General features: G+C 34.5%; 1 long non-coding RNA gene across 1 annotated transcript; it reads right to left on the bottom strand.

Moving 5' to 3' along the window:
- Positions 1-43,384: 43,384 nt before the first annotated feature.
- LOC120223802 lies at positions 43,385-66,026 on the bottom strand. Its single transcript, XR_005526371.1, has 3 exons — positions 65,905-66,026; positions 59,652-59,742; positions 43,385-43,746 (listed from the first exon to the last, which is right to left on the bottom strand). It is a non-coding gene; the product is annotated as an uncharacterized LOC120223802 (long non-coding RNA).
- Positions 66,027-72,089: the final 6,063 nt, after the last annotated feature.

Here is a 72,089-nt window from a genome sequence, read left to right as displayed (position 1 = left end):
TCAGTGGGCCTCAGTAACATGCATTTGTATTAAGAAACATTTCATAGCAAATAAGTAAGGCAAAGAACTCACTCACACTGGATTTATTGGCATAACATCATCCAAAGCAACAGGTCTGATAGAATGATGGAAAGGGCTGGTGAAGTGCTAGTGAGGAGACAACACCTTACATAGGTGGGTGCCCTCCTGCATCGTGTTTTACATGCTTTGAACCAGTGACTGATATATAGTCCTCTTCCATTCACAGCCACGCTATAGGTCCAGATGACACTTCAGTGGTAGAAAAAAATCTAAGGTCCTAAGTGCAACACTTTGACTTTTTTCTTCCTTTGGGGCTCTGCTTATTCAGAAAAATACTTTCTCCAGGAAATACAGCAATGTTTACATTGAAGTGACAGTGGTAAAAGGTAATAGAAATCCACAAGAACCCATAAGAGGAAAAATACCAAAAGCTGAGACTCCAAATAATCTTATTTCACTGATGAAGGTTACAGATGGAATGTAGGTTACTAATTATTTTAGATTATCCAGGTGGTCTCAATGTAATCACAAGCGTTCTTATAAATGGAAAGATGTGTATGAAGAGAGTTAAGAGATTTTTGAAAATGTTACACTGTTAGTTTTGAAGATGAGGAAGGGGCCATGAGTCAAGGAATCAGATGGCCTTTGAAACCTGGAAAAGGCAAGGAAATGGATCCCCTCTACAGATTCTAGAAAGAATGCAGCCCTGCTGACATTTTGCTTTTAGCCAGTGAGACCCATTTCAGATTTCTGACCTCAAAAACTGTAATAAATTTTTACTTTTTAAACCATTAAAATTTGTGATAGTTTATAGCAACAATAAAAAACTAATACATGCAAAAAATTCTTGCTTTTCAGCCAAAAATGGTTGATATAAGCAACTTCCCATGGTTCATTCAGCACATGACAATTGATTTTTTACAAGATTTTATACCAAATAATCTCTACACCCAAAGTGTGGCTCAAACTCACACCCCCAAGCTAAAGAGTCACATGTATTACTGACTGAGACAGCCAGGTGCTCGGACAACTGATTTTTTAATCCAATAATAGACTCCTCAGTGGTTACTTGTGCATCTGTTACCATTTTGCCTTTATGTATTTAATTTGCCTCTTTTTTAAGTAAACTAGATTCTAATTCAGGGCAACTGTATGATTTATTGATGCTTGATATTTGGGATGGGGTTAAATAACAAATACTTCCAAGAAAGATGTATAATAGAAGGGCAGGCTAATTTCCTCAAATATATTTGCCCCAATTATTTTAAGTGATAAAGGGTTTATTGCATTGGGTAAAAAATTAAAATATGATTGAAATAGGATTGAAATCTTGCCTGTTTGCTTCCTGAAAGCTCTTTTCATTATGTCCACTAGGGAGTTAGGATTGAGATTTTACATATTCTTAACTCTCATTAGGTATCATGATATCAAAGGAATTTTATAATGCCTGGAGACTCTTCTAAATTTTCTAAATGCCAATAGAATTTTCTAAAACCTCCCAATCAGACGTTTTCTGATTTCTTTCAAGGTAATCTCCAAGGGACACAGATTCTTAATGTATGTCCAGAAGTACAGAGCTAAAATTTTAATAAGGCTTTGATGTGTTTATATGCAGTTAGTAACTTAGGTTATTTGAACCAACCTCTACTCAGAAAATGTCTTAAGGTTTTTATAATAATAGTTATAATATTCTTGTATTGCTATTTTAACTAACTGACCTACACTATGACACAAGGAATTCTCCAAGGTTTTTTTTTTATTTTTTTTTAATGTTTTATTTTATTTTTGAGAGAGAGAGAGAGACAGAATGCAAACAGGGGAGAGGAAGAGAGAGAGGGAGACATAGAAATTGAAGCAGGCTCCAGGCTCCCAACTGTCAGCATGGAGCCTGATGTGGAGCTTGAGCTCACAAACCGTAGGATTATGACCTGAGCTATGACCTGAGCCAAAGTCAGACACTTAACTGACTGAGCCACACAGGTTCTTCTCCAAATATTGTTGAAATGAGTATAAGGCTTTTGTGTTTTTCTAAATTTTCAGAGAGATACATCTACTGATAAACAGATTTCTAAGAGATATATGGAAAGAAAAACAGCAGAAGGGAAGAATATTTCAAATAATTTTAGTAAAATTCTGACCATTTCTGCTATGACATTGTTAAGTATGTAAAAACAATTTTTCTGTCAGCTCTTAAAGATGGTAAGATTTGGCACATATGGGAACAACATTTCACCAAAAAATATTTTAAAAAGCTCATCACAATAGACGATTCAAATTGTATTTACTTTTATATTCTCCCCAAAAGAGAAAAAAGAGTGTGTATGAGTTAAAATAACTTATTTATGAGTGTACTTCTATTAAATATCTTAAATGTTTTAGGCCATGAAAATTTGTCTTTACGAATGAGAAAGACAATTAACTTATTTTCTGAAAGAATTAAGTTCCATTAAAAGAGAAGCTACTCAATGTTTACTCTTAATTAGAAATAGCTTCTCAATATATATGACCCAAGGTGATAATTGTTGTAGCAAAGCATTAATTTCCATTTGTTTTCCACAAGATTGGTTGTTCAAAAAATATGCTCTAAGTTAATGAAATATATTTTCTCATTTATATGCTTTATCATCCTGGGATATCTTAGCACTTTCTAAGTTTCCACAAGTATGTATGGATTCTATGGATTTCCTGATAAACAGAATAGTGAGATTTTTTTAATGAAATTATGTCCTAAAAATAGTATCCTGCTCCCCTCATTTCTCTGTTTTTCCTTAATCTGTGAACTACCTCTTTCCAAATTGGAAGGTTAAGCTAGTAATTGCTAATACTCAAAATCAATTTCAATATCAAATATTTTCTCTTAAGTCAATAACATTTGTGATCCTGAGATGTTATATGTAAATGAGCAATTTATATTTAAGTTTAGAAAATTACAAATTAAAACCAAACTGCAAATTGCAATTAAAATGTGATAGGTTGTATAATGAAATGCTTACCTGAACTTTTTGTCAGGTTTGTAGTAACATGTAAAAATCACCATTACATACTTCCTTTTAAAAGTCTCTCATCAGAATCAAGCACAACAAGTTGTTCCACAAATACTCTAAATACGTTGCCAAGGATTAAGGGACTCAGGAATAATTTTATTAAAGGGAGAATTTTCTTTAAGTTATACAACTATTTTGTATCTTGATGATACCATTTGTTCAAAATCATACAATTATACATGAAATAATAAATTGTATTGCATGTAAATTTTATAATAGTTTAAAATATTTCAATGACCATTGCTATATTTCATTAAAAACTTAGATCTTGATGCCAAGGGACATTGCAGACAGTATCTATAATTCAATGGACTTAGAAAAATTATCATAACCTAGTTAGTTTACATTTAAATATGTATAGGGTATATGTATAAAATATGAATGACAACACATTTTATCCTACTACCTGTATGTTCTTCCTAACCTAGAGAAAAATAGACTGGTTAAGACATTTAGGGATGAAGATATTATTATCAGATAATGGGATTCTTATTGAGGAGATTTATAACATTTAGAAGGCTAAAACACTAAGAATACAATTATTAATAACTAAGAATAACTAAATGTTCTACATAAGTCTATCATCTTTTTTTTTTTTTTTAAATTTATTAAGACTCATTTTGGTTTTTTTTTCTTTTTTTTTTTTAATGTTTTATTTATTTCTGAGGGAGAGAGCGTGAGCAGGGGAAGGTCAGAGAGAGAGGGAGACACAGACTCTGAAACAGGCTCCAGGCTCTGAGCTGGCAGTCAGCACAGAGCCCGACGCGGGGCTCGAACCCACGATCCGCGAGATCATGACCTGAGCGAAAGTCGGACGCTTAACCGACTAAGCCACCCGGGCGCCCCAAGTCTATCATCTTTTAAACATTTTACATGACACCCTTTTTTTGCTCTTAGCTATTCTCAGAACATAGACTTTTAAAGAAAATATGGAAGAAAGAATGAAAAACAAAGGAGGAAATATTTTTAGACAAAATTAGATGATCTTGATAAACAATCAATGAAACTAAAAGGCAGCCTACTGAATGGGAAAAAATATTTGCTAATGACTTATCTGATAAAGGATTAGTATCAAAATTATATATAAAGAACATATACAACTCAACACCAAAAATCAAATAGAGTAAAACCTTGGATTGCAAGTAACTTATTTTGCAAGTGCTTTGCAAGATGAGCAAACATTATTCTAATAAATTTTAACTTGACAAACGAGTGATGTGTTGCAATATGAGTAGTATGTGATGCTGAATGTCACATGATCACAACCGAGCCAATGATTCTTTTCTCTCTTGATGTGGGATTATGGGTGATCATCTCCCATGCTTGGATACTAGGTCTCTGGCCATGGTGTTTGGCAGAAATCAGTGATTTTTCCAATTGCTGGAAGGTGCCTACAACTGGCACTAGTGTATTTTTTTGTCACTTCAAAGCACTTATTGACAGCCATTTGTTTTTCCATACAAGATTAACATTAGGAATGCTTTGCTTCATTCTAGGTCAGGCTGCCTGCAGATATAGACCCTTTCTTCTGATGCCATATTGCCAGTTACATTCAATATAGTATATGACAAGAGTTTATTAATACTGTACTATAGTCAACAGCCATGCAAGTGTATACATGGTCCCCATGCAAAATGATTCCATTGAGCCAATAGACAGCAGTGATTCCATTATTGATAGTGAAACTCTGGCCCCATTTTTTAAATGTTTTATTTATTTCTGAGAGAGACAGACAGACAGCATGAGCAGGGGAGTTTCAGAGAGAGAAGGAGATACAGAATCTGAAGCAGGCTCCAGGCTCTGAGCTAGCTGTCAGACTCTGAGTTAGCTGTCAGCAAAGAACCCGACGTAGGGCTCAAACCCATGAACCGTGAGATCATGACCTGAGCCAAAGTTGGACACTTAGCTGACTGAGCCACTCAGGCACCCCGGCCCCATTTTGAATAAGATTCCACTAAGCCAGTAGATAGCAGTGACTCCATTAGCGATCGTGAAAGTCATCCTACACAATAACCCTTCTCTCTCTCATCTCCCTCACACCAGCCACAAAATTTTTCACAGGTAAGTATAGGTTAGTTTATTTTTCTTTATATTTTCTATTTTCTTTATTATTTTGTATTATAATACTGTAATCCTTTTTATATGAATATTTTTTTGGTTGTAGAATGAATTAACTGAATTTCCATTATTTCTTATGAAGAAATTCGCTTTGATATATAAGTGCTTTGGAATACAAATATGTTTCTGTAATAAATTATGCGTGCAAGCCAAAGTTTTATTGTAATCCAATTTAAAGATGAGCCAAAGACTTGAACAGGCATTTCTCCAAAGAAGACATACAGATGGCCAAGAGACACATGGAAACATGCTCAACATCACTCACCATCAGAAAATGTAATTCAAAACCACAATGACATATTAGCTTATATGTATGAGAATAGCTAAAATCAATGACACAAGAAACAATAGGTGTTGGCAAGGGTAAAGAGAGAAAGGAACCATCTTGCACTGCTGGTGAGAATGAAAACTGATGCAGCCACTCTGGAAAACAGTACGACGTTCCTAAAAAGTTAAAAATAGAACTACCCTATAACCTAGTAATAGTGCTACTGAGTATTTACTCCAAAAGTACAAAAACACTATTTCAAAGGGATACATGCACACCTATGTTTATAGTAGCATTATTTACAATAGCCAAATTATGAAAGCAGCCTAATTGTTCATGGATAGATGAATGGATAAAGAATATTACCCATAAAACGAGTGAAATCTTGTCTTTGCAAGGATATAGATGGAGCTAGAAAGTATAATGCTAAGCGAAATAAGTCAGTCAGAGAAAGACAAATACCATATGACTTACTCATACATGGAATTTAAGAAACAAGCAAAGGCAAAAAAGAGAGAGACAATTCAAGAAACAGACTCTTGGGTGCTTGGGTGGCTCAGTCAGTTGAGTGTCTGACTCTTCATTTCAGCTCAAGTCATGATACCACGGTCATGGGATTGAGCCCTGTTTGGGGCTCCATCTTGAGTGTCAAGTTTGCTTAGGATTCTCTCTCTCCTTCTCTTTCCCTCTCCCCCATTTATATTCTCCTTCTCTAAGAAACAAAAACAGACAACAACAACAAAACCCTCATACTCTTAACTATAGAGAACAAACCGATGGTTCCCAGAGGGGAGGTGGGTGGGAGGATGGGTGAAATAGGGGATGGGGATTAAGGAGAGCACTTGTCAGGATGAGCACTGAGTGATGTACAGAAGTGTTGAATCACTATATTGTACACTCGAAACTAATAGAACACTGTAATTGAATATATTAAAACTAGAATTAAAATTTAATTTAAAAAATCAGAGAATATTAACAAGTATGAATAACAAACAGAAATAAGGACCTATGGATAAAGTGTCTTATTCTGATCATGATTATCTTAATAAAAGACTTAATGAAAGGGCTATTGCATTAATCACTTTATTTTTAAAAAATTTTTTAATGTTTTATTTATTTCTGAGGGAGAGAGAGTGAACAGAGGAGGATCAGAGAGAGAGGGAGATACAGAATCTGAAGCAGGCTCCAGGCTCTGAGCTAGCTGTCACCACAGAGCCCGACACGGGGCTCGAACCCAAGAACCGTGTGATCATGACCTGAGCCGAAGTCAGACGCTTAACAGACTGAGCCAACCAGGCACCCCTCATTAATCATTTTAAAACTTAAGCATTTAAAAATTCTAAGTTATCTTCTATCTTTTTGCACTTTTTTTTCTCCCCCAGAGATAAAACTGAATAAAGCATTTTTGATGTCTATCCTAAAATGAAGACTAAGCTAACTATAATTTAAGTCACAACTAGCTTGACAACTCCAAGCAAGAAAAGAGAGATAGAGACCATTAAAAAGGGTTCACTGTTGGGGGACAAAATCCATAGAAAAGTCTCGAATAAATTTCTCCGTCTCTGCTTGTTTGAATCATTCTAGGCACCTCACAATAATAATTTTCCTAAATGTTAGTTTTTTAGAACACCAAGATGAGTTTTTTGGAAAGGAAATCACATAAGGAAGGGATATAGGATGTTTCTTCAGAAGCCATAACTGCAAGTCATGGTGGTACTATTAATTATCCATCTAACACTGCAAGCACATGTTTAAGACTTCAGTACTCTCATTAAAACATGAAGAAAATGAAGTGAATCCTCTAAAGAGTTTATTTCACTTTGGAAATTCAAATCAGGCTACTGTCTTTCAAAATTGTTAAAAAAGTTAATGGTTAAATAAGTTTTCAAATAGTAAGCAATTTTCATTTCCAATTTCCTTTTCTAGAATTTCCTTTTCTAAATTTTTTAGTCTCATGGACTTAACAGTTTTCTCTAAGTAAAAATAAATATATATTATAAAACATCTTTTTAAATTTCTTTTGGAGAAAGAACATTCAATTAGAATAGATAACATTAAAAATAAATATAATAGTCTCATATTTCATCAGAAGTATTACTTTCACATACTCTCCTAAATATTAACTTTTATCCATCTTTAATTTTTCCCTCTATTCTTGAATGTGCTAGGTTTGATAGTTGATAGCTGTATTATGACAATACCTTTGGTATTTTCAAACATGTCAAAAACTAACGTTTAAATTCAAATAAATACACCCTTTTTATTTGTTAATATCATATTCAATTTTAGCACAGTTTCTTTTCCATGGAGCCCCAAATTATATTGGTGCAGAAAATTATTCTTCATAGAATAATTTTGGGTTTAAACATCATGGCAGGTCATATATAAGCCAATATAAATGAAATACTCAAAATGTATATTTCATTATGATTACTATCTTAAGAGGTGTTCTTCCATATAAAACATTTTTAAAAGGTGACATAACTTCAGTTTAATATTAAATCCTTCAACCTACAAGCCTGTAAATATCTAGTGAATCACAGAAGTGATGATGTTATCTTCTGTAACAGTTAATACTATGTGTCAATTTGACAGGGTTAAGGATGCTCAAACCGTATACAAGTCAATTATCTAGTAAACAGATTCAGTATACGTTTGTACCCTAAATCATTCTGAATTGAGATGACCCCATACACCTACATCCCTTTTATGTCATTGCTCAAAGATATTTTTCTTTCCAAGGCACCTGAGTGGCTCAGTCGGTTAAACATCTGACTTCTCCCTGGTCATGGTTTCAGGGTTTGTGAGTTTGAGCCCCGCGTTGGGCTCTGTGCTGACAGCTCAGAGCCTGGAGCCTGCTTGAGATTCTGTGTCTCCCTCTCACTCTGCCCTTTACTCACATGCACTCTCTCTCTCTCTCTCTCTCTCTCTCCTTCAAAAATAAATAGACATTAAGAAATTTAAAAAAAAATCCCTTTCATACCATGTTGTGGCTTATGAGTTCACATACTCCTGGCCTAGAGCAAAATTCAGGGTAATTTCTACAAACTCAACAGAAGATAAAGAGCAGATTCACACTAGAGATGCTATTAATTATCTTACAAGCCACTGGATATCTCCCCACTCCAAAACTTATCCAGCCCCCAATGTCAATATTGTGCAGTTTGAGAAAACTTGACCTACCTAAACGCGATACTTTATTCAGATGTTAGTCTCATTTTCTTACTTTTCTTACTTTTGTTTCCCACCCAGAACTGTCTCATTTTTTTAATTTAAATGGTTTATCTATGCTTTTAATGTTATACAGATTAATGTATAAGAAAATCATTATTCTATTTAATAATTTCAATTAAACCTTTAATAGCCATGTTTGATTTGTCATTTAAACCTAAACAGTTTGAAGGTCTGTAAACCAACGTAGTCACTAAGTATTAAATCAACCTTGTAGCTGATACCATTGCCTTCCCCATACCCTCATCCATACCCACATTTTTACCATGAAAGCTGCCTCTATAGAACATCTCAACTTTCTGTCTGGGGGACTTTTTGACTTTCCTTCCCTCTTGTTCAAGAAACACAATTTATTTTCATTCAGGACAAGCCAAAGTGTCAGAGAGACATTGATTGACTCAAATAATTAAGGCTCGACTAGTGACTAATGGAGGAGAGTGAATAAATATACTAGTTTCCTCTACCTTAACTGATATAGTTCGAAGATGCTTCACTGCATCCCAAAGTTCCCTGCCTGGATAAACTTCAATTGTCCCTCCATGTTGGCTGCTTCTGCTGCTGCTGCTGCTGCTGCTGCTGCTGCTGCTGCTTCTTCTTCTTCTTCTTCTTCTTCTTCTTCTTCTTCTTCTTCTTTTTTTTGTTATCCTTCCCTACTACTGTATTGATGTTTTCTAGAATCACTTCTAAAACAATTTTTTATTCAAATGCTGCCTCAAGGTCTGCACCTGGGTAGCCTAAACGAAGATATTATTCACTGAAAAACTAAAGACGATTCAATGAATAACAAACTGAAATTAACTGTTGTACTACAGAGAGACATCAAAAAACTCAATGTGCAGAGTGGTCTTGGGGAGCCCCAATAGGATAGGAAAAGGTGGGAAAGGTAACATAAAGGAGCAATTAAAGCCTTCAAGATAGCTATTATGTTACTTCTCCATCTCTTTCACAGATCCAAGAAAGATTATTTTGATGCAGCGCTGGAATAGATTAAAAAACAGAGCCAGATTATTTTATAATAATGAAGGCATTGTTATACATTTTCAGTATGTGGGAAATGGATGAATAATCAAATTCATGTCTACCGATCAAAAAGCCGTCTATAATTCTAAACCCAACAAGAAGTAACTTGGCTATTCACCTGCACATTATTGGACACATGCAGAAAAAAAAGCTGTGACTGATTCCCAATAACCATGACATGTCACACTGTATCTCTTGCAAAGCACCACAGGCTTTGTGGTTTTCTGAAGACAGGGAGCATAGAAAGCATATTTTTATTATTCTACTCTGACTGGCATATCCCCTTAAATCCCTTCTAAGAAATTTCTTTTGCATGTGATGACAAACTATGACTATAACTCAAATTATTGCTCTTAAGGAATGAAAGCATCCTATAATGTAGGAAATAAATAAATGGTTTTCTAATAAGCAATAAAAGCCTTATCCACTTAGTATATAATAGGGGTATACACTGCTGAGTATTAAAATAATGCAGTCATTTAACTACACTTTGAACAAATTTTGTTGTTGATACATTATCTATAACATCAAGATAGAAATATTTAAAAATTAATTACTGTATTAAGATACAAAGCAAAATGAATTACATGCTTAAATGCCATGCTGCAATGAGGTCTGAACTTGCTGATAGGCATTTCAAGGAACTAAAAATGATTCATGGAAGAAGCATGAAGTTGAAAATAGAGATAGATTTGACTGAAGAGTTAATTCATACCACAGAAAGTATGCAAGATAAACAAAAGCTCTGTAATAGAAAATCTTGAACAGATAGAATCAACTGAGCTTTAAGAAGAGGGATGAACCTGGCTTTGTTTCTCTCTTCTGATGGAATAAGCCTTGATTTTCACATTATGCATAAACCATAGCATCAATTTTGGAAAGAGGAAGAAGTTGTTAACTCTAATTGAGAACTATGATATACCAAGCACCATGATGGATTCTAAAATGCATTAATTCACTTATGTAATCTTTTGAAAAAGATTTCATAATCTGAATTTTGAAACTAAAGTAACTAAATTTCCTGTAAGTAAACTTCCTTGTTCTAGGTAACTCTCCTAGCCCACAGTGGAATCAGGATTCCAAATTTGAATCATACAATGACACAAGAACTTTCATTAATTTAAACTGCCATTCAATAGAAAAGTGTCTAATAACAGAGACAAGGAATTAATTCCAATAACTAGCCAGTGGAAATTTCTATGGAGAGGTGCAAGGAAGTAGCAAAGACACTGTCCATTTCCTGGAAAGTCTTACATTTATAATTTGATACATAATTCAGACTTCCAGAATCTTCTAAATTAACCAAATTAATTTGCTCGTAAGAATTTTTAGGGTGCCTGAGTGGCTTTGTTGGTTAATCTGCTCAGGTCATGATCTCCCAGCTAGTCCATTAGAGCCCCACATTAGGCTCTGTGCTGACAGCTCAGAGCCTGGAGCCTGCTTTTGATTCTGTGTCTCCCTTTCTCTCTTCCCCTCCCCGACTCTGTCTGTCTCTTTCTCTACTTCTGTCTGTGTGTGTGTGTCTCTCTCTCTCTAAAATAAACATTAACAAAAAATACTTTTTTTTCATACAGAGTAATAATCAGGCAAGAAATGATCGCTTGCTCTAAAGTCTGATTCTTAAGTATTCTTTTTCTGCACCTTTATTCATTGGATTTTGAAATCTGCATGAATTGTTTTTTTTTAAATAGGGGAAAATTACCGCAGAAAACTGCTATGATAAGAATATATTATGAAAGATAATACCATCACACATAAAAATATTAAAATGGAAAACTGGTGAAATATGGTTGCCATTTAAACAATCATTTTGCTCAATAATTTTAACAGGTGTTGGAAATAATATTTGAAAGATCTGAAAGGTTTGTTGCTTCATCTGACTCTGTTTAATTCCTCCACCTCAATAAAACTGATTCACCTCCATAACTACAGTGCACAAATACTATGTAATTGGTTAAAAAAAAAAGGTGGTTATGAATTATCTACATAAATGCATTCAAGGAAATTGTATATAGCAACACTGTAAAAAATTAACAGGATGAATTATCATTGCAAAAATGTTTATTATAGTTAAAACTACAAAATATACTTACAGCAAAAAAAAAAAAGAATCATAAACATGAATTAAAACAAAAATAACAGCATTCACTACTACTGAGCCTACCATGAGCTTATAGCTAAGATAAAGCATTTAGATATATATATTCTACATAATTATTTATTGGGTATATTTTCATGATTTACAAATTATATAGGAATAAAGCTATTAGCTTTTTTTCCCCACTATTTATTTTGAATTTGAATGCACAGAAACAAATTATAAGGGCCAAGTAAAATTTTCACTTGGATAAAAAAATTATTTTTTCTTAGTTATTATTAAAGTAGATCCAAACATACACCTGATATTATTTACTAACATCATTTAGAGATTATATTTATTAACTCAAACACATTAGTAGTCAAATAAATTTCTTCCCAATATTTTCATGTGGACTTCTATTATATTTCTAACGACACTGCAAATCTACTTTTATGCTTTCCTTTATCTTTCTGAAAATTTAATTAGAAGTAGTAGGAGCCAAGTACTTAACAAATATTGCTATTTTCCTACTTATAACAACATTAACCCAATTTGTCTTTATTGGCCATAAAGTTCTTGGGCTACCATTACATGTTTAAAACAGTACTTAGGGTTTCCATTGCTTTTCCTATTCTCAATAATGAAATTGACATCCTTTAAAATAATTATTCAATTAAAAGGAATAAACTGGCATGTTGCAAAGGTTAATACGCTCCAGCAACTCTTTAAAAACAAAAGGTAAATATCTTTATCTTGGGCTAAAATGATGATACTTTGGAAAAGGCGTGTCACTTTAAGTCATTTACAGTGGGTACTAATTAGGCACTTTGCATGATTTATTGGTACATCTCACTCTTCCCAAATTTTTATTAGATCTACAAAAACTTTCTAAGATGTGAGCACAGGAGAATGGACTCAGCCCACATTAGACGCTCTGTTTATCTCCAAAAAGTAGGACTCACTCATCTTCTTTAAGTATTCATTATGTTCTCTCTTTAACAATATTCTTTCTTTAAATATAAAGATTGAGACAACTATGATAGTCTTCTGGTTTCAGTAAGGAAATGTGCAAAGCTGAAAAGAGTGTCTTTCCCACTGGGAAAATTTCAAGTTAATAACTTCCCTTTAATGATTAAATCTGAGGACAACTAGATCTGGAGAGAGACAAGACACTGCACAGAGCAATCAAATCCAAATCCAAAACACTGGATTACTGGAAGCAAATGATGCTAGACAGCATAGAAGCTAATGGCATACAAGACCAGATATACTGTTCTTTCTCAAATAATCAAAAAGTGAACAAAATATAGTAAAACCTTGATTTGAGAACATAATGCATTCCAGATACATGCTTGTAATCCAAAGCACTTTTATATCAAAGTGAATTTCCTCAAAAGAAATAATGGAGCCTCAGATGATTCATTCTACAATCCTAAAATATTCATTTAAAAATGATTGCAATACTGTAACATAATACAAAATAATAAAGAAAATAGAAAATATAAAGAAAAATAAACAAAGCAACCTGCACTTACCTGTGAAATTCCTTGTGGTGGGTGTGAGGGAAATAGGAGAGAGGAGGGCTATTGTGTAAGATGGCTTTCACTATTAATAATGGAAACATGGCTATCTATTGGCTCAATGGAATATTTTTCTACATAGGGGCCACTGTATATGCTTGCAGAGATGTTAACTACAGTACAGTATTAATACAATCTTATCATATATGTATTTAATGTAACTGGCAATAAGGCAACAGGGGAAAGGGTCTATATCTGCAGGTAGCCTGACCTGGAATGAAGCAAAGCATTACTAAGCTTACTCTTGTATGGAAAAGCAAAAGGACTATCCATAGTTGCTTTGAAGTGACAAAAACTACACTAGTGCCAGTCACGGGCACCTTCCAGTGTTCTGAAAAATCAGTGATTTCTTCCAAACAACGTAGCCCGAGACCAAGCATCCAAGCATGGGAGATGATCACCCACAATCCCGCAGCAAGACAGAGAAGAAACATTGGCTCAACTGAGATCATGTGACATTCAGTCTCACTTACTTCTAGTACTGCAAAACATTGCTCATTTATCAAGTTAGAATTTATTAAAAGTTTGCTCATCTTGTGAAACACTCACAGAAAAAATTACTCACAATCCAAGGTTTTCCTGTACATGATGCCAATTAAGCAAGATGCTGTACATCAGGCAACAAAAGCAATCCCTCAGAGATAGGAACAAATGAAGTGAACACTATCATTCTGAATCAGTATACCGAGCTCTCATGTACAGCGCAGAAAGCAGGAGTCCAGATGGAAAACAGTGGTTTGGAAGGACAGAGATGAAAATCTGGGGAAAGAAAGGGGGCCAGAGCTCTTGGACATAGTGTCAGGGAAACCAGTCCTATGCAGGGAATGAACCAGAGGGGTTTGCAGAGTCACACGTGAGAATTTCCAATGCTGAGGAAATGACTGGAGGGCTAGGGAAAGAACCATCCAAAAGGATAAGAGGTAACAGTACCTAGTGCTCATACAGGGCCAGGAAGAGTGCCTGTTCCACCAGTCAGACTGAAAAATCTCAAAATACACATGGCATTGTGTAAAATATCTATGATGTGCTTCCCTTGGTAATGGAGAATCATCAGTCATAAACTGGTCCCATTTGGCAAATCTCAAAAGCAGTACCTGAAAGATTTAACTATTTTCAAGTCAAATGCTTCCTAGAACACAGTTTAAGTATATGGATAGGAATGCAAATACATTCAATACTCAACAAGATAAAAATCAGGAAGCAGGACAATATGATCTCTCTGGGATCTCCCTGTCTGTTACTTCATCAATAAACTTTAGCTGCCTTGGATTCCACAAACTTCAAGTTATCTCTTAAGTTTAGTGAGACTACTAAACACTGATAGTAAATTGGGGCAATCAGAGGAATCACCTCATTTATCTCTCCCCCCCCACCTCCTTGCCATGGATGTCACTGCCATGTGCTGCTTTCAAGTCTGAAAACTACTCTTTTGTATACCGTGTCTAGTTCTCCTTGCTTAGCAAATTAAGCTTAATCTGCTCCCTGCTATTTCATTTTCAGTTTAATTTTGACTTTTAAATACCTGAAAAATTGATAAAAATGCAAAAAAATACTACATTTTCATATGATCGGAAAACAATTAAACTTTATTTTTAAAAATTAACATAAGCACCTAGAAAGGAAGAAAGAAGTAGATCCAACTAACATTTGAATGAAAGTTTTAGATGTAAATCCTTAAACAAAAGATATCCATAAGCAAATATTGAGCTCTATTTTGGATGTTTATTTGCACAGGTTTTTGTTTGTTTTAATTTATTCTGAATATAATGAGAGTCAGGTGTCCCACAGCCAGAGAAAAAAGTTATATATATGGAAACGTGGAAAGAGAATAAACCCTGTGTTGCTGAATTGGATTTGGAGGTATCTTTGTAAGTTCACAATTTATTAGATAGGTAAGTAGGCAGATAGATATGCATCTATTTACCACAATTTATTAGATAGGTAAGTAGGTACATATATACGGGTATAAATATATACATATATATAAAAACACATATGTGTGTGTATACATATGCATGTTTTTTTCCTGAGCTATGTCTGAAGAGAAAGTTTAGCAACAATTAAACCTTCATAGCCAGAGTACACCTAACGTCAGTATTTTGGATTCTACTCTGTATTCCTTTAAGAGGAAATAGGGCTCTTTTATGAAGACTATTTCTCAGGAATGTGGTGGAGAAAAAAAGGATGAGGCTGCAACAGCTTGTGCCAAAAAATAAAGTAATAGTAATATATTAAACTAGAAAGTAAGGAAATGCTCAAACAATGATATGGAAATGTCAGAAGGATATAGAAAAGGGTTTGAGGAGTCTCCACTCTTCAAATCTAAGATGATTTTAGCACTGAAATAATTAACTTATAACCTATGGAATACAATAGGGATCCTTGATTCTGTAGTAATATTAATTAATAGGAGAAAGAAAAAGCTCTTCTTTACAAAAGAATGCTAACTAGTAAGTATAGAAGATAGATGTTTTTGAATCACTGTATTGCAAACTTAGTAATATTTAGTTCAGGCAAGTATCATAAATAGACATTAAAATAAACAGGTGACAGTTTGAGGAGAAACAGGCTGTCTATGCAGTCTCAAAATATCTCCCCTCTAAACAAAGGGAAACAACAGTAAGCCATAGGTCAAAAAACTTGACCACACACTTAAGCAAAATTAACCTCATCATATTGGCAAATTTCAAACTTGTGCATCTCCAGATGTAATTTGCCAAGAGAAACACACAGAAATGCATTTGTGAGATCCTTGTGAAATGTATCACATGAATTAGATAATGAGAAAACAGCAGAGAAATCCTAATTAAAGGACATTCTTCAAAATAACCACCCTGTTCTCTAGACAATTGATTGTAGTGTGTAATTGATCAATTATCTTGATCTATGTCAGTTACCTCAGAAATAAGGGTTATAAGAAGAATAGGAAGATAGTGTTGGATATTTTGTAAATGTGGAAACAGATGAAAAATCTCATCTCATCTCGTAAATATTTTTTTCAGTGGTAAATTCAGGGACATATGTATACTATTTATAAAGAAACATATCCTAACATTCCAGATTATTTCCAGAAATCATTTTCCCTGTTTTCCCCCAGAGTTGAGAGCTTTAAAACTTAAATTGAGATAATGGTACTAACAAGAAATACTTGTCAAAATAAAAATATTTCTTATGCACTAATGGTCTACTTTTAAGCAAATCTTGTACCATCTTTTGTCTCATGCCGTTTTCAGCACTAACAACCTACTGAGGGTTTTTTTATTTTTATCCCAAGTGTATTCTAGGTCAGGGTCTTTGAACTCGCTCTTGCCTTTACTGGGAATGCTTCCTTCCAAACAGGTACTAGAATTTCTTCCGGTTTCATGTTTCATCAGCTCTCTGCCCAAATGCCATGTTTTTAGTAGAGTGTTCTCCGATAACTCTATGTAAAATTCTGTCCTTTTTGAATCATTCTTTATAAATCTGCCATTTCCTCCTTTGTATCATATGAAGCACTTTATATATTTACTGTTATCCCTTCAAAAACACAGTTTGCAGGAGAGTTAGAAGCAAATGAACCAAATGTTCAGAATTAATCGCAAATCCAATAGCTTTGCTACTGACTTTCCCAAGACATCTTTTAAAAATCATTCTGTTGAATGCTTGCCAACAATTAGTCAGGCATTAGTTTTATGTTTTATTATTCCCGGGATGCCAAAAACGAAATACAATGGAGCTAATAATTTTTCTAGTTCTATGTCTATGTCTGTTTTTTATAAAGATGTCCTTCTGAACAATGAGACTGTGGCCAACCCTCAAACTTTTGCCAACAAGGGAAAAAGTGAGCCAGAAATCAGTGTGGAGGCCACTAGCCATGACCAGTGCTCAGGGTGCAGGGCCATTCAATTTAGTTTGCAGATTCTCTTGTGCTGCGTATTTCAAGTGATGCCTGAGCCCTGGCTCCATCTTTGCCTCAAAGAAAATGGGATACAAAACTCTCAGTTTTAAGAATATATCCCACTTTTTATGGTTCCATACAAATTTTAGGATTTTTTGTTCTCATTCTATGAAAAGTGCTGTTGGCATTTTGATAGGATGGGCACTAAATCTGTAGATTGTTTTTGGGAGTCTGAATATTTTAGCAGTATTTGTTCTTTTAATCCATGAGCATAGACTATCTTTGTGTTATCTCAAATTTCTTTCGAGGAGAGGGCAAGATGGCGGAGAAGTAAGGAGCTCCGTACTTAAATTTCTTTCATTAATGTTTTCTAGTTTCTAGTTTTCAGAGTACAGTACTGTAGGGATCTTATTTTTGGTGTAGTTCTAATTAGGATTAATTATTTAATTTCTCTTTTTTTAATTTTTAGAAATGTTTTATTTATTTCTGAGAGAGAGGGAGAGCAGGGGAGGGTCAGAGAGAGAGGGAGATACAGAATCTGAAGCAGGCTCCAGGCTCTGAGCTAGCTGTCAGCACAGAGCCGGACGCAGGGACCGTGAGATCATGATCTGAGCCAAAGTCGGACTCAACTGAGCCACCCAGGCACCCCCTTAATTTCTTTTTCTGTTCCTTCAATATTAGTGTATAAAAGTGCAACAATTTTCTGCACAGTAATTTTGTATCCTACAATTTTACTGAACTCATTTGTTAGTTCTAGTCATTTTTTTTGGTGGAGTTTCTATGGTTTTCTACAAAAGGCCTTGAATTGCCAAAGCAATTTTAAAAAGAAAAGCAAAGCTGGAGGTATCACAATTCCAGACTTCATGTTATATTACAAAGTGGGAGTAATCAAAACAGTATCGTAGTGGCACAAAAATAGACCAATAGATCAATGGAACAGAATAGAAAACAGAGAAATAAACCCATAATTATATGGTTAATTTATCTTCAACGAAGCAGGAAAGAATATCCAACAGGAAAAAGTATCTTCAACAAATGGTGCTGGAAAAACTGGACAGCACCATGCAAAAGGATGAAACTGGATCACTATCTTTTACCATACAGAAAAATGAAGTCCTAGCATATGCCATCAGACAACAAATGGAAATAAGAGGCATCAGAATTGGCAAAGAAGAAGTCAAACTTTCACTTTTCGCAGATGACATGATACTCTACATAGAAAACCTGACAGACTCCACCAAAAGCCTACTAGAGCTGATCCATGAATTCAGCAAAGTTGCAGTGTACAAAATCAATGTACAGAAATCAGTTGCATTTTTATACACCAACAATGAAGCACAGAAAGAGAAATCAAGAAACTGATCCCATTCACAATTGCACAAAAAACCATAAAATACCTAGGAATAAACCTAATCAAAGATATAAGAGAGCTGTATGATGAAAACTGTAGAAAACTTATAAAGGAAATTGAAGAAGAAACAAAGAAATGGAAAAACATTCCATGCTCATGGATTGGAAGAATATAGTTAAAATGTCATTACTACCCAAAGCAATCTACACATTCAATGCAATCCCAATTAAAATTACACTAGCATTCTTCTCAAAACTAGAACTCTCCTAAAATTTGTATGGAACCACAAAAGACCCCGAACAGCCAAAGTAATATTGAAGAAGAAAACCAAATGGAGGTATCACCATCCCAGAATTAAGCCTCTACTACAAAGCTGTCATCATCAAGACAGTACGGTATTGGCTCAAAAACAGACACATAAACCAATGGAATAGAATTGAGAACTCAGAATTGGAACCACAAATATGTGGCCAACTAATCTTTGACAAAGCAGGAAAGAGTATCCAATGGAAAAAAGACAGCCTCTTTAACAGATGGTGCTGGGAGAACTGGACAGCAACATGCAGAAGAACGAAACTAGATCATTTTCTCACACCATATACCAAAATAAACTCAAAATGGATAAAGGACCTGAATGTGAGATAGTAAACCATCAAAACCCTAGAGGAGAAAGCAGGAAACAACCTCCTTGACCTCAACTGCAACAATTTCTTACTTGACACATCCCCAAAGGCAAGGGAATCAAGAGTTAAAATGAACTATTGGGACCTCATCAAGATTAAAAACTGTATGGCAAAGGAAACAATCTGTAAAACTAATAGACAACCAACAGAATGGGAAAAGATAGTTGCAAATGACATATCAGATAAAGGGCTAGTACCCAAAATCTATAAGGAACTCACCAAACTCCACACCCAAAAAAACAAACAATCTAGTGAAGAAATGGGCAGAAGACATGCACAGACACTTCTCCAAAGAGGACATCCAGATGGCCAACAGACACATGAAACGATGCTCAGCATCCCTCCTCATCAGGGAAATACAAATCAAAACCACACTGAGATACCACCTCACGCCAGTCAGAGTGGCTAAAATGAGCAAATCAGAGGACTCTAGGTGCTGGCGAGGATGTGGAGAAATGGGCAGCCTCCTACACTGTTAGTGGGAATGTAAACTGTTGCAGCCCCTCTGGAAAACAATGTGGAGGTTCCTCAAAAATTAACAAAAATTGACCCAGCAATAGCACTGCTAGGAATTTACCCAAGGGATACAGGAGTGCTGATGCATAGGGGCACATGTACCCCAATGTTCTTAGCAGTACTCTCAACAATAGCCAAAGCATGGAAAGAGCCTAAGTGTCCATCAATGGACGAATGGACCAAGAAGATGTGGTTTATCTATACCATGGAATCCTACATGGCAATGAGAAAGAATGAAATCTGGCCATGTGAAGCAACATGGATGGACCTTGAGGGTGTTATGCTGAGCGAAATAAGTCAGGCAGAGAAGGACAGATACTATATGTTTGCATGTATAGGAGGACTAGGAGGAACTTAACGGAGGACCATGGCAGAGAGAAGGGGAAAAATAGTTGGGGAGAGGGAGGGAGGCAAACCATGAGAGACTCTTGAATGCTGAGATCAAACTGAGGGCACATGGGGTGGGGAGAGTGGGGGGGGGGAGATGGGCATGGAGGTGGGCACCTGTGGGGATGAGCACTGGGTGTTATATGGAAACCAACTTGACAATAAACTATTTAAAATCAAAAAAAGAAAAATGAAATCAAAATGGACTAAAAACCTACATGTGAGACCTAAAACCATAAAAATCCTAGAAAAGAGCAAGGCATTAACATCTCTATCATCAGCTGTAGCAACATTTTCTAGGTATGTCTCCCAGAACAAGAAAAATGAAAGCAAAAATAAACTATTAGGACTACATCAAAATATAAAGTTTCTGTACAGTGAAGGAAATAATCAACAAAACTAAAAGGCAACCTTCTAAATGGGAGAAGAAATCTGCAAATGACATATTCGATGAAGTGTTAGTATCCAAATATGTAAAGAACATTAAAGGAACATTATAATCCATTAACAAAATGGGCAGAACACACATATATTTCTCTAAAGACATCCAGATAGCCAATAGACACATGTAAAAATGCTCAACATCACTCAGCATCAGGAAATGCAAATCACCTACAATAAGGTATCATCTCACACCTATCAGAATGACTAAAATCAAAACCACAAGAAACAAGAAGTACTGGCAAGTTTGTGGAGAAAAAGGAACCCTCTTGCACTATTGATGGGAATGCAAACTGCTTCAGCCACTCTGGCAAACAGTATGGAGGTTACTCAAAAAGTTAAAAAGACAACTACCCTCTGATCCACGAATAGAACTACTGGGTATTTACCTCCAAAATACAAAAACACTAATTTAAAGGATACATGCACACCTATGTTTATCGCAGCATTATTTACAAATTATGGAAATGGCCCCAGTGTCCATCAATAAGTGAATGGATAAAGCAAAGTGGTATAATGTACAATGGAATATTATTCAGGTATAAAAGAATGAAATATTGTTTTCAATGATGTGGATGGAGCTGTAAAGTATAATATTAAGTAAAATAAATCAATCAGAGAAAGACAAATACCATATGATTCACTCATATGCGAAATTTAAGAAACAAATAAGCAAAGGAAAAAAAGAGGCAGAGAGAGAGAGATCAAGAAAAAACCCCAAAACTCTTAATTATAGAGAATTGATGGTTACTGGAGGGGAGGTAGGTGGGAAGATGGGTGAAATAAGGAAAGAGAATTAAGGAGTGCACTTGTCACAATGAGCACTGGGTGATATAATTTTATTTATCTTTTTGAGAGAGAAAGTCAGTGGAGAGAGGGGTAGAGAGAGAGGGAAAGAGAGAATCCCAACTAGGTTCAGTACTGTTGGCACAGAGCCCAAGTCAGGGCTCCATCGCATGAACAGTGAGATCATGACCTGAGCTGAAATCAAGAGGCCACTTAACTGACTGAGCTACCTAGGCACCATGGGTGATGTATGGAATAGTTCATTGAATTACTGTATTGTACACTTGAAACTAAAACACTATGTTAACTTTACTGGAATTACAATTAAAAAAATTAAAAATACATCCAATTATTTCTTTTATCTAAATGATAGGAAAAAAATTAGGATTGTAATTGCATTAAAATGATACCAACTTTTAAAGACATACACACATACTAATGTTAACTTTGAGGGAAAACCAACCTTAAAAGTTTTATTATGACTACAGAGAGAAACCCTGAAAAAGTTACAAAAACAACACACACACATACACTGATGTGGAAAGAAACTTAGTTTTTTAACAAAAATATCCTAAAGTAATTGTTTGTGAAGTAAAATGGAATTTGGAAAATGAAGTATTTGTGACACATAGTTTAGAACTGCTATACAATATATTAGGAGGTAGAATTTTGACAATCTAAATGATTTTATAAAACTAAGTTGTTCCTGGCTGGCTTTATAATTTGAACTTCTGCCTTGCATGCTTTTGCCAGATTTCAAATTGATCTTAGAATGCCTAATTTATTTGTCTTGGATACTTCAAAATTTATTTTGACCAAAGAGGAAATTAAACTAAAATAAAATTTAAAATGGTTTCGTCCTCTAGCTTTCTATCACTCTCTCTCAAAGATTCCGTTTGCCTGTGTAAAATCCATTCAGTTCAGCTCTACCTAATTGGCTGATGGCAGTGGAGTCTGTTTTGTCCTGTTTCTATTGAATTAAAATAGGAAGAAATAATGCACTCTATTCACCAGCTCTGGGCTTTGCTTAAAATAGGCCCACCTCAGCGGGAGCTCTGCCATACCTGGCTGCTTTGTCTCACTTCTGCCTGACTACGATTTGGCTCCGCAGTCTATTTCTACCCTTATCCAGCTTGTTTCGCTTGGTTGTTTAATGAATAAGCATCTGACTCTGCCTTTGTTTTATTGAAAAATGCTGCATCACTTTGGTTTTGCCAGCCAGAGGAGTAAAAGGACACATTCAAAGCAAAACCTGGGAGCAAGTTTGATAGCTTTAGTGAATAAATAGAGAGGTTTTATGTTAAATGACTCATGCAAGCTTTGAAAAAACACTCCCGAGTATCTAATTGGGAAAAGTTAATGTGTATTTAGTCAGACCATATGGTGATGAATTTCTCTGCATTTAAATGTGTGGGAAATGTACACATGGGTCTAATCTAATTGTTCCTTTCAAGATAGAAATATGATTTACAATAGTATAAACCCAATACCTAATGCCTTGATTATTTTGCCCAATTTTCAGGGTGGTCTACTGCAAAATTTTAGAGTAATGTGATGGCCATGGATTATAGTACTATGGAAGAGGTTTCTTTTAAAACCTCTGGGTCACTGGCATATCTCCTTCCTTTCATGACAGCTGAGGTGAGAACACGAAGTTGTCTTATTTAAACTACTTCTGAGTGAGATGCTCAACCAGTAATTGAAGACCTACATAAGACAAATACAATTTTTTCTCAAATTTTCTTTGTTCCCTACAGCCATACTCTTTCAAGGCCTTTTGCTTATTGTTCTAAGTACTTCTAGGCCCTTTTCTCCTAACTCTATACTCAATAAACCAAGGCTCTGGGTGCTTTTAAGTCCTTTCCAAGGCCTTTTGGTCCAAAAGGTAACAAAAGGATATTCTCAGCCTAAAGGCACAGAAGTTATTTTACTATGAAGAAACTAGTCTCTGAAATTCTATGGAAGTATCGGGGTTAGAATTCCCATTTTTATGATGAGTGGACTTCTGACATCCTAAGGAATCTTAAAGAAAAGCAACTCTCAACCTAGTGTACATCAGCTTAGGAAGTTTTAAACATTTTAGGCAGCCAAGTAGTCCTACACACAGGAGGATGGAAAAATGTTCCATCACAAGCTATGTTCAAAAGTATTTATTGTTATCCCTGGTCTATATCTCTTTCAAGAAGAACCTTACTTCTATGCAACTCTTAAAAGCCTCATTTCATTTCTGGCTTCTTCACAAACAATATCACAAGTAGCCAGTCAGGAGAGAATGGATAAATCAATTTGAAAATAAACAAATCTTGTTTTGGGGAATCCTTTCCTAATATTCTCATGAACATCTGACATTTGAATATGTGTCATCCATAATCCCTGGCAGAACTGACCTTCTTGAAATGTCATGGAATTTGTGTCACTCTGACATCCAGATGACTATTTTAGCATGTAATCTACATTCATCAAGCAGAAATGGTGAAAAGCACATGATACTAAGAGAACACAGATTATTATGTGGTGATTCTTTTCAAATACATATAAAGGAAACCATCTATAATGTTTCCTTAACATGGAATGAAACTGGTGGCCACAAAGTTTAAATGACCCTAGTGACTCTTGTCCTTATATAATCTCCTTTCCTTAGCTGGGGTAAAATCTATAGCTATGGTAATTTATTACTCATTATATGGCAAATGATCTATTGAACTAATTAAGGGTACTCATTGGTTGGCTTCAGGTTAATCAAAAGAGATTATCTAGGTAGGTTGAACTAACCCCAAGAGCCCTTTAAATCTAGGACTAGAGGTAAGAGAGAAATAAAGCCTCAACCCTACAACAATCTGTGACCTTACAAAATCAGTGCTGGGAAAGGCAATCTCATATGCCCAGACTTTCAACCTTCAATCATGGCCTAAAAGATCTCTCATCATAAGCCCATCTTTTCTTATATTTGGGATACAAATTTCTTCCCTTAAAACAAGGTAGCTTATAGTCCAATGTTTTATGAAACTAGCTTCATAATCATTGCTATTAAAAGTGTTAGAATATTTTTTCAACTTCTTTGTTCTTCTTGAGTACTTTTTACTACTGCATTTCAATAGACAAAGTTAAAATAATCCAAGTATACAGTAAGGAATTTTAGTAAGGTATTGTTCAGTAATCATATTGTTCCTTGATCTGAATCCAATAGTACAAATTATATAGAATCTGATTAGACTTGGTGAATAAGTAATAGCAACTGGAGTAAGACAAATATGTATCATATAAACCCTGTGAAATTCCAAGTGATTATTCCATCAGTGAGTTTCCTACAGGATCTGTGTTCTGGGTACTGTCAGAATGTCTTTTTAAAAAATGAGTATTAGGTTTTCTTGTTGATTGTTGGATCTCTTGGGATTTATGTATTTTTCTCTGACCATTTACCAGGGGATTCTTAAGTGCTTCTAGTTATGAGAAGGACCCAGAATAAAGGGAGACTATTACTTCAAAGTCATTCCAGACTACTATACAAAATTTCAAGACACTCAATTTTTAAGAACTGGAGGATCTCACAATGTTTAAAATGGCTGTGGTAAATCAATGCATTTGACAATTTCAAAAGAGAATTATTTCAAAGATCCCTGGGGTTTCAAGGTAAAGCCATGCATTCAGTTGTTAACCAGTACTTTACAGCTAATCAGCCCTAGTAGAAAATTAATGCTTGACCAAGAGATACCCCAACACTGTGAACTGAACTGTTTATGAGAATTACTTGATGCTCTCTGACATACCAAGACCTAATAATATGTTTATAAAAAAATCTTAAGTAAAATGGAAATATTTCATAAAATATCAGACTCAAGCCTATTTAGAAGGTATAAGGAAGTTGCATAAGCCTGAGTCCCAGCACATGGCTGAGACATTGTTTATTAGGCTCCTCGTTTAGCTGGCTTCAAGCTTTCCTGGTGATCTGAAACATTAGCAAAATACTGGGAGGCAGAAATAAGAAGTGACAGTGTCTTTCCCCTTTCTCTCTGCTTCCAATGATATCTCAGTTATGGCTTTTTCTCTAGCCAGACAGGGGGTTGTATTTTCAGCTTCTACCAATTCCAGACCCGAGCACAAGTAAAGCTCCCTTTGCTCCCGCAGCAGATTCTTACTGATTTCTGGGGTGGCACAGTCTGTTGCTTAGCTTCTCAACAAGAGTACTGATTAATCCATTGTCCATTAGCTGCACAGATGCTATATTCTATTTATACTATGTTCCCACACTATGTTCCTTCAGCTGAAATACTCAGAGTCATTTCTGTTTTCTTGATTGGATCCTGAATAATATACAGATAAAATTTAATTACAAATTATAGGAGATTCTACCCGACTATACTATATAAATATTCATAATGAGATAACAATGATATTGCCAGTAAAATGGGTGATAACCATGTCAGATGGCTGAGTGGATCAAAGATTCCATCTGCCTGAGAGAATCCAACATAGATCAATCAGAATGGCACTAGGGAAGCCAAAATGTGATTGTCAATATCAAAGTTCTTAGCATTTTAGTCTGAATAATATCTATGTATCTCTATTTTCTTCTGTCATTCCACATGTGTTACTTTTTATCTATTATTATAATTTATTATCCCTAAAACAGCGTTCTATTTCAGTTACTTGGATTCAAATATTAATGGCTAGGCTTCAATGCATATATTTTAAGAGAATAGATACATCTTTAATAATGATATGTCCTCAACCTAAATTATAATAAATGACTCCAGCCAAAATTTATTTTAATTGTAATAAAAGCAATAGGCTTTATATCTGGCTATCAATGAAACTGGTGGAAATCCGAGGAGTTATACATGGGATAAATGACACTTCTACTTTGGTAATTCTCTACTTTCATGTATAGCTTTTCTTTGATGATTTAAAGGTCAGTCCATTTCCTTTATCTGTATTTATATTATTAAAAAAATGAAGAACATATTACAAAATATCCTCATATAAAAATATCCAATATCACTATTTGAACTTTTCTCTCTCTCAGGGAAAGAAATTTGTCTGGACTAGAATTTTGCCATTATTTCGGTCAGAAATTTGCAGAGTAATTTTTGGATCAGAACTGATGGAGGTTGGTGGTAGGAGAGGTTTCCATTTTACTGAGGCTTTATAGCAAGAATGTTTATTAAAAAATGTTTAATTCTTTCAAATCAGGTGTAGACATTTTTAATGAAACTAAACCAGAACACTTAAAAGATATAGTAAGTCAGGATTCTACAAGCTTGGTCTAAGCAATGAAAGAGTGCAATTTGATAAGCATTTTTAAAGCATTTTTATTCCTACTTCCTTTTATTCAAAATGTCACCTTTTACAGTTCAGTTGGCATTTGGGATGAAAAGAAATCATTTTTTTCCCCAAGTGTGCACAGGGTTGATTATTTCTTTGAATGAACTATCACTTTTATCTAAGCAACAGTAACATCTTAAAATACCCCTTTTTTCCCCATTGACCTACATCTCTGTTCCAGATTATTAAGTGTAAAACCAGCAATTCAATCATTTTTTTTTATCCTTCATAACATGGTCTTATCTAATATTTGCCTTGTGGATATAATTTGAAAGCGAGAATTTCATTAACATTTAAGCTCAGTGAACATATAAGGAAATGCAATTTGTTTTTGATAAATATTCTAATTTCAGTAACTGCCCTATCTTATTTTCTCTGTAGATTTTTATCTATGGAAACAAATATTACTGCTTATATTACAAATTAAAACCTCTGTGATACAAACAGTTTTAGGTAGTCCAAACACAACATTCCTTTTTTGGTATTTGCTAATGCAGTTAATCAAGTTTAAATTCCACTGACATCTTATGGCTAGACAGAGATATAAAATATTCTAGCATTTTCCAAAACTTTTGAAGATGCAAGGATAATTTGTTAAATGAGGAAAAATGTCTAACCTGTTTTTGCAAGTCAGAGTCAGAGACAGAGACAGATTGGAGAAAGCACCTAAATATTTTTTTTGATTTTACAAAAATATTTACTTGAAGTACCTTTAAAACTGTATCACCTCTAAAGGTACAATACAGAAAGGTGTCCTTAGCAGAGAAGCACCCATGTCCAGGTCAATTACTTTAAAATTACAATGTAGTGTCCATCTCACTTATCCCAAGTTTGCCAAAATGAGAGAAAATATGTTTTAAAAGACTGTACTTGAATTATATCAGGAAATGACCCTTCCCAGACACAAAAAACAAATTATTAAAAACAAATAGTAATAATAAAAAACAATGGAGAAGCAAAAGACAAAAGAGAATGAAAAGGGCCATGCAATATTTGAAAAGACATGAAACTTAATAGTAATCACTGAAATAAATATTAAAATCATAAAATAAGATTATTCTCTTTTGGGTATCCTATTAACCACAATCCTTGGTTCTTATTACATATTTATAATTTGTCCATTAATGGCCCACTTTCAGTTGGTTATTTAATACATTTGATAATGAATCCTAATATAAAACCAAACTGACATTTGTAAGTAACTCATATCTAACAGCTGACCATTTGGTGCCTGGTGCTCCCACACCATCACATATGCTGACCTTTTCTCTACAGAAACAAAGCCCAGTCAGAAATCCTGTAGCCGTCTAGCTCTTATTTTAAAATACATTACGTGTATATGTTCTTGTTTTTAACTTCATCAAAAGGGCAGAGTGCGTCATGTAATAGTCTTGGTTTGTTTTGTACTGCCAACATTCACCTATACTGTGACATTTGTGTAAATCTTTTTTTGTTGTTGTTTTTTGTTTTTTAGTATTTGAGACAGAATACACATACACTATGCCAAATATCATAGTTTATTCTTTACTCCCCAATGTTATACATTTGGGCTGCTTTGAAAAAAAAATGTTTAATCTCACAAAACAGCAGAAACAAAGCAGACTGACAATACCCAAGTTGGACAGACAAATTTACTCATACTATTTTGAAACAAGGGTAAATTAATAATGGAAAAAGTCTGGTAATACGTACTTTAAAATACATATGTATTAAACTATTGAAATATATAAAATGTGTATTAACTATACATACTTATATTTGTACATGTACAAAACATGTATTAAACCATTGAAAATATACAAAACTCTATTGTATTGAAATTTGTTGGTATCTTATTGTATCATTTTACAATAAAGCTGGTTTTGTTTCATTTTTTCCATACATTTATTCCACTGATTTATGTTCCTCTTTTCCTTTTATTGTTCCTCTAATTCTTCAAATTACAAGTGTGCCTCTATGTGTGATTTTATAAATATATTATACAAATGTTTTATAAATATCTAATACTTGTTTAATTTAATAATAACTGCTGCAAGAAAAGATCCTCTAAAATCCTGTTGCCTAGAGTAGATAATGCACCCTTGGTTAATCATTTTTTTCTGCTACGGGGCGCCTAGGTGGCTAGGTCTGTTAAACATCCAAATTTTGATTTCGGCTCAAGTCATGAGCTCATGATTTGTGGGATCATCCTCTGCACTGACTACAGTCTCCTTGGGATTCTCTTCTCCCTCCACTCTGCCCCTTCCCTGCTCGCGTGCTCTCTCTCTCTCTCTCACACACACAAACTGTCTCTCAAAACAAATAAACTTAAAAATTAAAATACAACTATACACTTAAACACAAATAATTCTCTATATGTACTTTATCATACGATATTTTGAATTGTGACTATCTTTCTGTCACTCAATTAAAATCTTCTGCAATGTCTATTTAAACTTAAATACAAACAACTGTTGGCTTGACAATTATTAATTTATTTTAAGGAAACGATAGATGAGTGATAGAATATGGAAAACTTGAAATCAACCTCAATTGACAAACATTGACAATTGTTTAAGAAATTTAAAGTATGGTTCATTTACTAAATGGAATATTTTATAGCTATTAAAGAAGATTTTGCTATTCTACACAATGTAAGAGTTTTGGCCATGATATATGATGAATGGGTTAAAGTAGTGTAATTATATATCACATACCAATATGGATTTTGAATTTAAGTTCAATTTAAGTAAAATTTTGGATTTTATTTTGTATTATACTGTATTATGTTTAATAAAAAGTTTTGGAAAAATATATATGTATATATACACATACACACATATATAATAAAATTAAAATGTATATTAAACTTCATAGTATTTAATAATTAATAGTAATTGGCTCTACATCACTTTTATATGCTTTTTACTATATTCTTTATATTTATTACATCCTTCACATTCATAAATTTGTAATCAAAATACTAATCCAATTTTTCATTTTAAAATACACATAAAATAGTCTTTGTTACTTCAGTTGCTTAGGGAATTTCTTCCTGCCTTTGAATGGGCTTACCATCTTTAAATTTACTTACTTTGAATGAACTTACTAGGTACATAATGAAGTTTTTCTTTTTAAAAACAACTTGATATACCAGGTACATAAGCAATATAAGCTCATCTAATTCTCAAAATAATTTTTAATACAATTATTGTGATTTCCATTTCTGACATACTAAAATTTATATTTTAAGTAAATAATTGTTCATTGGTCACATACTTTGCAAGCATCAGAGCTGGGGTTTTAGAAAGTATTGGTATGTTTGTGTCTGTGACTGATAGGAATTCCTTCAGTTGAATTATCAGAATACAATTGGGTGAATATTAAAAAAAAAAAACACACAACGTTTTCTAGATTTCAAAAGTATGTGATCTATTATTTGAATAACTTTCAATCATTGATTCATATGGAATAAGAAGGAAAGAGATAAGCAATTCTTTCCAGAAGCCAGTTCAGTATGATCAGTTCTTTTATTTTATTCCAGAAAATAGATGGCCTAAACTTTCACATACGTCTTTAGACAAAATTCCATCAAAGGAGCAAACTACAGAAACATGCTTATGATAACCAACATATAGAAAACCCAGCTAAATACCAAATATTTCACCTTATCTACCTTTGAGGGTGTTTCTGCATTGCTAATATATTCCACATCTCTGTATTGATTAGGCCAGATTGTGGTCACCTGAAACTTAATACAGTGAATTTCCTTAATGAGTTTTATAAAGAACACACATGCTCGGTCCCATATTCAAGATTCTGATTTAGTAATCTTTAGGTACACCCAGAAATCTAAATTTTAACAAGCAAACTAGTACTTTGACTAACTAGGAAGTTTGGGGAAGCACTATATTAATGTAAAACAGAAAAAGAAATAAAGTATGAATTAAGTACTAGGCACCTTTTAAATTATAAATATTTTAACCTCCAAAAAATACTGTAATTTAGGTAACTCCATTTTGAAAGGAGAGAAACCAAATTTTAGAATAAATATCTTGCTGATGTTTACATACTAAATAAATAGGGGCCATTTTCCTATCAAACACACATATTTTGGCTTTAATCTTGTTTGTATCTCACAAATTTGGTGAACTAATGTTACTGTCTGTTAATCATAGTCATAACTTCAGTACTTATGGAAATGATAATTTTGTTCGCCAATGTTTCAACCTTAAGTGATAAGGATCTGGGGAAAATGCTCACTGTAGATGATTTATTCAGGGATTCTAGTTTGGATCAAACCTGAATTTAACTTTCAAATTCACAATCTGTTAATGCTAAATTTCACATTGTATAATAAATCTATGGGAAGTTTCACTTGTTTGTACATCTAAGGTTCTACTACCGTTAAATATTACCAGATAACAGCAATGTGTTTCAACTACTGAAAAATAAAAAGGGATTCTAGGCCAGTATTTAAGAAACTTGATTGTGGCCACCCTGTCCTAGCAACAAATAAAAGGTAAAATCAACAATTCTTAAATCCATAAGAGAAATGAATTCACAAGCCAAACTGCTGCCCCCCAAATTGCAGACCAAAAACCAACAAATTAAAAAATTACAACTTACCAGAGGAGAAACCTTCACAGGAACGAGTATCTGGGTAGGGAAGCCTGAACTGCAATGGATGAGTTCTGTGAATGGAGGTTCAGTGTGGACAAATTTGTAAGATAAAAACTGCAAGGGGAACTATTCAAGAGGAAGGTGCTACACTTTTGGAAGTCTCAACTCCTCGAGTTCTACTGGGTTCTTGCAGTGCTTAGAGAATAAAAATCCTTTTGTGCTTCAAGCATGGAAGGGAGAGAGAACCATTTGATAAACACCAGAAAGCTGGTTCTTAGTAAAGCCTGTCCTCAGGAGAAACTATTTAACCAAAGCCTAAACTTTGAGGGTTTACAAGAGTCAAAGAGACATGGGGGAGGGGAAATACCCTACCAGCTGGTTCTACTCTTCGCGGAGAAAGGGACACACCCAGCTCAGTTAGTTAGAGCTTTCTGTTGGAGGAGAAAAAAATACCCAACCCAGCTGGTCCTAGCCTTTCACGTGAAGGGCAAATACTCAACCCAGCTGGTCCTAGCCTTCCATGTGGAGGAGGGGAAATTCTCACTCTTATGCTGTAAAATGGCAAATAATGAAAGATCCCTCAAAACTTCAGATACTTACGGTCAGACCCTAGTAAAGGCAGAGCCAAGGGTCCTCTCCTCTCTCTTCCTACCCTCTTCCTATAGTCTCCTTCTGACTTCTTGCCCTCACTTGAACATCCCATGTACCCTGCAGAAACTATGAGTAATCATTCTTGATCTCTGATAGGTTTGCTGCAGAGCATTCTATGATAACAGTAGGAGCTAGAGGAGCAGATTCATTCTTTACTTTGGCTCTGGTGGGGGGGGGGAGATGTCTGTGCAGCCTCCTGTGGGTAATATGGGTCCAGCCAAGTGCCTCAGGCATTCCTAGCTGAGAACATCACCATCAATAAAATGGGACCAACACAACAGATAACGGTTTGTTAAAAATAATAACAACAGCGTCGTTACTACAATTGAAATGTAACCTTTTGTAGGCTTATGTATAAATGTACGACAATGATATAAAAAACAAAAAGGAGGAATTCGATTATTTTGTTATTATAAAGTATTTATTCCCATGAAGCAGTATAATGTTATTTGAATGTGAGATTAAGTTAGTTGCAAATGTTTATTACAACTGTAAGGCAATCAATAAAAAAGTAGTTAGAAAAGTATAAGAAAGGAAAAAATAGTATAATATAAAATGTTCCGTTAAAACCACAAAAGGCAGAAAAAGAGTAGAAGACAAAATAGGAACAAAAAACAAGGACAACAAATAGAAAACAATAATAGAAGGGGGCCCTAAGGTGGCTCAGTTGCTTAAGCATCTGACTCTTGGTTTCAGCTCAGGTCATGATCTCTCTGTGGGACTGAGCCCAGGATCGGGCTCTAGTGTGCTGACAGCAGGAAGCCTGCTTGGGATTCTCTCCCACCCCTCTTTCTAGTCCCCGCCAAAATAAATAAATAAACATTTAAAAATAGAAAGCACCTAACAACAGAGCATCAGAGGAAGGACTAATTTACAAAAAGAGACTGTAATACTCTGTGTACTTTGACTGCCTTCTTTGAGAAGACTTTCATAGAACAATGTGCTATCATTTTCTGCAGAGAGAATGGGATAATTTTGTTTTTCTTCTAGGATGATTGATTCAAACCTGTTTTTTTTTTATATTATTGATAGTTCAGAAAATTTTCTTTTAAGTTAAAAATTATTATAGATAAGTCTTTAAGGGAAAGTCTCTATCAGTTTCCTTTCACATATGAGTTATATAAGGTTTTTAAGAATTTTCCACAGGTGAGCTTCTGGGTCTGTGCATCTTGTTTCTTCTCTGTTAACCACTTGCTTCTTAGTGTTAACTGACATAGGACATGATCATGTAGCAATCACTCTCTGGCTCTGTACTTGGGGTCATGACACAGGGTAAATCAGGCAGTTAATAACAAGACTGCTGCTGGAAGCCTTTCACACACCACGATGACTAGAAGTATCTCACCTAGAATTTAGCAAGACATGAAGATTCTTCTCTGGATCTCAGGCCAATCACAGTCTCCAGATTAATCAATTAGATTTATCAGGTAAACTTCCTCTCAGCCATTATCTTTTACATCCCTGCAGCTGTGCCAATGCCACCCAACACAAAGGAAAGGAGTTGCACTGGGATTTGGCGTTGGAAGGGACAATGATCTGAACCAATGGCAGTTAAAATATCTTGCTTTTGCCATCTTAAACACAAATCCCCTCATGACTATGTGAACAGCGTCTCATAAGATTTTAGATGGGCCTATGCAAGTGAGGTGTCCTAAAGCCTTACTACTCTGATGCTAAATGCATATCCAGAGACAAATACGATTTTGGGGGGGGTCATATTTCTTTGTATGTTTTTATATAAATTCTAGCTAGCTAACATACAGTGTGATATTAATTTCAGGTGTATAAATTTAGTGATTCAACACTTCCATGCAACATCCAGTGCTCATCACAAATGCACTTTTTAATCCTCATCACCCATTTAACCCATCCTTCCACATTCCTCCCCTCTACTAACCATCAGGTTGCCAAAACCTATTTTAATATCTGTATCTTTGTGGTGCTTGGGTGACTCAGTCAGTTAAGCATCCCACTTTGGCTCAGGTCATGATCTCACGGTTCGTGGGTTCGAACGCCGCGTTGGGCTCTGTGCTGACAGCTCAGAGCCTGGAGCCTGATTCAAATTCTGTGTCTCCCCCTCTCTCTGCCCCTCCCCTGCTAGTGCTCTCTCTCTCTCAAAAGTAAATAAACAATAAAAAATTTTAAAAACTGTCTATATCTATATAGATATTTTTGAGGTATAACTCATATGTTACAAAATGCATAATTTTAAATTATACAATTCAGTAAATTTTAGTATATTTTTACAGTTGTGCACTACCACTAACTCCAGAACATTTTCATCACCCTAGAAGGAAACTTTGTACTTATTAGCACTCATTCATGTCGCTCACCCACCAGTCCCTGTCAACCACAGCATTAGTCAGGTCCACCAGAGAAGCAGAACTGATAGAATAGGAGAGAGAGACAGAAAAGGATTAACTAAGAGATATTGGCTCATGAGATTATGGAGACTGAGGAGTCCCATGATTTGCCATCTGCAAGCTATAGGCCCAGGAAAACTAGTGGCATAATCCCAGTCCAAATCTGAAGGACTTAGTTCTGGGGGATTGACGGTGTAAATCCCAGTTTGAGTATGACAGCCCAAGAACCAGGAGCACTGATGTCCAAGCGCAGGAGAAAACAGATGCATCAGCTCAAGCAGACAGCAAATTTGCCATTCCTCCACCATTTTGTTTTATTCAGGTCTTCAGTAGATTGGATGATGCTTACTCACATTGAGAAGAACAACCTTCTCTACTCAGTTTACTAATCTATCATTTATTTATTTATTTATTTATTTATTGTTCTCTCAAGCTTTACTGAGGTGTGATTGGCATTCAATAACTGCACGTAACTAAAGTTTACAAATTTTATAAGTTTTAAACAGATTTATGAAGCTGTCACCACAATCAAGTGAACATATCCATTACCCTCAGAAGTTTCCTTGTGATACTTCATATTCTCTCCTTCCTACTCTTCCTGGCCCCTTCTGCTCCTTGCATTTTATACAATTTTATGTAAATGGAATCATACAAAATATACTCTTCTTTTACACATAATTCTTTCACTTCTTTCGCTTAGCATAATTACTCTGAGATTCATCCATATCCTTCAGTCTACTGATTAAATGCTAATCATGGGGCACCTGGGTGGCTCAGTCAGCTAGGCATGGGATTCTTGATTTTGGCTTCTGTTATGATCTCAGGGTTATGAGGAGGTCCTAAGAGGGAGGCTTATATTGAGCTCCACTCTGGACATAGAGACTGCTTAATATTCTCTCTCTCCCTCTCCTCTGCCCTTGCCCTGCTTGTGCATGCTCTCTTCCTCTCTCTCACTCTTGCTATAAAAAATAAATAAATAAATAAATAAATAAATGCTAATCGTTTCTAGAAAAACCTTCACAGATATGAAAAATAAATAAAGAAAATTATCAGGGGCATTATGTGAAGATGGGCATATTGATAAAGGGGAAATTCTCAAGAAGACAAAGAATCCTTAATGTCTATCCACCTAACAACAGAATATCAGTGGCATGACTAATTTACAAAAAGGGATTGTCAAAATATATACAGTTTATACATAACATAGAATAAATTACAATGCTCTGGATACTTTAAGAAATTAAAAAATTACATTTTAATTATTATAGCATATTAAACATATTTTAATTTGAAATATTATCTCCCCACATAAATGTGAGATACTTGGTAAAATAGTTATATCAAGCATACATTCTAAGTATTTTTATGCACTACAGAGGTTAATAATTTATTTTGAGTGTACTACAGAGCTGTGATGTTTCAGTGTACATATATATGCAACATATCAGTGAACTGATACAAAATCATGCATAGATGACACCATAAATTACAAAAACCCAAGCATGAAATCTACAGGAACTCTTTTTAAAAAAAATTTTTTTTAAATGTTTTATTTATTTCTGAGAGACAGAAAGAGAGACAGCGTGAGTCAGGGAGGGTCAGAGAGAAAGGGAGATATAGAACCTGAAACAGGCTCCAGGCTCTGAGCTAGCTGTCAGCACAGAGCCCGATGCAGGGCTCGAACCCACAAACTGTGAGATCATGCCCTGAGCCAAAGTCAGATGCCTAACCGACTGAGCCATCCAAGCGCCCCAAAATCTATGGGAACTCTTAGGATATTTGCTATTTTTCAATCAAATAGCATAGGTTTTTCACATCCACATGTTTTTACATGCTTAAACAATATGAAACATATGCTATAAGTTTATTAATGAAACAACGGATTTAAATATATTGATTTTGTTAAGGTCACCAAGTTATTAATCTTCTGGATTTGAACAAAAGCTTATAGATTCCAAGTCAGGTCATTTTTTAAAATTATTATATCACACTTCCTAATGCACTACCAATGCTAGGGTAGCCATAGATATAAATTAATACAGTAAACATAATTGCCATACATGCTAGGAGATAGATTAGAACAAAGGATTGATAGATTTGTAAAAGTAAACTTAAAATTCATTTTAGAACATATGAATTTCAAAGGCTCACATTCCTTAGGGATACTTGGGTATAATTTCATGAGAGGAGGATAACTCTAGCAATTATTAGTTACTGTAATCTCTTGGTGTGCATATAATTATCAGGGCATCCCATCAAAACCATAAGGGAAAGAGATGTAGAACATGAATCTTCACAATTCATTCAAGTTGCTTTAAGAGCTGAAACCATGCAGAAATAATTGTACATAAAGAGAAGTTTTGCAACACAAATGCTGCATGCCTCACATTACGAAGATTTTAGATGTTTTAAAATTAAATCTAAAAGTCCCATTTTCTTAACCAATATATATTGGATGGTTTTTTATATGTTAACAGTCTCCTTGATTCTGGAGATTTCTAATCCCTGTTCCTGTGAGGTAGAGAAAGAGAACCAAAATAATTTCCTGAAATAGATTACTCATGATACAATGAAGTAAATGGCAGTGAAAGACTTGGAAAGGGTATTAGGCAAACAGACAGGGAATAAGGGGAAGCCAAGCAAGATTTGAAGATAAACTTATAGTTTTCTCATTTTAAAATCAATTTAAATAGTTAAGAAGGAGTTTGGCAGGTGAAAAGGTGGTGGAAAGGCATTTCAAGCAGAGCCCATGTATCCAAAAAAGCCTGGTATGAAAGGTGTAAATGCCCAGAATGTCATAAATATAAAACATGGAATAACAACAATAAAGCTAGAGAAGCAGGCAGATACAAGAATCTTTAATGTCATAATAAAAATGTAGAGTATTTTCCCCTAGAGTTTGAGTAAGTTGTGAGAAGATGCATGGTATATTTAATTTCGTATTTTAGATAGATCTCTGTGACCTTAATTTTATACTACCTAAAATAACACTGAAACAGGAGGGCCTGGGTGCCTCAGTCAGTGGAGCATCCAACTCTTGATTTCAGCTCAGGTCATGATCCCAGGGTCATGGGATCAAGCCCCATGTTGGGCTCCCACGCTGATCATGGACTCTGCTTAAGATTCTCTCTCTCTCGGGGAGCCTGGGTGGCTTAGTCAGTTAAGCTTCCGACTTACGCTTGGGTCATGATCTCGCGGTTCGTGGGTTCGAGGCCCGCATCGGGCTCTGTGCTGACTGCCAGCTCAGAGCCTGGAGCCTGTTTCAGAGTCTGTCACTCCCTGTCTCTCTGACCCTCCCCTGCTCACGCTGTCTCTCTCTCTCCTAGAAATAAATAAAACATTAAAAAAAAAAGATTCTCTCTCTCTTCTTCTCTCTCTCCCTCCTACCCCCACTCATGTATTCTCTCTCCCTCTCTCTAAAATAAAATAATAATAATAAATAACTGAAACATTAAGTATCTTATTGTACATTTTAATGGACATTTTTCTTGAGTAAATTTGAAATTCATGTGCAATCTTAAGAAAAATACAAAGAAATCTTGTGCATCCTTTACCTACTTCCCTCCACTGGTAATGATTTGAAAAACTAGTACAGTATCACAATAGGGTACTGACCTGGATACAACCCACCAATCTTATTCGGATCTTCAGCTTTACTTACACTCATTTGTGTGTGTGTGTGTGTGTGTGTGTGTGCACACGCGCGCGCACAAACACACATGCTTAGTTCTATATAATTTTATCACCTCTGTAGGTCTTGTATTAACTACCACAGCCAAGATCCTAAATAGTTCCTTTGCCAAAAGGACCCCATGAAAAGGTTCTCCTTTCATGCCCATATCCTCCTACCCTCTCTTCGCACAGCCCTTGCCCCCATGTCTGGACAACCAGTGGCTACATTCTCCATTTCTAACATTTTGTTATTCAAAATGCTACAGGGGCTCCTGAGTGGCTAAGTTCGGTCAGCTTCTGACTTTGGCTCAGTTCATGATCTCATGGTTTGTGAGTTCAAGCCCCAGGTCTAGAGCCTACTCTGGATTCTGTGCCCCCCTCTCCTTATGCCTCTCCCCCACTCACACTCTGTCTCTGTCTCCTGTTCTCTCTCTCTCCTCCCTCAATAAATGTTAAAAAATGTTACATAAATAAAATCATATAACTTTTTGAGATTGGGTTTCACTCAGCATAAGATTCATCCAAGTTGTATATATTAATGGTTCACTCTTGGTTACTGCTAAGTAGCATTCCATGATGCGTATGTACTATAGTTATCTTACTATTTAACTGTTAAAAGCGATATGAACTATTCTATTTTTTTTTTTTTTGGCAATTGAGAATAAGATTGGCTGTTATGAACACTCTTGCACAAGTATTTGTATCAACATGAATTTTTGTCTCTTTGGAATAAATGACCATTAGTGCTATTGCTAAGTTGTATTGTAATTACAGCTTTAGTTTTATGGGAAACTGACAAAGTATTTTCTAGAGTGGCTCTGCATTTTACATTCTCAACAGCAAGGTAACAGTGATATAGTTTCTCTACAGTCTTCCCACCATTTGGTGTTTCCATTCTTTTTTACTTTAGTCATTCTGATAGGTACATAGTAATATCTCATTGTGGTTTTATTTTTTTATTTTCTTAATGTCTAATGATGCTGAATATTTTTTCAGATACTTATATGCCATCTGTATATCATCAGTAGTGAAATGTCTACTCATGTCATTTGCCCATTTTCTAGTTATTTTTTTAAATTATTCCACGTGATTACAGATTTTCCTGTTTTCTTTCTATTTTAATTTGATTCTTCTATAGTCAGGAAACATACTTTTAATTATTTTAAATTTGTTAAATTGTGTTTTATAATGCAAAATATGGACTATTTTGGTGAAAATGTCATTTTGCATAAATGATTATTTTGCTGTGGTTAGTCGGAGTCTGAGTTGGAGTTGGAATTGACTGTGTTGTTCCACTTGCCTATATCCTTGCTAATTTCTGACTAAAAGTTCTATCATTTGCTGAAAGGCAGGCATTAAGTTCTCCATCTAAAATTATGGATGTTCTATTTTTCCTTTCAGCGGTACCAGTTTTTGTGTCACGTATTCTGAGATGATTGTTTGGTATGTATACACTTAAGATCATTGTGGCTGTCTTCTTGATTGATCCTTTGGAAAAAACATTTAATTCACCTCTTTGTCTCTAGTAATTATCTTTGCTGGGAGCATAATTAACCAGATATTAATACAGTCAATCCTCATCAGAGCTCGTGGGTTGGAACCCCACGTTGGGCTCTGTGAGGACAACTCAGAGCCTGGACCCTTTTTTGGATTCTGTGTCTCTGTCTCACTCTGCCTTTCCCCTGCTTTTGCTCTTTCTCAAAATAAATAAACATTAAAAAAAAGTGACTTGTTTCAAATGAAAATTCCCACAAACCTATATCTTTAGTTACTTAAGCCTTATTGTCTCCTTTTGTAGGAAGTACAACATACACAGATATTGTTACTTAACCATTACTATCAAAAAGGAGTTTTCTTCTGGCTAGACCTTTTCTTATAGATACTCAGGGTCAAAGAAAAAAAAAACTTCCTGCTGTATTCTCACTAACAATAATAAACTTTGAAAATACTTTTTGAAGATAATAAGTCACTAAAAGTTTTGGATTATTACCTAAATATATTGGGGCGCCTGGGTGGCTTAGTCGGTTAAGCGTCCGATTTTCGCTTAGGTCATGATCTCGCGGTTTGTGGGTTCGAGCCCCGCGTAGGGCTCTGTGCTGACTGCCAGCTCAGAGCCTGGAGGCTGTTTCAGTCTGTGACCCCCCTCTCTCTCTGACCCTCCCCTGCTCACGCTGTCTCTCTCTCTCTCTCCTAGAAATAAATAAAAAACATTAAAAAAAATATACTTGCACATTTTGTAAAAAAAAAATATATATATATATATAGTTTTTTCATAACTTCTTAGTAAACACAAGTCTTTTGTCATAGTACATTAAAATTAGTCTGCTCACATATTGAATATTACCTTAAAGTAATAGCAGTAGTGACAATTTATAAGTTTCTGAAATATTTCCCTTCTGGTATTTAAGAGTCTAGTTATTTAATTCTTCCATATGCAGTGACTTGGACATTCGAAATTACAGATATACAAAATTATTAACTTAATATATGCAACAATAAAGATCACAAAAAAAGTCCCCAATACTAAATTAACCAATTTTCAATCACTGCAAATAGCTAATTTAGAAAATAAGTCTATCCATTTGGACATTTTAGAAGTATGCTGGTGATAATCAACAAAATTAAAACTAATTGTCCAATTCAAGCCTTAATGTCAGAATCAGAGAGAAAAGTACACAGAACCAAACTTTAATGATATAACTTATTCATACCTTCAAGTTTCTTCTAATTTCCCTTATAGGCTTGTCTCAGCTAGATGGCTTCCCACTTTCCTCTGATGTGTTCTTTAATCCTTATCATTCTGCTAAGTCCATAAGCTTACTGCCTTCTCATGGTTCATACACTTAGCCTTTTGGAAGATTAAAACCATTGAGATAATTTGTTGAGGTCTTGACTGAATTTGTAATGCCAAAATACTTCATACTTGCTGTTGCTAGGTCAGAATACCTATACTTCCCCTTAAGCTCTTGAATCAAAAGGGGGAATGTGATTGTAGAAAGAAATATATCCCAAAGAAAAATAAATCAAACCAGAAATCTTTCCAAAAAAAAAAAAAAAAAAAAGGAATGCACTTATATTGAATAGTCAAAGCAAGTTATATTAAAACAGTATCATCTCTGAGGTGTATATATACTATAGGATACTACTTAGCCACAAAAAAGAGAGAATGAAATCTTGCTATTTGTGACAACATAGATGGACCCAGATGGTATTAAACTAAGTGAAATAAGTCAGCTAGAGAAAGACAAAAACCAAATGGCAACAAAACAAATGAATAAAGAAAATAAAACAGAAACAGACTCACATATAAAAGAAATAGATTGTTAGTTGCCAGAGTAGGGAGATGTTGGAGGGCCAGGTAAAATAGTTGGAGAGAATTAAAAGGCACAAATTGACCACTCTAAAATAAATAATTCATAAGAATGTGACATACAGAATAGCAGATACAGTAAATAATGTTGTCATAACTTTGTATGGATACATATGGTATCTATATTTAGCATGAGGAACATTTCATAATTTATGAAAACATCAAATCAATGGAATGTACCCCTGAAACTATTAGAATATTGTATGTCAATTATACTTCAATAAAAATACATCCTCTCCTTGTAAAAAATAGAGAAAAATTTTCTCAAAGAAGTACAATATTTAATTCTATAATACTGTGCAAGCATGTTTTTATAGTACATTATTAAGTCCATTCATAAGAATGTAGCACAAGTCAATTTTGATTAAATATAGAAATAATCTGACAAAAGCAGTGAATCAATTAAAATAAAACCCATTAACAAGAGAATAGTTATGAATTGGTTTCATGCTTCAAAAGACAGCATATAGAACCTATCGAATTACATCTATAAAACCTTCATTTCCATCAGCTGAATATGTTTTTATGGAAACACAAAAATCCAATCATTTTGTGCACACTAGTACTTAGCGTGGCCATTTGTGTAAGTAGTGACATGGTGTTTTTCATGTCATTTGATTTTATACAATAACTTTGTATATAATTACTTATTTTGATCAAAGATATCTAAGTGTTGACTATGTTATAATGACCAGAATACCTGTGTCTAGCTACCACCTTCATTAAATGAGGCCTGTTGGCTTGCTCTGATTGTTCTTTGGAGGTCATAATTCCCAATGTCTTCAAATAACCAGTTAAAATTATACTTTCGGTTTGTATGTTTGGTCAGAAAGGATAGATCAATGTAGCATGGATCACTCAGGACCCTCAGAAGTCCTGTCACTTGAAAAGCCATGATATGACTTTCAAGCAGTTGTGGCTTTTGAGTGACTGAGCAGGTATAGACATCACAAATGATACTAGGAGCTACCGCTTATACAACACTGCTTTAAAAGGTTCTTGTAGCTATACTCTAACATGTTTTGAAAAAATATATATATATATTTGCTACGTGAAAATCATAGCACATTACATTTATGTGATGTGACAGGAATTCAGTGAATAAATATTTTGGTAATAAAATTTCAAAAATGGAGGGTTAAACAAAGTCATGTAAGTAAATTGACCACAGAACTGTTCAGAGTCAATATATAAAAATAACCTTAAATCTCTATTAGGGTTCGGCAGAGAGACAGAACCACATAAAATTGTGTGGCTTTTCTGTATACATACATTAATAAATATATATATATACATATACATAGTGTATATTATACAGACACACACATATATACACATATGTATATATATATACATATTATACATAGAGAGAGAGAAACTTATTTATTATAAGGGATTGGCTCACATGTTTACGGAGACTGGCAAATTCAAATCTGAAGTGTGGTCTGGTAGGCTTGAGACTTCAGACAGCCAACAGTGCAGATGAAATCTAAAGGCAGTCAAGTGAAGAATCTTGGGGAAGGGTCATTCTTTCTATTCTTTTCAGGCTTTTAACTTATTGGATGAGGCCCACTCACATTATAAGGGCAATCTGCTTTACATTATCAACTAAATCTTACCCAGTTAATCTAATCCAAAAACACCCTTGTGCAAACTTCCAGAATAATGTTTGACCAAGTATCTGCACACCATGGTCCAGTCAAATTAGCACACACAATTAACCATCATAATCTACTGGAGAGAGATACAATGTGCACTGTTTCCCAGGCTTGTTTAGTTAAGAAATCTTTCTTTCTACCTTTCTTTTTAATTTTTTTAATTTATTTTTTTAATGTTTATTTATTTTTGAGAGTAAAAGACAGAGCACAAGTCGGGGAGGGGTAGAGAGAGAGAGAGAGGGAGACCTAGGATTTGAAGGCTTCTGAGCTGTCAGTACAGAGCCCGATATGGGGCTCAAACACACAAACTGAGATCGTGACCTGAGCTGAAGTCAAACACTTAACCCGACTGAGCGACCCAGGTGCCCCAAGAAATCTTTCTTTAAACAAGCACATCATGATACATATACTTTCCAAAATACAAATATTTGTATGATACATTTATCTGGTTTTGTTTGGATGTATAGACTACATATATGCCTCTAGGGCTACTGTAACTAGCTGTTCACATAAAACAGTAGACATTTATTCTCATAGTTCTTAAATTTAAATTTAAGGTGTCAGCAGATCTGTGCTCATTATAAAACTCTCACTCCTTGCATCTTCCTGGCTTTCTGCGGTAGTCATAGATTCCTGGCATTTCTTAGTTTGTAACTTATCACTCCAATCTCTGCATCTGTCATTACACATAGTGGTGACATCCATCTGCAAGCAAAAAGAAAAAAAAAGAAAAAAAGGTCAAATTGTGAGATATTTATAAAGTATCTTTATATGTCCATTGAAAGCTTTTGGAAAAATGAGGGATTGGTCCTTCATTTTGGGACCAATGAGACTCACTGGTCTCTCAGTATTCAGCCTAAATATCTACTATGTAAAGCAACTATGCTAGGTATTTTCTTTGTAAACATTATTTCGACCTATTTCCTTCTTAATTTTTTTAATGTTAATTTATTTTTGAGACAGAGACAGAGTGTGGGTGCGATAGAGGCAGAGAGAGAGGGAGACACAGAATCCAAAGCAGGCTCCAGGCTCTGAGCTGTCAGCACAGAGCTCGAAGTAGGGCCCGACCCCACCAACGCAAGATCATGACCTGGGCCAAAGTGGGATGCTCAACTGACTAAGCCACCCAGGTGCCCCCGACCTATTTGTTTCTTTTTAGAAGCTCTTGTTCTAGGAATGGAGATAGATCAAATAAAAATTATAATGTGAATACCATCATCGTAGAATGAAATACAAACTTTATTGGTCTACAGAGATACTATACAGTGAAGATATTTGGCCTGAGTCATGAAGGAGGAACCACTATGTTGCGGTTGGAAGGGTAGGCAGGAATTAGAGAAAGACGTGTGTGTGTGTGTGTGTGTGTGTGTGTGTGTGTGGTAGGGTGGGGGTAGTGTGTGTTAGTGGCAACAAGGATAGTGAGACATAAATATGGTGTTTGTTTTTGTTCCCAGTAGCATTCTGAAAACTAGTTTACAGAATTTGATTGGATCACTTTTAAAACCTGATAGCTTTTTACTCAAACTTGTTCTCATCAGGAAGTAAAGGTCAATCTTTTCATGAAAACAAGAATTCAATCTACTCACTTTGTGCTACTGGAAATAATAAATAAATGGGCCATTAGGAAACAGTAAAACAGGTAATATGCACATCACTACTTAGATAAAAATTTTAAAAATGACTTCAATAAATTTGGAAAAGAATGACTTAATACAATCTTCACAGAACAGTGAAGATTTCATATTCCAGCCAATTAAATAAGAGTCACACAGAGTTGCTAGATGCCGCACAGGCTTGATTACAAATAGCTAGAAGTCATAGATAGATTATATATTCTGAAAATTCCTCACATCACAAATGAAATGTTACAACACAATCATTTTAAATACAAAGCTTGCAAAAACCGTCAAAAACACTCAACATTTTAAAATATTAATGAATTAAACAAATGTAAATGAAAAATGGAATACAAAATAATTTATAACAGTAATATTTTATTTTATTTATTTAAAAGTTTATTTATTTTGAAAGAGTGAGTAGTAGAGGGATAGAGAGAGAGAAAGAGAGGGAGAGAGAGAGAGAGAGAATCTCAAGAATGCTGGTCTATCAGCACAGAGCTTGATATAGGGCTCAAATGCTCAAACCATGAGATCATGATGGGAGCCAAAATCTAGAGTCACACTCTCAACTGATTGAGCCACCCATATGCCCCAGAGCAATAATTTTAGAATCAAAGGATATATACCAATGCTCACATCAGGGATTTTAAACATTGGATACCAATGGACAGGCAAAGAATGGGAGAAGAGGGTTCAGTTAGGTGGAGAGTTAAAATGGAGATCCTGGCATGAAACTGGGATCCTGAGTTTGAATTATCAATGACAAGGTGATCTAGATAAATTTCTCATGCCAGCAAAGGAAGCCTACAGATACACATCTTTGTCTGCTTTAGATCTAAAGGAAAAACTTGCCCATTTAACAACTACTCAATGTCTACTAAAGTGATATGCAATTTTTCTAAGTGTTTAAGATGCATTACTGACCCGTCAAAGCAGACTAAGATTTCTATCATCATGGTAACTAGGTTCTGAAAGGGAGAGAAAAGGTAGTAGATGGCATAATGGATTCCTGGATTCTTCCTCTTTGGGACTCAGGCACTCTTTCTGCCAGCAGTGTTGCCTGCTGGTTGCCAACTGTTTGAAACTGCTGTAGGAATTGCCCTTGGTCAAAAGGAATTGCTTTGGCCAAGTCTGTCCTTCCCCCCTGGGCATCCTGCATCTAACAAAAGGTATTATAGTAAGACAAAGATTCAGCTTCCTCGCCTCAGTTGGAAGAAAAATGAAGAAAGGCCTTGGTGTAACATCTCGTAAAATCACCTGAAAACTTTGATGAAATTCCACCAAAACTGAATTTCTGTTTTTCCCTAACCATGCTTTTATCTCTCTTTTACATGTGTTGTTGGTTCCCAATAAACTTACTGCCCACAAATCTCTATCTCAAAGCTTCTATCTTGGGAAAGCAGACCTAAGACTCTTGATGCCAGGATTGGTAAAGACAAATGACTCGAAATTAAATTTTTGTTGTTTGGGGCATATGGGTGGCTCAGTTGGTTAAACAGCTCCTGGGTTGGAACCCTGCATCAGTCTCTGTGCTGACAGCTCAGAGCCTGGAGCCTGCTTCAGGCAGGCTTCTGTATCTCCCTCTCTCTTTCCCTTCCCCACTCACACTCTGTCTCTCTGTTTCTCTCTCTTTCAAAAATAAACATTAAAATTAATTTAAATTTTGTTTTGTGATCAACCTGCCAGCCAGATGGCAATGCAGAGCCTGATGGTTTGTAGGTTTGTAAATTTGTAAGATATACACACATAATCACTACTGGGTTTATTATCAGTTATATTATGATGATGGGATGTATATAACAAAGATAATTATTTTAAAAATTATATAGAGAGAAAAGATCAAAAGAAAATATTATGAAATAATATTGGTTTTATTTCATTTGAAGGATATATAATTTATCTTATTTCCATTCATTTTCCATTCTTTATTTTTAATGAGAAAAGACATAAACTAAATTAATAAGTTGAACTAAATATTAAAATGCAAGCTTATTTTTAAATGTTTATTATTTTTGAGAGAGATAGGGCACAGGCACATACACTTGCTTATGAGTCGGGGGGGGGGAGGGGGCGCAAAGAGAGAGGGAGACAGAGGATCCTAAGCGGAGTGGGCTCTGTCCTGACAGTGGAGAGCCCTATTTGGGGGGGATTTGGGCTGGAACTCACGAACTGAACCATGAGATGATTCTTAAACTGAGCTTAAGTTGGATGCTTAGCTGACTGAGCCACCCAGGCACCCTTTATGTTTATTAATATTGTTAAATTTAATATCACTATTATCAGCATGCAACAGATTTTAGAAAGTGAATGCCCACAGAATGTCATAAACCTTTAAATTTATCCCTAGGGAAGTGCCTTTAATTATATTAAGCATTAAAATGCACATTTAATGTCACAGATACAGATTTTATATGACTTTTTATTAATGTTTTACTTATTTATTTTAAATGTTTTATTTATTTCTGAGAGAGAGAGAGAGAGAGAGAGAGAGAGACAGCATGAGCAGGGGCAGGTCACAGAGAGAGGGAGATACAGAATCTGAAACAGGCTCCAGGCTCTGAGCTGGCAGTCAGCACCGAGCCCAACGCTGGGCTCAAACTCACAAACTGTGAGATCATGACCTGGGCTGAAGTCGGACGCTTAACCGACTGAGCCACCCAGGTGCCCCAATGTTTTATTTATTTTTGAGAGAGACAGAATGAGCAGAGGAGGGGTGGGGTGGGGGGGAGAGAGAGAGAGAATCCAAAGCAGACTCCAGGCTCTGAGCTGTCCGCACAGAGCCTGACATGGGGCTCGAACCCATGAACCATCAGATCATGACCTAAGCCGATGTCATACATTTAATCAACTGAGCCACCCAGGCACCCCTAGATTAAATAACTTTTAAGATATTTTCATATTTTATAATCATGTGATATGTCCAGCCACAAAGAGCTACACTGATATCATGAAAGCAGCCATTTCATCTACTCTCTGGTTTATGATGAGTAAATCACGTTTTATTTCTATGCTTTCCCTCCTACAGTTCTGCATATTTTGTGTGATATAATCACTGGCTAAGAGGAACAATTACCAATCAATAATATCCTTCCCAATTCCCCTCTCCATATCATCCCAGCCCTCCTGTAGCATACAATTACATTTTCTGCATTAAAGATTATCAGTAACCTCCTAACTGAAAAAAGCAGCATCTTCTTTTCTACTCTTAGATTACTTGATAGAATATCTCAACCTTACCACCCTTCATTGTGTGGGTTGTTCGTTTTGTTTTGTTCTGAACAAGTAGCCTCCTCTATGCTGTCTTCTAAAATCAAACTCCACTCTTATACCCAGGATAATTAATTCTTCCTTTAAAGGCTTAGCTAGTATTTTCTCTCCCTTTCATTTCTATTGCCAGTGCTCCAGAAAACTACACTCATCATCATCCCACAGGTTAATTCAACATCCTTCTGTTACACTTCTTTTCCATCTTGCCTTCAACACACCAGATCATTTGCCACTGCTGCTGCCAGACTAACATTTCAAAACTGAAGGTCTGTTCCTAGCAGTTCCTTCCTCAAATCATTCACTGGCTTATTCACAGAATTTGTAGTTCTTCAATGTATATAGCCCCAGTTCACTATTTCCCATATACATAATGATATTCAGCTGTGTTGTCTGCTTCCTGCCTCAGATTTTTTCAGGTACCCACATGGATTTACTCCCGTTCTAACAAGGACTTGGCATTTACTTTCTTCCTTAGGTGAATTCCTCAAAGATGTTTTTTAGATACTATTTGCCCTATGATGCCTTTCTTGATAATCCCTGAATACCAACTATGCACATGGACTATTTTTCTGTTAATTTTACCAGGACCTTTGTGATTCCAAATCTCCTTACCTGTGGTGATATTCTCTAAATGGTTTCAGCGATGAATTTTCCTTGGTCTTCATGTCGTGGCTCAGATATCATCCCTTTACAGATGTTTTCCTTGACTTAAACTAGAATAATCTTCATAACACTTGTCAGGGTCTAAAATATCTCTATGTTGTGTTTATTCACCTTTTTTTTTTTACTCATGTAAACTCTATGGAAACAGAAATCTTTCTGTATTTGTTGTATTAAGATAATTTTTGAGACCAGTTTTGGGTTCACAGCAAACCTAGGGGGAAGGTATATATAATCTCCTGCCTACAGATATGCATAGTTTTCTCCATCAATATCCCCCACCAGAGAAAATAGTAACTCTCAAAAATAAGTCTAAGTTTCAGCTCAATATATAGTGGTTTTATTATAAAACTATTATAAATGTTGGGACTCAATCCTTTGAAAAAATTATAAGACATTTTATTTCAGCATTCATACTATCCATCAAGTTCAAAAATAAAGAACAAAAATTTCAGCAAGTCTACTTCCAGATATTTCCTTCGAACTGTAAGTGAAATATATAGCAACATTTAAAGAAAAACTCTCCTCATGGACTAGCACTGAATGGTACCATGCCCTTCTTTCTTGGAGATATAGACCCTTAAAATAATTGAGTTTTACCAAAGACATCCAGAAGTTTCTCTAAATATACTAGAGTGTGATCATTCTGACACAATAACATATGCCACAAACTACCAAAGGCTGTAAAATGTGCCACTAGTATAAATTGTTTTAAAAACAGAATTGGGCAAGTATTTGGAGAAAAGAAATATTGAAGGGCAGACCCGCTAAATCAAAAGGAAGCGATGGGCAATAAATGCCAAGCTACTGAGCTCTTGTAAGATTTACTGCAAATTCTTACTGTGCACTAGCCTCATTTTTTTTTCCTGTGAAGAAAATGAAGTTATTATAAGGTATCATGCCAAATCTCATGAAATGTCATGATATGGCAGTAAAAAATGATCACTTTTTGCATGAAGCTCCTGAAAATGGTTTTGTAAATGGCTATAGCATTAAATCCCCCAGTAAACTACAGCTATTTTTAGAAAAAAATAATTGTTAAGTAATTTCACATTATTTAATTTCTTAATATAGGACATTTTATTATTTTCTATTTTTGACATTACATTTATTTGAAAGTCCTCCTATAATGTGTCATTGTTTATGGTAGCTAACTTGTTATTTTTTAATGAGGAAGATGTTGACTCTTTCCTAAACAGGACAAGTACTTAGCTTTGTTTTTCAGTAAATGAGATGCATTTCTGTTTCAGTCACTTTCTTTGACCCATGCATTACTAAATACATTTATTTATATTGACTGACAATTGGGATTTACTTGGCAAAATTAAACATCCTGGCCTATGCAGAGATGTGACCCATGGAAAAGGTGTTAGAAATACTATAATAATTTTACCTAAAAACATTCAGCAGAGAATTCAGCAACTGAATTCTCTAAGCCAGACACAATCCCCCACCAATACACTGGCATTCTTTCTGCAAACCTCTTGTATTAAATCATTTCAGAATCTTTTTCTCAAACTGTAAAATTTAGAATCCACCTTGAATGGTTCTCCCTCACATCTACTGTGATGGACTCGGAAATGATCTGTACTTAAATCTCCCTGGAAAGGCATTCTTGTTTCTGGGTATTAGAAAGGCTGTCAGCACTCAGTCTTCAGCTGTTGGACGCTTCAGGGATTGTACTGGCTTCAGTGGACTACCTCAGCCAAAGTCATGCTGCTGGTGGTGTGGCCCACACCCAAAAATTAAATGCACAGGCAGTATGGAAACTCACTCATTTTAGCCCAATCCCAAGTTATTTCAGACTCAGGAATCTGCTTTTGGTCTGTTGAAACTCTTTGGACTAACTCACAGCTGGATTTCTCCCTCTGCCCATCCTTATTTCCTCATTCCCCTCTCTAAAGGTATTGATACCATTGTGATCCTTAATAAACATCCTGAATGCTAAACTCTCTCAAAGTCTGCTTCTCAAAGAATCCTATTCACAATACGCTCATACATTACCCCTTAAATATTTCAGCTGTACCTCTAATTATCTTAAAAAAAATCACCTAGTTTTATAACCTCTGTGGATCCTGCCTCATTATAATCTTTATTATTTGAAGAGGAGGTCAAGGAGACCTCCTAACATAGGTCGCCTTTTCTAATACATATTCCTCACAACCAGAAAGAACTTTAACGTAAAGTAGATTGTCTCTCTATTCCCTCAGTGATAGCTCAACAACTACAGAATAAGGTTTAATCTCCTCAATATTTCATGCTGAATCATCTTTTGTTAAGACATTGCCTACTTTTTCAGACTTAATATCTTTTATTCAAACTTGCACACCCTGGAATTTAGCTTTGCTGAGTGTCCATTCTTCTCTTAATGACTGCTTCCTCGATATTTGCATTGTTGTCTCTTCCTGAAACATTCTTTGTCTTGTTACTTTATTGTCCCAGATCCAGCTAGAGCCATATTTTCATTATGATGCCTTTTCAAATTAAACCCTCTCTGACTTCCCACAGTGAGTTGGGTGTCTTCTCTGCCTCCATGACTTTGTGTGTGTGTGTGTGTGTGTGTGTGTGTTTTATATATACACACATATATAATATACATACATATATATGAGTATATAAAGTTATTGTTATGTTGTTGTATAACTTTATCTCATTCACCCATTATGTTTATTAGAATTTGGTCTTCTAATAGGAGTGAATTCCTTTACATTTCTATCAAAGGCATTGGCGGACAGGTGTTTTATAACTTACATAGGCCCTGAATGACTAATGAACACATGAAATGCTTACCTTAAACTACCCTTTTTTTTTCAGTTGAAAATAATTATGGTTAGTAGAGAAATGATACAATATTGATGTATGTGGCCCTTCATTTGTCAAGTAAATTTTACATTCAACTGATAAATTTTACTTCTAAAGACCCTATGAAGTGGACAATTTTCTACAGGATTTTTATGTTTCAAATAATGGCTAAAAGAGGGTTAATGAAGATAATTTTAGTCTTATATGATTTAAAATACTGCTATGATCTTTTTACAAATTTATTTTACAGTTCTAAATTCAGAAAGGATAAACAAAGGACAAACTACAATTTCTCTGGTTTTTCCCATTTTTTTCAAGTTCTTTTTTTTTTTACCCATCTTATCTTTAAATTAACTTGTAGGGTCTAAATCAATATCTTTCCAGGGATTTTGTTACCTTATCTTGATTTGGTGTTTCTGAACTAATGATGAAAATGCAGCTTATGTTTAGATTTAGCTTTTCAATTTGAACCTACTGAAGGACAAACATATTTCTTCAGGCTCTCGCTTGCTTTTAGATTTTAAAATCATCATTTTCTGTTTTATTAACAATGTCTTTATTGTTCTTCTTCCTCTTATTACTATTTAGAACCTTTCAAGTAATTCTTTCCAGTGTTATTGCTGCCCTTTGCAGATTCTCCTTGTAGGAAATTTAAATATTCAAAAAAATCATTCTCCAAAAATTGTTGAGTTGTCTAGAATGTTAATCAGCATGATTTTGTGTGATTACTTGCATCAGACTCACTGAGAACATGTGGCATTCCTTCTATTCAAAGTCACACATTCTTTATAAAATAATGTATAATTGTCTATAAACAATGATGATATTCTTTACAAAAGAATATGATTCTGCCTACAGGAAGATAATTGTTATAATAATACAGAATATGATATTATTGTAATATTATTATATGATGATTATAATGAGTTTTTCTTCACTGAAAGAATAAATATTTTGGATTTGAGAGGATTTTGTGTTCCACATAATTACTTTTTAACTATTCCTCATGAATTATTTCATTTAGATCCTACCTATCTGGGTCACGCTATCTATTCACAGCCACCTTCACCTCAGTTAATACTACAGGCAGCATGCAGAACTGAATATGCACATTCCAGCAGCCAGGCAGTGCAGAGTTGCAATAGCACTGCCAAACTTAGTTTTATGCTAATGCAGCCTAAAGTCACTTTAGCTTTTGAAGAGAATGTGCTGGAACATATGATTCATGTACCCAACAAAACTTGTAGCTATGAAATGCTTTCTTTTCAAATACTCATAGTTTCTTCCAGTATTCTTCACCTTTCACTGACTCCTCTGATCTGTCACTTCTTTGTAAGTTTCCTTCATGTGTTTCCCTTATTTGTTCCTTTGGGTCCTTTGGTAGTATTTTAAAAGGTCTTCATGACACATTGTCTTTGTGAAGCATGCTTTCGGGTTCTTTGTTGTCGTTGTTGTTGTTGTCATTTTCTTTTGTTTTTCCCAAAGAAAACTTGTGAAATATTTCAGCTGGTCCATCATGTATATCCTTAAACACACATACACAAACTCATATCTTATACAATTGAATTCAGGGCTGTTTAACTTTTTTTCAGCATTTAAATCAATGCCATGCACATACTTAATAGTGCTCAATTCATTTTTGCAATAGTTGCTCACATTAAAAAATTAAAATTAACAAAAGACTGAATATCACTTCACCAACTCCAAAACCAAATATTAAAAACTGGATGAAACACAAACATCCAAAATTTTCAGAATTAAAAGAGCAGAAAATCATAATACCGAATGTAGTTAAACAAAAATATATAAATCATCATAAATACCAGCTTTTAGATGATGTTATTAAGGTACATAATAAAAAATTCAAATCATATGTTACAAGTTAGGCAGAGAAAGACAGATACCATAGTTTTCACTCATGTAGATCAGGAGAAACTTAACAGAGGACCATAAGGGAAGGGAAGGGGAATAAAAAATAGTTACTGAAAGGGAGGGAGGCAAACCATAAGAGACTGTTAAATACTGAGAACAAACTGAGGGTTGATGGGGTGTGGGGGAGAGAGGAAAATGGGTGACGGGCATGGAGGAGGGCACTTGTTGGGATGAGCACTGGGTGTTATATGGAAACCAACTTGACAATAAACTATGTTTAAGAAAAACATTTTAAAAGCAAGATAAAAATGTGTTTTCAGGTAGATAAGAGCTACAAATACAATAATTCGGATGAATAGTTTCAAATCTCATTAATTCATACCTTTGAGTTTCTTTTCAAAGCTATATCTCCAAAAAAGAAACGGTTTACAACCTTAGAAGATTCTTGGACACCTCAAGTGCTTTTGGAAAAAAAGCCTTAGATTAAGTAAATGCTTTATTTGTCAAAATGTTAACAAGTACACATTAGCTGAAGAAAACACACCAATATGTAAGAGTGATGGTAACTGGTTGAGGAACTGATGAGCATTTCCTAATGTTTTGCTCTGTCTATTTTAAACTTTATTTAATTAGGAGATTAATGCTTTTCTAAAAACCTCAGTAGCAACTTATTTGAAAGCATATGAAAAATAGGACTTTAAAAATAACTCCTAAGAAAAAAATTAGTCCAATGATAGTTATCTATAAATTAATTTTAAGATATAGTAGTATAATGAATGATATTAAAGGAAAATAAAGTGAGTATCTTGCCATTTGCAACAATATGGGTGGACCTAGAGGGTATTATGCTAAGTAAAATGAATCCGATAAAGAAAAATATTTCATGATTTTACTTATATGTGGACCCTAAAAAACAAAACAAATGAACACAAAAACAAAACATAAAGCAGAAACAGACCCCATAATTACAAACTGATGGCTGCCGTGGAGGAGGGGACGAGCAAAATAGATAAAGAAGAGTGAGAGATACAGGCTTCCAGTTATGTAATGTAATAAAAAGGTACATCAAAGGGAATATAGTTATTGTATTGTAATAGTGTTGTATGGTGACAGATGGCAGCTACACTTGTGTGTATGCTGACCACAGCATAAAGTGTAGACTTGCCACATTACTATGCTGTACAACTGAAATTAATGTAACATTGAATGTCAACTATATTCCCATAATGTTTTTTAAAAAGTACTCAGTGGCTGCATGAGATAGTATAAGACACTTACCAGAATGATAAAAACAAAGATTAGCAACATCATGTAGAGTGATTAAAAAAACATTGTTACACTAAGGCAATACAATTATATATATTAATGAGAAGGAATGAATAAAATTTTTCACAATCAATGAATGACATCAATGAATCTCACAAATATAAATTTAACTGAAAATAGACAAAGGATGTAAAACTGGTAAGTGTAAACAATGGTGATAGAAGACAGGATATGGAGAACTTCAGGGAAGAGAAATGACTGGAAAGGCACAAGAAGGAGCTTCTGAGCACATCTTTTCTTTATTTATTATCAAGCTTGTGAGTCTGGGGGGGGGGGCACTCACTTTGAGAAAACCCATTGAGCTGAACATTTGAGATTTGTGTATTTTTCTCCATGTGTGTTATACTCCAGAATTTTACCTTTTTAAAAAGGGACTACATTAGATAGAATAAGAAACCATTTCAGTATTTTATAGGTTGGAAAAGGAACCACAGTTGAATCTATGTTTAGGATTAGGGTTAGATAGAGGTAAGTTCAGCTCCTAAACAATTTCTAAAAAGCATCATATTTCCTGCACAGAGAAAAGAGAAGGGACGTGGTGAAAACTCACATGTGATTTAAAGGCTGGATTCATGATTTTTGTAACTGTATGTTAAATGCATGCTTACCAATATATACCTCATTTCGAAACCTAACTAGAAAGTGAATTTATTCTCAGAATACCTGAGAGCTAGAGTGTATTGAAGCTGGAGTGACATCCTCTTGGACTGGAAACATATTTACCCATTCTTTCCTGGTTTGTGGACCAAAAACATCATTTTAAAAAAATATAATAAAAAAAATAAAAAAATAAAAAATATAACGAAAGTTGAGTTTTCATTTGTGACAAAGCCAAGAATTTGATAAATTAGTATCCTCTGGTTTTGTCTGAATTAAATATCTGAATTAGGAAATTATTTTAATCCAGATTATATTTTGATATACATTGGTCTAAAGTTAAAACACAAGTTAATGACAAATAAGTAATTAGTTAATTAATCCCAGCACAAAAGTGGAAGTGATTCTTGCTTCACAAATAGGAAAGTGAAAAAATGACATTGCATTAAAAAAGAAATAATTTCATCCAAGAAATTATATGCCATTACTTGTTTTGGGTTTGTTTTTTTTTTTTTTTTTTTCACTAACATAGTGTAGGGTCAAGATATAACTTAGAGTAGGCCAGCCAAGTAGGGTTATTTTCTTATTTCACTTGATCTGAAGCATAGTCAGATTATGCGGTATCTGGAGAATGTGAAAGAATAGGAATACCAAATACAAGCCAGTGGAGAGAAACTGAAGATACCAAGGGTTCTGTAATTCAAGTGGGCAAACGGCATTCCTAAACTCAGATTTGGGTTAAGGATTTCAACTCCTCTGTATTATCTACAGGTTTTTAGTCTGCTTTATGGCAAATGCTATCAAAATTCGATTTCTACTGTCTTATAACTAGTGAATTGTCAGGATTCTTAATTTCAGACATTGCCAAGATACTAGGTAGAGGGAAACAGAATAGAAACTATACTACTAAAGAGAGCATTTAAGATTTCTAGTGAGTTGTGGAATTCACAGAAATGAAAGCATTTGGGGTTTAGAGATGGAGTTATAATATGTCTTTTTACATAATCATGAATGCACAGAAAATAATGATCAGTTTTAAGTGAATGATAGGCAGCAATTTCATGCTGATGCTATGCAATTGACTTTTTAAAATAAATGTGGATTCATTTAATTCTGTTTGCTATGTGTGACTTGGACACAACTGTCCACAGCTGATGAAGGGCCAAAAGCTGTTTATTAACCGTAACCATTAATAAAAATACTTGCAATAGAAAATATGAGCAGTTATTTTTGAAAGAGCACACATTGTTTACCATTATTTTTAAACCTGCAATACAGAGTTACCTGCGTAATGAAATAAAACTCTTCAGTGGGCCTGACAATAGATTTCTCTTGTACTGCAGCGTTCGCAGATTTTTGAGACAAACTCTCCACACATCTGAGACATTTGGCCTTTAAAGTACATTCACCTCTGTCCATTACCTCTAAACTCAGTCAGCATGAGAGGCAAAATACATTTTGAAGGAACACAATGTAATTCATTACCAACTGCAATTGTTTCTGGCCTAGAAATCCAGTTGTGGTATTTGAAGATAAACAAAAGCAATAGCAGAGCAGCGTGATAGCTATCTGAACCCCACAACTCAACAGCCAGATTTCAACCCCCTAGCTCCTCTGTCACTATCTGTGTGACCCTGGGCAAGTCACATAATCCCTCCATACCTTAGTTTTCTCAATGTAAAATAGGGGTATTACTAATAATCCTACTTCACAGGGTTATATGATAATGAAATGGATCTCGGTTGTGAAGTGCTTAGAATCAAATATGGCACATTTAAGAGTACCATATTCATAAATCTAAAACATTAGCACATGACTCTAGGCTCCACTTTCTTCAATTCAATACAGACCGGGCCAGAATCACTGCCCTGGCAACTGTCTACTTTCTAGAGAGCTGCAATTATTTTCCTCTAACTCTAAATGGGAAGGCCAGGCTCCACTACAGTGCTCATGACATGCACAATTGCTCACTAAATGCTTGTTGGGTCTCTATTACACTCTGTCATCATGTTCTTCCTGTCTTTTAGGAATTCTATTACCCCTTTTTGAATCTCCCATATGTTTTCTGATTTGCATGATTTATTGATCTATTACGTATTTTATGCTGCCAAGTGAATCAATCTATCGATCTATCTACAGTCATTTTTTGAGCGCTCTCTCCATGACGACTACTGTGCTAACTGCTTTTCTCCTATTTAACCCTCACAATAGCATTTAGGGGATAGAACTTATCATTATTCATATTTTTCAAGTGAGAATAATAAGACTCACAGTCCAAAGTTACATACCACAGGTTAGGCAGAGTTCACATATGAACACATTTGGAGACTATGATGTCAAGTTTTCCCTGGAAAAAGGAAAGAGGTAAATAAAAAAGAGAAGCAGGTATCTTCAAGGTCTTTGATTCTCCTTATAGAAATGCTGTCCTCTCCTGCTTTATTTATTTATTTCTCTTCCTCTCCTCATTTCAGCATGGATATCTTTGCAATCTTACATTGGGAAAAACTAAGCTAGCCTCTCTCATTTTGTCACCATCAAACTTAACTTTCCTATTCCTGTAACTATGCTGAAGGATGTTAGCAGATAGATATTGTTAAATAATTGACTCAGCCTCCATTACTGAATGTCAGGAATTGTTTAAAATGTAGGGATATAGCAGTGAATAAAACAATAATATAAAAAACCCAAAGTCCTTATAATAAAGGGATAGACTGTATATCGATATGTAGAATATATATATATATATATATATATATATATATATACACACACACACACACATAGTATAATATCAGCTAAAGGCATTATATTCTTTTAAAACCTAACTTACATAGTAATTGACAGTTTTATATACTTGTTAAAAATTATTAATTGCCATGATGACATGTAAGTAATTATAAGGTAATTACAGTATGCTTTGAAGCTTCAAAACATTGCTCACGATTCATTGGCTCTAGTATTATACACAGACACAAGAGATAATCTTACCAGAATCACCATACAGAGATGGTCGCATGTAATCATAATCATAATCCACAGAGAAATTTCATAGTTACTTCAAGGATGAAATTGTGTTAAGTAAAAATAGAAGAACAAGTAATGAACTAGTTGCAGATCTAAATTGTGCTGATGACTTAAATGGTGGCCCAGAAAGTCACCTAGCCAAAATTATTAATGTGCTTATATATAGCTTTCTGTCAATTGAAAGAGTTTACCATTCTATTTCTGAGGCAAACTGGCAAAGGTTGCTTGAATATTTCCAAAGTAATATTTAGGGGTGCCTGGGTGGCTCAGTCTGTTAAGCGTCTGACTTCAGCTCAGGTCATGATCTCACAGTTTGTGGGTTCAAGCCCTACATCAGGCTCTGTGCTGACAGCTTGGAGCCTGCTTTGGATTTTTGCCTTCTCTCTCTGCCCCTCCTCTGCTTGTGCTGTGTCTGTCTGTCTCTCAAAAATAAACATTAAATTAAAAAAAATTGAATTGCTAATCTTCAAATTTTAGCCTACATGTTTAGTTGAGAGTTAAATGAATATTTTAACTTTTTAATAAACCTAGGATATAACAGACACCCATATATATATATATATATAGGGTCAATTCAAGAATCTTAAATATACTTATGATAAGAAAAATGTTTTTTTAAATATGACTTTGTTTTATTTTTTGTTTTACTTATTTTTTGTTTTACTTATTTTTGAGAGAAAGAGATAGAGACGACATTAGCAGGGGAGAGTCAGAGAGAGAAGGAGACACAGACTCTGAAGACAGGCTCCAGGCTCTGAGCCAGCTTAACCGACTGAGTCACCGAGACGCCCCGAATTTGTTTTCTTAATACTCATAACATAAATTCCTAAATATGTATAACCATAACTACAACTTAAGCATGACTGTATTTTGGCATAACGAATATTTTTAGAGACGTTTTATTTGCATTTGACCAATTAAATGTTTTTAATTATTGTTGCTGCAATAACAGGATATTATTATTAGGATACGGATATTGATAGGTAAAGTCCATCTTAGCTCTTGTGACAAAGAGAAGAGTAGTATTTGTAGATGTAGACTATAACATGTTATTCAGAAAACAGGAATGACCTCTACGTCAGGGTGTAGAGGAGGCAATGTAATCCAAATACCCAAAAAGAAAGAGAATACAAAGAAAGTAGAAAGAGTATTAATATGTTATCAAAAATACTTACCAGAAAAGAGGATTCTTAATCTTCTCATACGTCCCTCTTAAATATGAAAATGGGTTGAAAGTGCTATAAATTCAGTGTTTTGTATTTAGGCCCAGAAAAAAAATTACATTAAATTACATATATCCAGGTAAAACCGCCCAAGAAGGGAGGAAAAATTTGTCCAGTTTGTCACATCAGCTCAGAATTTATAGCCTCAAATCAAAGTGAATCAAAACATTAATCCTTATAACTTGAATTTTGGATAAATATTCATAGAAATTCACTCTACCTTGCAGATTTCAAGTCTTCATTTAGTTACTTTCATTAATCTCAGCTCCAATCACCAACATCTGTTAGTTCTAATCAAGCAACATGGGGTGCTTATAAAACAAATAAAACAAAACAAATATAAGTGACTTATAGCAACCTAATATATAACAATATAATTAAAATTTTCCAAGGCCATTTTATTATAGTGTAATAAGCAACCTGAAATGATACAAGTTACAGTTTGTAGATTTCTGAAATTTTGGTTTTTTTTTTTTCTGTTGTTGTGGTGGTTTTTGTTTTTTCAGAGAGAGAGAGCAGGGATGGGGCAGAAGGAGAGGGAGAATCTTAAGCAGGCTCCATGCCAAGCATAGAGCTAAACATGGGGCTTGATCTCATGGCTGTGAGATCATGACCTGAACTGAAATCAAGGGTTGGACACTTAACCAACTGAGCTACAGAGGCGCCCCTCACATGTTTTTATCAAGTATCTCATTTTATTTACCATGTCCCATTGTATGTTTTAAGATATTTATGAAGGAATTTACTTGATTTTTCCAGCAGGAATTTTGTATTACTAAGTCTTGTTTACAACTAAGCATTGTATTCTCTGACTATAAATGATAATTTTAAACAAGTTTCAGATTCTGTGTCTCCCTCTCTTTCTGTGCCCCCTTCATGCTCTGTTTCTCTTGCTCTCAAAAATAAATAAAACATTACAAAATTTTAAACAAAAAAGCTTTTTCTTTTTCTAGGTTTATTTTCTTAATTTAAGAGAAAGAGAGAGAGGTAGAGAGAAAAAATCCCAAGCAGACTCTGTGCTGCCAGCGCAGAGACCATGAGATCATGACCCGAGCTGAAATCAAGAGCCAGACACTTAACCAAGTGAGCCACTCAGGCATCCAACAGATTAGCTTTCTAACCTGTCATACATTTTGAAGTCCTTAGGATACAGTTGCTTATAGGGAAAGAGATTTTATACATGCAGTTTGTAGCATACTTATTCACCATTTAAAAACTTGAGACATTCTCAACACCCTGGTTTATATCCTTTTTAATAATTTTCCCATATCTCTATTATATTTTAGCTAATTCTTCAGGGAAATTTGGCAATAACAGCCTTTTTTTTTTCTTAATTCCACTATCATCCTCCTTCACAATCACTCTCCTACTATATCTGAAGCCTTTGGCATGTATTGCATATTCTTTGTTTTTACAGACATCTTATCCCTGAAAATATACAAGACTTTATTTTTTACAAAATTCCTAAAGGTGAGAGACTTTTGTAAAAGGAACTGGATCCTTTTATCCTTTTGATTAAGGAATCTGTGGAGGTAGCGAAGGAGGTAGAAGGAAGAACTCTCGCAGACATTCTGAATGCCCAGTGCTGCACACCATCATTGTTCCTGTACAGCTCAGTTATGTCCCTTGGGACTTAACTGAGAATATTCAATGGCAGCTATGACACAGTAACACAAAATTCTACACACATTGTCAGCCTTTTCATATAACTCCATTTCAACAAGCTAGTGGGGAAAAAAAAGACAAAAAGACCTACACTTTCTGTTTCCTCAGTCCTTTTTGTGAGCTTGGCCCAGGTCAACTGAGTTAGAAATCTTATGTGGGTCTTTCTAATTTTCCCACTGTCCTGGACGCCAAGAGTGAGGAAACTGCTGAAAGACCTTTTGTTCTGGATTCCCTAGCTTCTTTGATTTCTACCTCTTTCCTAGGGACAGTTTCTGTTTGAAGCATTTATTTATATCAAGATTTCCATTCTTGCATCTGGATCTTTCATAAAAGAATGTGCATTCCACTGGGAATAGGAATATTTTGAGAAATTCAGCATGGAATGTTAATCTCACTATGGGTATCTTTACAAGACTTTGTTTGGTCCCAGTGTGCTTTCCTAACAGGGGGTCAAGTGAGCTATTCCAGTAAGTCCCTTTAGGGACTACTCAATGTTCCTCTGCTTACATCACCAAGCTGTGAACTCACCTGCCCTGCCAAATCTGGGGTTTCCAAACAACTAGAAAATGGCATCAAATAGAACCAGTGAAACAAGGCCAATCCATAAGTAGTTGATTTTTAATAGCTATGACCAGGTCTGTAATACCTCAGTAGTTGCTGAATATGTGAGAGCAATGAATATTTTATTTTGTTTTAATTATTATTTTTTATGCACATATAAAGGATTGAGTTAATTATACAGTTCATAGAATATAATGATCATTAATTTGTTTAAGACCTATACAATTTTTGTCTTTCCAATTTCATTTATTTATTTTTTCAGGCACTTTTCTCTCCATTTTGCCATTGCCTGATTTCTAACCACCCCAATAAGGCAATCATATATTAATGTGTTGGGTGTGCATCCTTCTATGAGTATGTATCAGGCTAAAATATATGTCCTTTTTTTAGCTTGATACAGTTTTTACTAACATTAATGGTCCTGTATAATAATTTGCAATATTCTCTTGATTTGTTTGTTATGTTCCACAATGTTGTTCTGAGTTCATCCACTCTGTTGTTTTGGGTTTTTTTTGTTTTGCTCTGGTCTGTATTAATGCACTCATTAAGTCTGCTGCTCCCAACTGCCATGTGGTATTTAGCAGTGCACATCAGCCACATTTCTGTTCCTACCAGTCTATAATTTTTATAACCTCCTATAATTTATATGAGAATTTATTTGCAATGTATGTCTAGCAGAAGAGTTGCTAGGTTACAAAAAGTTTGTACATTTTATTTAATGGAAAAGCTACCAGCTTTGCTCCACAAAAAAGTAGTTCGTGCGTGTTAACTATATCCCTAGTTCTGAAACAGAGAAATTTGTATTACCCAGGTTCCTTTTTGTCTTCTAATGGATGTTAATTGATGTCTCAATGTTTTCTTAACAGTTTTATTGATGTATAATTGACAGACGAAACAATATATTTAGATTGCATATCTTGTTGATAGGTTTAGACATGTAAAATGATCACCATAATTAAGGGAGTGAAAACAGCCATAACGCCTAAAATTTTCTTCATGTCCTTTTCCAGTGATTCCCTTTCCTACCTGGTTGCTTCGGTTTCTTTCCCCCACTTATTACAAGGACTAGAGACCCCACTGTTCCGGTGCTTAAAAGAGGTGAGTAGTGGCATTCTTTCATTGTTCTTGATCTTAAGTAAAAAGCTTTCAGCTGCCTTTTATCAGTTGGAGGAAATTCTTTTTACTTTCTAGTTTACTGAGACTTTATGAAGAATGAATGTTAGATTTTGCCAATGCTTTTTCTGCATTTGCAATTTATATAATAACATAGTTATTCTTTTTGAGTTTGTAAATATGGTGAATTATATTATGTGATTTTTTTTTTTATTTCAGGGAGAGAAAGAGAGAGAAAGAGTCCATAGAGGGGTAGAGGGAGAGAAAGAGAAAATCTTAAGCATAGAGCCTGACGTGGGGTCCAATCCCACAAACCTGGACCCTGAGATCAAGACGTGAGCCAAAATCAAGAGTCAGACACTCAACTGTCTGAACTAACCAGGCACCCCCAATATTTGATTTCTTAATGTTAACCAACCTTGCATTTCTGGAATAGAGACCAATAAATTATGATGTACTGTCCTTTGTATATACTGTAGGATTTTTTTAATTCTTAAAGTAACATTTGCACCTATGTTCATAAAGGATACTAAGCTTTAGTGTTCTTTTCTTTAATATTTTAGTGTGTAGGTGTTTTAGAAATATTCTGTCCTTAAACATTGGTAGAATGCTTAAATGAAGACATATGGTTCTGAGTTTTCTCATAGAAAGAACTTTTAACTAAAAGTTCAACTCCTTTGTAATATAGGCTACTCAGTTATTTATGTCTTCTTAAGTGGTAGTTTGTTTCTTTCTGAGAATAGGTTCATTTTAACTATGTTATCAAATGTACTGTCATTATTTTTGAGGAATAATATGTCTGGTTTGAATTTTATCAATTTTATTGATCTTTTCAAATAACTGACCTTTTTAATTTCATTAGTCTTGATTTCTATTTTGTCGATTTCTAAACTTTGGTCTTTCTTTTTGTTTTCCTTAATTTGGATTTCACTTTCTGCTCATTTTCCAAATTCTTGAAATGGAAATTAAGGTCACTAATTTCATATTGTTCTTTCTTGAAATATAGGCATTTAGTGTTATAAATTTTCTCAGGTATTATCTTAGCAGCATCCCATGCATTCTGCTAAGTTGTATTTCCATTTTTATTTGAATTAATATGCATTGTAATTTCCCTTTCAGTTTCTTACTGTTATTGATTTCTTTTTTTTAATTTTTTTGTAATTTGAGAGAGAGAGAGAGAGAGAGAGTTTGGAGAAGGCTGGGGAGTGAGGGAGAGAATCCCAAGCAAGCTCCACACTCCATACAGAGCCGGATGCAGGGCTCAATCCTACCACCCTGGAATCATGACCTGAGCCAAAATCAAGAGTCCAACGCTCAAGTGATTAAGTTGCCCCAGGCTCCCCTTACTTTTCTTGATTTCTAATGCAATTCTATTGTGATCACAGGACACAATTCATGTGACTTGAATTATTTTTATTGCAACTTCTTTTGATTACTAGAATATACTTTTTTTGGTAATATATTCCATGTGCACCTGAAAAGAATGTATATTCTATTATTTTTGGATGGAATGTTCTACAAACATCAATTTACTAACATTAGTTGACAGTTTTATTCAAGTCTTCTAATATCCTAGCTGATTTTCAGTCTACTTGCATTTCTTTCAAGAGCATATTATCTCCAATTATCCATATCAAAATATGTATTATTTATGTTATTTATTCATTTTAAACTGTTCTCTGTGGAAGCTTTGTGTATTGTTAGCATACAGATCTCAATTACATTTTAAATCTTTTGTTTCTATTGTAAAATGTTTATCATGATCTATTTTTTAGGTTTGGCTGACATACAAAAATACTACTTTTATTTTAAGTATGTATTTGTCTATATTCTTAAATTATGTAAATATTTAAAATACCTTTTTCTATTAATTTTGCTGTGTATTTCTTCACATAGTTGAATATAGGACTTAAAAATAATATTAAAAAATTGATTTCTACCTTTCCAATCATGCACTTTCTTTTTCTCTTTGTGGAAATGTTGACAGTGAGTTCTTTGAGACTTATTCTTTTTCTTCTTTTTTTTATTAGATCTATTTTTTCATCAACAAAACACAATAAAAGTAATCTTTTGGGAACCCCAGGTGGTTTAGTCTGTTGAGCCTCTGGATCTTGATTTTGGCTAAGATTATGAGTTCATGATTTGTGAGATTGAGCCCCACATTGGCCTCTGCTCTGACAGTGCGAAGCTTGCCTGGGAGTCTCTTTCTGCCCCTCCCCTGCTCATCTTGTGCTCTCTCTCTTTCCCTCTCTCTCAAATAAATAAACATTAAAAAAAGTAAACTTCTACTAAGTATACATAACATATATAATTATACTTATTTTTATTTTAATTTCTACTACCCTTGGATTTCTTAGATTTCTCTTATTTGAACATATCCTCTAATAGTATTTTCAAAATATATTTCAAAATATATAACAAACATTCTAAGGACTTGTTTGAGAATATTCTTACCCTGCTCTGAAATTTTAATAAGAGTTTGACTAGATACAAAATTTCAGGCTCAAAATGTATCAATTTTTTTGTTTCATATTTTCTTTCCATATTTTAAAGTATTAATCCATTCTCTCTATCTCCAGGAGTCACATATCTTATATTTTTAAGGCTATCTGTTCTTTATCTATGGAAAGCTTCTCTTTTTCTATGTAACTTATTGCTTGCACTTTCATTATTTCTTAAGTCTATTTATTATGCTCATTAAAAAATATTCCAATAATTCGATTTTATTAGTATAAGTTCAGATTGCTATTTTTTATTTACTATAGTTTCATTCCTCATTTGATTATTATTTTTATTTTTAAGTTCACTAACAGATGCAGGATTCTGGTAAGCCATCGGTCTTTAAAAAATAAGTGTGATTTGAGGTGTTTTCAATGTCTGTAGTTAAATACTCCCACATGGCCAATATAAAGCTACCAAAATGTCATCTCTGAATTCAGAGCTGGAAAGACAGAGTCACAGTTGGCTCTCAGGGATAGGTACAAACTGGTTCTAGCATACCACCACATCAGCTACTGTAACATAGAGAATATATTGAGGGAAGAATAAAGTGATGCACAAATCTTATCCTTCCAGTTGGAAAGGGAGGCAATCAGTTTTAGGATAAGGATTCAGAAACATTGAGGGTCACATACCTTTTCTTTCATCCCAACAGACAATCTCTCTGTTAAAGTATTAATTATTAAATTCTTAGAAATTATGAATAATTGGAAGGAAACGGTCATCTTAGGTTGTCAGCCAATATCCCTGAAGCTGAAGGAAAGACAATGTACCTGTAGAACAAGAATGAAAGTCAGTCTCATGAGTGTTCAGATGCTTTCAAAATTGTTCATCCTAGAAGGGGTTACCCTGTCTGATAGGTCCTATATGGAAGACCTGAATAGTTATTTCCATCTTCCGTGAAAAGATAGGAAATTATTATTCAAATACAGTGATGGTATAGAGAAATGGGCAGAACCAATCTTCAAGAATTCCCTTCACTGAATTCTCACTGCTCCCAGTTGTGTCTCACCCTAGGTGGCAGCCATGAGCACTCTCTCCAACCACACACACGTGCACACACACACGCACACTAATTTGTAGGAACTGTGACTTCTCCAAAAGTTTTTAACTTTTTGTTTATTTATCTCTTGCGTGCTTTTCTCTCATTTACTTAGGTTCATCAAGGTTGATTTTGGAAGAGGGAGCTTGCAATCCTTCAAAACTTCTCTCCAGAGCATCCTATAAATTAGACTTCCATGAATTGTACCATGATATGAATTTGAAGAAGGCTATATCTGAAGATTCTAGATAATTAATTTACCTCTTTTGTATATCGATTGTTTTTCTACTTTACAGATATCAAGTTTAAAGTTTAAATGAACAGTAAATATGAAATTCAATTCAATTCAGCTGTTATTTAACATTTTAGAACAAAAGAATTAAGTCTTGACTGTCACAAGTAAGGAAAATATAGAGAAAATGTCCCCGTGTACTCTTCTTCCAACTTTTATGCTTATACCCTGAAGGTGTCTGTGTATTGAAAAGGAAATAATTTATTCTAGATTGAAATATAAATCAAAGTAAGTTTTACAGCATAGTTCTACCAAGAGCTCTGTATGTAAATTCCTTTAGCAATTTAACTGGACATCTAGAGATATTTGGCTGTTGGGAAGAACTGAAAGTATTTGTAAAACTAAAACATATGAAGAAGATAATTATAATGCTTGTATGCATGAAGAATCAGAATTCATCTATTACCTGAAGGACAATTTACTAGAAGTTGAAGGAGTCTTGAGACTAAGTGCTAATAGTGTGTATACGATCATTATATGCGAGGTTGGATTTTAGAGCTCAATTCTGAAATTCCCCACAAATTTGAAAAAGGAATAAGTTATCTTGTGCAGTAATAAAGTGATTCATCTCCTTGACTACAGTTGCATGTAAAATAGCTGAAATTGGTATCTTTGAGTATCACACTATTGTCTTTGACTTCTTTGAAAGAAAAAGTACACTTTTCATAAATTTCTGGCTTGAATCATATATTTCCTTTAAAATAAAAAAGTAGCAATATTTGGTGTTTATTACAAATCTATTATAAATATTAAAATATTTGATATGGGAGAAAAGACCTATACAATTATAAAATTAGAAAAGGTGGTGAAAAGTCTTTACAAATGAAAGGGAATACCCAAAGATGTGTTTGCATTTCCTTTTCTTTGCATCCATAACACCAAATACATTATATCTGTTGACTTAACATTAACTTTGATTGACAACTCAATGATTAAATGGTCTCCTCCTCTTTAATTAAAACTGACTTGTTTTTAATATTTTCAATATTTAAAACAGCTAAGCTATTAATTCATTAACTACTGCCTAAAATGTATTTGGCACCTAACAGTAGGGAAAAATTGGTAATTGATAAATGGAAGCTATTGCCAAGGAGAAAAGCTCACCATTTATAATTTTTCTTTTAGAACAAAGTTGAAATTAGCCAAAATAAATAGGTTTTATATTTCACAAACAAAATCATCATTTAATATTATTCATATTCTATAAGAATCTAAAAGTTGCCAAATCTAACCAATTACACATAACTGCACTTTCATATTTAAATTTCTTAACAGTTTAAGTGCATCCACTTGCTAAAGCACATATAAGTTAAATGATCCTTTTAAAAGTATAGAATTTATATTTTTTAAATGTCTCATTTGGTCACAGATTTATAGCACTTTAAAATTAGTGACTTTTGCCATATGTGTTTCATAATTCAACAATTTTCTAATCTTGTTAAAAGCATCATTTTAGACATCATTCCATTCCGGTACTACTTCAGTTTTCTTCTTTATCATGTAAAGTGATAGTTTAGATGATAATTATCATATTCATTAAAAATACCTTGATTTACTTTCACAAATCATTAAATAAATATATCTGTCAAATGCCATTGCTTAATAATCTTGCAATTCCTTTAAAGACCCCACCCACCCACAAATTGGTGGCTTACATTGTTTATTTTTAACATGTATGGCCAGAATGGCAAATGTCATAATTGCATCAAGATTTTAGTCAAATTTTATATTAAACAAATTCAACTAATAAGTACTTTTCTTCTGCAGAAATATCCTTCTTTGGGGAGTATCTACACCTTCTACTTGGAGATGGATCTTTATGTATTTCCATGCCATAAAGGAAATCATGCATTTTGTAAACTAGGGAATTCTTCTCCAGCCAAGTATAGATATAGTTGCTAGAGTTGTCTTCACCCATAAAACATATTTTAGGAAAACAGAAGTTATTTTGTCTGAAATATGAAAAAAAAAATCAAACCAGTAATAATGACACACAATCTGATTAACCTCATACAAGGGCAATACCCAAACCTGTTCTTGTCTCAAGTAGGATAAGATTATGATTGAATCCACAGTCTCCTAGAAATGACAATTTTTCAAGAATGAGTAATACTCAAATAAAGATGGAAAATACTTAATATTCCTCTTGGATTTTTGTCCCTTCATTACAGAGATTCTATTCAGAACCTTATACATTAAGTTATGCTCACAAAATGATGAAAGCTTCACAGAACTATGTTTTCCCAATTGCAACACACTAAGTCATATATTTTCAAAGTGGTCTAGCATCCAAAGCCCTATGGAAAATAGCTTCTTGGTCATTCCCTTCTGCTTCATATTTAGATGGATAAGTGTCATATATGTGAATGAATATTATTGGAATTAATGAAGTAAAATTATAATTATTTTCCGGACTATTACAAGCTTATGCTCTTTGCTTTGATACCTAATACCAGTAATTCTTAGTGGTTTAATGACCTAAAATACCCATGTACACCAAGGTATTTAAATGATTGAAATTTACAAAAATAAAACTAAGTTAAAGATAAGACAATTTTACTGTCAAATGTAATATAATACAAGACACATAAGAAAGGTGTATCATGAATTGCACAAGCATGGATTGTGCAATGGTGCAAGCAAGCACAACATAGATTTTCTGTGACTTTAAATGATTGGCTAAGCACGTCATAAACATAAAAATTATCATGGCAGTATGACATGATTTTAAATTGAAGGTTTCAGTTTGTGCCAGAGATATATTATATGCATCAAAGTGAGATGGGAGGTAAACCAATATGTAGATTAATAACGAAAATAAATTAGAACTATTTAGATGACCCTTGAATTTTTTCATTAACTTTTAATCCTATGAAAAGTATAAGAGACTTTGTGGGAGAAAATTATTGGAAAACATTTGTAAAAAGAGTTTCTACTTTGCTACGAGTTTCAACATTCACAAGGAGAGATACGACTGTGGACCCCTCCCCTCAAACCGACTAAGAAGGCAACAGTGAAAGAACCCAGAAAGAGTGATACTTGTCTCCCACATTCAACAAGACCCATTGGTCTTGCATCTGATACATATGCCTGAAGTATGTAAGACTAGATTCTACCACTATTGGCATGTAGTATTATAGAAGAGGGTAGGGAGAATGAAAGAAGGGATGATAGAGAGGGAGGAACAGAAGGAAGGGGGAAAGGAAAGGAAGAGAGAAAAAGAAAAAAAGAAAGAATGTTTTAGGAAGAAGTATTACTGGGGTGCCTGGGTGGCTCAGTGGATTAAGCATCAAACTCAGGATCAGGTCATGATCTCATGGTTTGTGAGTTTGAGCCACACATCAGCCTCTTTGCCGTCAGCAGAGAACTCACTTTAAATTTTCTGTCTCCTTCTTCCTCTGCCCCTCCTTCCCTTGTGCTCTCTCTATCTGAAAAATAAATACAAACATTAAAAATAAAAAGGAACATTACCAACATCATGCAAATGTATTTCCCATGGGCTAAGATGAGTCATACAAAACAGATTTTATATTCCATCTCCAAAGGGAAAAATGAGGAAATTCCTAAAGAGCTGTGGATGGAGCAGCAGCTATAATGTAAAAGTTTTTATTGTCTGTGAGATGAAAGTTGCAGGTAGAGAAAACAGTAAGTACTGTCTACAAACACATAAAATGTCCTGCATGAGAATCAGGTTTAAACCTTTGCCTAGACCAGGGTGTTTGAGGCCATTTTAAATTACTCTAAATTAAGAAGTTTTCCTATTCTTCTACCTATTTTCTCTTTATTTTCTACCCATATTCTCAACCCTAAGTGGGGGTCAAAACTCATGATAAGCACACCAGAGGAAATAGTAACCTGTCCAATCTTCATCATATCCTTTCTTAGCAGAAAATATGTTCTACATAAATATGACCCACTGGGAAGAGTAGATTTAACTCCAAATCAAGATTGTGGTTCTGATTACTTAATAAAACTAGAGATTTTAACTATTTACTACTTGTTTCCATCATGTGAGAGTAATCATAAAAGACAGAATTCAGTATTTCAAGGTGACTATATTTAAAAATACTGTATTGTATATTTGGAAATTTCTAAGAAAGTCAACTTTAAAAGTTCATTATAAGAAAAAAAATTATTATAAGTATGTATGGTTATGGATGTTAGACTTGTGATGATGATCTTTCAGAATATACACAAATACTGAATTGCTACATTGTACACCTGAACCTAATATGCTACATGTCAATTATATCTCAACAAAAACAACAAAAAAGAAAAATAGTCATGAAAAACACTCATGATTTTTTAAAAATATTTTTATTTATTTCTAGGACAGAGAGAGAGAGACAGCGTGAGCAGGGGAGGGTCAGAGAGAGAGGGAGATACAGACTCTGAAATAGGCTTCAGGCTCTGAGCTGGCAGTCAGCACAGAGCCCGAGGCGGGGCTCGAACCCACGAACCGCGAGATCATGACCTAAGCGAAAGTCGGACACTTAACCGACTAAGCCACCCAGGCGCCCCAAATACTCATGATTTTTACTACAACTTTCATGTACATTCATAATAAAAACTTCCTCTACTTAATGAAATTTGAATGTCAATGAGAAAGAACAATAAAATCGTTTCTTGTTGCTATTCATGATCTTGTTTGTGCTATGTGCAGGTTACAGTAGAAAAGAAAATTTCAACTTGGTATCAAAATACACACAAGTATCCTTGAAGGTAAAAATATTTTTAACACAATAGATACATTTTTTTCTCCCAACTTGGATTATTTTTTTTTTTTAATTTGGCAGAAAACATTAATGGCAGCAATCCTAAATCCATTATACAAACAACCTCAAATTTGCCAAATATATCCCTGATGTCAGGAAAATCTCTAAGAAGCAAAGGTGATCAATGCAGGAACAAAGTAAAATTAGAGAGGAATAGAATCAAAGCAGATACTCTTCAGAATAATCTGTAGAAGTTAAAGGGATTTTTATTTTTAGGCATGTATGTCTTTTCTGTATGGTTTCACAGCAATCACAAGAGTCCAAGCAGTTGTGTGTCAATTACATTTCAATTAAATCAAAAACAAGAATCCAAGCAGTGTAAAATAATGGAAGTCACATGTGACTGTGAAACTGAAAACTTATCAGAGCACTGCCTGAATTCTAGATAATTACTTCTTACTTTGCTACATTTGACATTATAAAAACTAACACACTCTTTTGACCTCTCATTTTGAAAATAACAAATTGGGACCCCTTGGTGGCTCAACTGTTGAAGAGACTGACTCTTAATTTCTCCTTAGGTCATGATCTTAAGGTTTGTGGATTTGAGTCCCGTGTCAGTTTTTGTAATCGCAGTGTGGAGGCTTTTGGAATTCTCTCCCTCCCTTTCTTTGCCCCTCCCCCGGCTCTCTCTCTTTCTCTCTCTCAAAAATAAACAAACTTTAAAAAAATTTTAAAACAGAAAATAACAAATTAGTCATGAAATCAGAG

Source organism: Hyaena hyaena, unplaced genomic scaffold, assembly GCF_003009895.1.
Source record: "Hyaena hyaena isolate Hyena2069 unplaced genomic scaffold, ASM300989v1 scaffold_1054, whole genome shotgun sequence".
Taxonomy (NCBI): Eukaryota; Metazoa; Chordata; class Mammalia; order Carnivora; family Hyaenidae; genus Hyaena; species Hyaena hyaena.
Note: the sequence above shows the minus strand (reverse complement) of the source record. Positions and strands in the feature narration are given on the sequence as shown.